The following is a 70318-nucleotide window of genomic DNA, read 5'->3' as shown; positions in this document are numbered from 1 at the left end:
AATTTGATGAGTTTTCAAATATAGTTTATGGGTGTTGTGAGTAATGCATATTCTGATTACATTTTTTGGGTGCTTCTTGACTTTTTGTGTTTGTGGAGTCCAAATAGTTTCTTTACCATTGTGGGCTGATATTTTCCTCTTTATGTGATTGAGTTTGCACTCTTGATGAGTTGATTCTCATCTCTTTTACACATGAAGCGTGAGGTGTGTTAAGAGAGAAAGAGCTAAGGAACAAAGAGTGAGTCTGTTAAAGGCATCTGAAAACCATTGCAATTTCTCAACTGGGAAGGTTTGACCAATTTTTTTTTTCTTCTTCTCCTTTTTATTATAAATGATTTGTTTTTTAATACAAGCAAAATTGGGAAAGTGGGGAATAGAACCTACGGCATCGGGTGCAGGGGATATCTATTATTTATGAGTTGTTTGTGTTGTTCAAATGAATAGATAGGCCATGAAAGTAGCTGAGAGACAAGGATGAGACTGAATTGCAACTCCATTTATTACTCACCTTATCAACCAAATATATGGCCATGCATTCATTTACAGCTTAGGATGCAAAAAGAAGTGAGTAGTAGCAGCGGCATGTACTAATATTTGCATTGAGTATTATAAATCCCCAGCTAACTGTATATATGTGTCAATTCAAATCCACATGAAACTCATTAATTTATACCAACAATGACTTTGATGAAAATATATGCCAATTTTTAACATATTTACAATCACAATGAACTTCTTTCCAACCCACTCATCCCCATCCAAACCCATACAACAAACCAGTTACATACATCCCAATTCATCAAGACATGAACACTTTTGGCCCATATCCTATAGACCCACAAAAGGGTGTAAAAAAGATGAAACAGAGGAACAATACAGAACAAAGAATTACAAAAAACACAACAAAAAATGAAAGATTCTTTCCTTAATTTGCATCTTCCCACAAGTACTTTTAAGTTAATCTTCCGAGTCATCTAATCACTTTTTTCTCATCAAATGATCCATCCTTGATCAAGTTCAAACTTAGACTATTGAACCGCTCTCGTGAGTACTGCCTTGAAGCCTTCCTCCAATCTGTGCCGGCCTTCATCATTGCAGCAAACTCCTCGTAACTTATTCGTCCATCCTGCAATCATGGATGGGCATTGAGTGTGAACTCTAAGCAAGCATAAAAAATGAAATTTTTTTTTTGACACAGATCATGGAGGACTGGCATGATTTTAGAGTATCATGCATGGCAAGAAAAATTCCTGTTTTTGGCTCAGACTAACAACACGAAGATACAATTTGAAAAGGAAAATGATATGAATCATTTATAGTTTTAATTAACATGAGATTTTACCAACCTTGTCTGTATCCACGTCATGAATAATGGCATTAATAACATCTTCAAAGTTGTCATCAACTTCAGTAGCCAAGGCTTCTCGCAGCTCCTCAATCTCAATATACTCACTTTGGTTTCGATCAAAGAATTGAAATGCTTTGCGAAGGTGCACCTCATCATTGCCCATCTTTCTTAGGTGAACAGAAATGGCTACAAATTCTCCATAGTCCAGACATCCATCATTATCAACATCACCCTGTTAAAGAAAAAGCACAACCTCTGATTACTATGTGTAATACACAGAATTTTACAATTATGTAATTCAGAAAATAATCCAAGCATTCTTCTGACTTGAATGTACATAGAGATGATACGTTCTGTCATGTCAAAACAATCACTTTTATTCCCCCTTCACCTAAAGTTCATAACTGATTAAAGGTCACTTCTGCAAATTCCTTTTTGCTTAGATATATCAAGAATGTAGGTCGACACTGAAGACCAGCCTAAGAGGAATTTGGCCACTTAAAAGAAGAGTTTTGATTTAACTTCTTTTTGTTTCCATTAAATAAAATTGAGGGCTAGGCATTAGGGGGTTAGAGGACGTGGAAGAAGTTATTCATCCAATGTGATTTCCTTCTAAATGTTAGAAGTATGTATGAACAAAATAGTTCATAGCAAGCATGCCTGGAGATAAATTAATGCTAGCATTATGCCATTTTCTATTTCCTCTCACAAATTTCAAAGCCCATTTGAAAGTGACCTTAAGGGCAATAAATTAGGGGCATTACTTCATAAGTCTAAATGCCTTCAGATTTTCTAACCACCCCCCTTTTCGTCAACACCCCATCCCCGCTAAATTTTTAAAAAAAACAAATTATGGCTTTTTGCCATCCCCTCACTTTTTTCTGGCCCCTGGACATTTACAGTTGTAACTGTAATTGTATCACAGTTACACCCTCAAGGTTGCATTTTTACTTCTCGATCATCGCTTAAGACTTTGGAGTTCAATTCTTAATTTTTAGGCGCAGCCCAAATCCAGGAACTAAACCTTAGACCTTAGGCTCTAAAATTGGCCTAAAGTAATCTATATCTCAAATTCTAAACTCTAAGCCTCCCTAACTATATAAACCATACACTTATTCAGGATAGTACTTACAGCTTCCATCATAATTTGAAGATCTCCATCAGGAATCTGATGGCCAAGTTTATGCAACCCAACTCTAAGCTCATCAATGTTAATCTTGCCCTTGTTGGTAGTATCCATGAGCTTAAATCCCTCCTTTATGCCAGCAACTTCCTCCATTGACAAATGCTCAGCTATAACCTGTTAATTTAAAATTCCAAAAGATTCAAAAAGACGTGGAAAATAAAAACATTAGTAACAGAGGACTCATTCATATCACAGTAGAACATCCAAAGAAGATGAACAGGGTTTGACATATTATCAAACAGAAATATTTGGGGCATTACCTTCAGTGCTCTCTTCTTGAGCTTGTTCATTACAGTGAATTGCTTGAGCCTCGCCCGCACAGTTTCACCTAAAGAAACATTTGGAGCTTTCTTTGCATTTAGTAACCAAGGATGATCTGCAAGAACAAGATGTATGTTTATTATATTATGATTCAGAAGTTTTTAAACTCATGAGCAAATCCTTCTAGCAACAAAAGTTTCATTTATACTAAACAATAATGATTGTCATTCACAGAACGGAACATTACCTAGAACTTCCTGAGCTGTAAGCCTCTGCTTTGGGTCAGGATTAAGCATCTTCTTCACAAGGTCTTTTGCATTATCAGAAACCTTAGGCCAGGGGTCTCTCTTAAAATCTACAACAGACCGTATAATTGCTTGTGCAACTCCCTGTTCAGTTTCTGCACAGCAAGATAATAGATTTGAAGTCAGAAATTATCGAGATTATAACGCTAGGAAAGCCAGCAAGCAAATTAGAATTCATAGGAGCAAAGAGAAATTAGAAAAGTGGGAACTTCATTCCATGGTCTTTATTCTACTTGAATGCACATAGAAATGCATTTGCAGTAACTATAATTTGGTGGCTGCCACTTATGCTACTAAGTAAATTCCTAACCTACAACACATAAGCTTGTATTTTGATAACAGCAATGCCAAATTCTGTTTCTATTCGTTATCAGGTGATGAAAATTAACGTATTTGGATAATATATTGGCAAACCATGGTCCATGCGTCGACAGGGTAAGCGCACAGATAGAGTATACGTGGTGAATGTGAAGTTTAATATAGTGTTCCCCTCTTAATTTTTTCAGTGAGAATATAGGCAGATGCAGCTTGCACGGCTACTAGAGTGAGTGGAAGTCTTAAGTTGCAAATACCACCGAAAATTACACGTACTTACTTTTTCTGAACATGCTTAAGTCCAAAAAGTATTCATAGCTGTACATGTCCAACATACAAGTATGGATGTATGACCATTGTGTATATGTAGACACTTTGGCATGACCATATAAGGTACTTAACATGCATAAAGGTAATTACTGTCCATCAGGAGTTGTAACTCCACTAAGGAAAAAATATAAAACCCACACCTGCACACACACACACACACAAACCTGCCCAAAAAGGTGGAACACCACAGAGTAAGATGTAAAGTATAACTCCAGCGCTCCACACATCTACTTCAGGACCATAATTGCGCCTTAGCACCTCAGGGGCCATGTAATATGGACTTCCAACAATTTCATTAAATTTTTCACCTGGTAATGTACATGAAAAGATGACACATTGGTTAAACTAAACAAAACAAGAAAACCAAATGTGATAGTTTCGAGAAGACTTTACCTGGTTTAAAGAACACTGACAACCCAAAGTCGATTGCCTTTAAAGCAGCTGTTTCCTTCTTGTTTGCAAATAAAAAGTTTTCGGGTTTGAGATCCCGATGCATCACACCATGCTTGTGGCACATCTGCAACAGAATTAAACACATTAACTCATGCCAACGCATGTAAAACTATTAAAAGGTGGATTCCTCAAAGAATAAATCTTGTGAAGGAGAATCTGTTCTATACATAACAAGGAAAAAGAATCAATTCACCAAATTCCAGCATTTACAATCTGACCATCGAAAGCTGGATTAACTGACAGACAAAGAATATGCTCATCAAAGAATTAAACAACCCAACTTACCCAAAAGAATTTTATCAACTACTTCTTTCTAAGTACTTCCAGGTAATCAACTGACTATTTTCTATCTATTCAACAAAGATCTTAATTTACAAAAAGCAGAATTAGTTCTAAATTTAACCATAGTCTAGCACTTCCAAAACCAAATAGTTCTTTTAAATAAAATCAATCCCCCGCTACATAAATTCAACAACAAAAACTCAAAAGAAGATCCAATCACCAATCGAACAGCATCACTCCAAACCACCCAAATTCTCACCTGAACAACTTCCACAATAGTCTTCGTGACGGCGGCAGCAGCACGCTCTGTGTAGTGGCCTCTGGAAACGATTCGATCGAACAACTCACCACCCTCACAGAGCTCCATGACAAGATGGACAGCATGGTCATCCTCATATGTGTCTTTCAAGCTCACTATGTTGGGGTGCTTAGGCAAATGCTTCATGATCTCAACTTCTCTCCTTACATCCTCGATATCCACGGCTGTCCTCAGCTTATTCTTCGAAATCGATTTACAAGCAAATTTCTCGTTGGTGGCCTTATCGGTGCAAAGATATGTAATTCCAAACTCTCCTCGGCCGAGCTCGCGACCCAGTTCGTATGTTTGCTCGATTTCAACGCCAGTTGGGTCTTTCAGCACAGAGAGCTTGATGCCTCCATTGCCCTGGTTCCCGGGGTAGTCTATTGCAAATGGGTTCTTCCTGTTCTTCTTGTCTTTCAACGGTGAACCCGTTTGAGGGGTCACACAACAATTACCCATCTATGAAAAAAAGGCTTTGTGTGCCAAAATGGTTTCCGAATTTGAACACAGTTCCGGAACGAATCGAACTCTGAGCTCTTTGGATAAAAATAGTAGATGGTTTTTTGTGTTTGAGATCCAAATTGCTCTGCAGCCCAATTGTAATGAGAATTTTCAGATATACGGATGGGAATTTGTAGGAAGTATTTTTTGGATGAAATGGAAGATGACCAGAATTTGATATGAGGGAGGTGATTTAAGGAAATGAAGAGAGAGGGTTTTGGGTTTGGAATTGGAGAAGAGGCTGAGAAGGAGAATTTAGCGTGTGAAAACCACCATTTGATGAAAGAGAGAGAGAAAGACAGAGTACGGCTTTCGCAGAGACTTCCGCATAGACTTCCCTCCTACCCGCTCTTTCTCTCTCTAGACTCCCTCTACCTCTCTTCAGACACAGTTGGATAGACAGATGGAAATTTAGAGAGAGAGTCCAGATTCGAGAAGGGGAGAGCTTTGTTGTTTCCGAAAATATTCAAAACAAAATTTAATTATCTCTATTTTTTAAGGTGCATAAACTATGCCCTCGATCTAGGCTCAAAATTACAAATGACATCTAATTTTGTTTACCATGTCTTTTCTCTTTGTATTGACAATAGTACCCCCGTTGCCATCTCTTATATTTTGATATAATTTGTTGTATATAAAGAAAAAGAAAACAAACTATTTATTGGTGAAGAATAATAACATCATTTTCAGGTAGGATCAATATACATGAATTCCAAATGAGGTTTTGTTTGTTCTAAAAAAACAGTACATCAAAATTAGAGTTGGGCATTTCAAACCGTAAACCTGTCAAACCGATCAAATCAAACTGAACTGTTTGGTTAGGTACTATTTTCTTTTTATTTATTTATAATTTTCATTGATAAATGAAATTGAGCTGGTCGGCTCAGTCTGGTTTACAAGTAGGAAATTTTTGTCAATTCAACTTAATCGTACTGATTGATATAAATTTTAAATATTTATAAAAGTTGGAGTCAAGGGGGTGTGTACTGGTTCAAAATCAATATAATTTAGTTAATCCACATTCGATCCAATATAAATTGAATTGTGATTTTTCTAATCCAATACGATTGGATCATTGATTTAAATCCAATCTAATCAAATTGATATTGGATTGAATGATTGATTTTTGTAATGAAAAAAGACAAAAATGAAATATGAAACATTTATCGTTAGGTTTAATATAATTAAACATATTAATAGACCTAAATGTAAAATATAAATGAAATGCTACCCAAAAAATATATATATATATTTTAATTGTATAGTACATTTAGCATAACTCCATCAAATGACTTATAATGTTCATAACCTTTTCAATTAAAAATACCTACATGAGCAAAATAAGCATGTAACTAACTATGTTGGATTTGATTTGATTTGATTGAATATTTTCACAAGCAAATTCGTCATTCGATCCAATCATGTCAGTTTTGTGAAACTAAGGATTCGATACAATCCACCAAATCATTAAAACTTATTAAAATTGGATTGAATTGGACCAATCGTTTTGAGCGGATTGGATTGGATCTTGCACACCCCTAACTAGTTGTGTTATAATTGTAAAATTAGTATATTTAAGGGGTTTCCATCCCAACAAAAGTTTTTTTCTTCATCTTCTTATCTTTTTATTTAAAACCTTCTGTCACACTCGGATCTTCTTCTCTTCTCTTTGTCTCACTCTCTCTGCCTCTCTCATCTCTCCTGACTTTCTATCTCTTTCTCATCTCCTTCATCATTTCCCTCTATGATAGTATTTCAATTTCTTATATTAACATTACATTATCAAAATTCATACAATGAATTAACTACTTCAAGAGATAGGTTTACCTACTCAGTATGAAAAATTAGGTCTCTAGCTAATGGTTAATTGCGTTCATCATGCCTTGATTATCTTCATCAGTTGAATCATCTCCGTCATACCTCCTTGGTCTTCTTCATGATCAGCTTAATCCAACTCCATCACTTTTCCATTATCTCTTGTTCTCCTTTAATTTTTCTTTTGTTTTCCTTCTGAGGGATATCTTGCCCACTATGAAAGTGGCTCAATAGTATTCCAATATTCAATTACATTCTCATTATCAATTTCAAGTCACCTTTGTGTATATGTCCGGAGAGAATTCTCAAGTAAACTTATTGGTTTTTTATTTTTATAATATGTGTTATTCTAAACTAATATACGAGAAATAAAATCGAACTCGGATGCAAAGAGACTAACACATTGACCAACTGACTTAATCCACGTATTATATGCAAATAAACTCATTGATTCGAATACTGTAAAACATGTTCTTTATATCATTAACACACAGAATGTACGTACAAATATCATTAGATTAAGAAATCTGTCTTTTTGTTTAAACAAGAAGAGCAAGGTACTACGTTCCATGTGTAAATGGAAAGATGCAATTGTAGCCCCTACAATGGATGATCTCTCTCTCTCTCTCTCTCTCTCTCTATATATATATATATATATACATATATATAAACACCATTATCACCCTTGGCATACACAGATCCTAGTTGACTCGATCACCATCTTTGATTCATATAAATAAATATATGAAATGCAGTTCCTGCATTGACCCCAATTATATTATGTTTACCTCAAAATAGAGGTTTTCGGTGGACCAAACTTTAAAGAGAAAAAAAAAAATCATAGATCGAATTCTAAGTTTAAAATGTTTGAAAATTTTAAAACTTAGTTATAATATATTAATTTGAGAGGTGCTTTGAAAATTATAAATATTTAATTAACATAATATGCATACAAGTTTCACAATATAAAAATTAAAAATAAGTGCTAGTCTAGTAAATAAGAAGAGAAGTTAGGGCAATATTGTGATAACGTAAAGGGACAAAAGGCTCGGTCATCTTCTGGCCGACACGCTTGCATTCAGTTGACAAAAGCGACCTACTCTCTATCCTCATCGTTTTATACACAACTACTTGCTCTACATAAAATAAAATATAAAAGACAAATCTAATGGATTATGAGCGTGGCTCGATTAGACTGGCCGGCCTTGTTCACTGTAGACCTTCTAGAAGCCAACCGAAAACTTCGGTGGGGGCGTGAGAGAGCGACTAAAATATACAAGGGGTTGCCTTCCCAATTTAATTCAGTATATTCCCCCGACTATACATATTATCTCGAAAGGGTAATTTTGTCCGATCAGGAGATTTTTATAGCCTTTATTGACAGCCAAGGCCCGCCAACCATTAACTGCCAAATGATTAGTATTTGTATTAAGGATTTTTATTAGAGGTGGGCATTTGAACCCGTGAATTGAGTCGGAAAAACCCAAAAAAATAATAACCACGTTGACAAAAAAGAGGATCAACTTAGACTGAAAAACCGAATTAGATCGGTTTGGATTGGTTCCCGCCCCGATTCTTATCTTGGAAAAATCAATCTAAACCAAACTGGACCGGTTATGTTAAGTTTACTTATTCAATTTTACCTAAAATTATTAGTAAGCTTAATTAATATTCAATTAACATTAGTAATTCCAAGTAATATTTAGATATTTTAGCACAATTAATACTCAAATGTCTAGTTACAATTTATACCCAACTAAATAACTAATTTAGTCCAATTTATTTTTCTTTTCGATGAACCATACTCGTTCTTGTTGTGCTTCTGCCTTTCTCTCTTTTCCACTTATTTTTTTCCATTTCTCTTCCTCTCTTATATATATATTATACTTCCTATTTCTCCATTCTCCACATATTTATATTTTATCTTTCCAAATCGGAATTCCGGGCTGAATTGAACTAAAACCGTATTGGTCTAGTTTGGTTTGGTTCTTCTATACACATTCTATAAAAACCAAATCGAACTTGAATGTATGAAAATTCTGATTTTGGTTTCAATTCAAGAGGAAAACCAAACTGAACCGAACCATACCTACCCCTAGCATTTATTACAATTATAGTTTCAATCCTTTTTTTAGCTACACAAATCCTCTTCCACCTTTCACTTCACATCAATATTATCACCGTCATCTAATTTTATTTAAAAAAATGTGTTAATATGCTGGTGCGGCATGCATATAACCCTCAAAATCCCTTATAGTGCAATATGGAGTAAATAAAAAAATGATTTTAAAAAAATGATATATTTTTTTTAAGAACATAATTCTTTAAAAAGTTAAAATCTACCCTCTCAAAAAAAAAAAAAGAGTTAAAATCCCTATAACTAATACTTACTAATGGCCGGTGCCAATATACGGGTAATTAAGGGGGGCATTTGAACCGATAAATCAATGAGCCGAATCAAACAGATTGGAAAAAATTGAAAAGATTCATTTTGGCACTACAACAAGGTTTTTTTTTAAATTTTTTTAATATAAACAATAGTCTAAATTATAAGGAAAGACATACTATTAAAATGTCATGAAATTTTGAATATAACACTACGAATCTGCAAATTAATGCTTGTTTCTATTTGGCAAGACCCTATTGGTTTTTTTGTTCGTCCATGCACAAAAATGCCCGAATAAATAAAAAGCTAGTATCTGTCTCCAAGCAGGCACTGCCCCGCCTGTCCCGGGATGGGGCAAAAAGGACAGTTTCGTCATTTAACGGAAGAAAAATATAATGGCATCAAAAGCGTCGCCAATTTTGGCATATTGACCAGTCAAAGATGACGATTTTGACTCGTGGTTACAACATGTCGAATTTTGGAGTTGCCAAGTGGACACAACTCGTAGCCTTTGAGTGGATTTTTTTTTATCTTTGTGCTCCTTTATTTCTGTGACTCTTTTTATGTGGCGTTGAGGCACAGAATTTTATCTTGATTTTGGTTGTCAGACCATGATGCTTGAAATTGGACTCAGCAGCTCTGAGCCAGCCGGAATACCTGAAGAAAGTAAACGCCACAGAAATCTTACAAGACAATGAGGACAAAATCTCGAATAAATTCAATTAGAATTGGCATTAGTAGAGTGTTTTGTGAATCCAGATCATTATGTTAGGTTTATTATGATGTCGTATTTTAGTGTGATGATAATGAGTGTAATTCTATCACTCGGTTTATTACGATAACAAGTGAAATTGTTAAAAAGTTAGATGAATTAAGTTACACTTACAACTAATGGTCTAATTAATAGAAGTTGGTTTGAACGAAGTGTAGTTTAAGTTCATCTAACTTGTGAATAATACTTTGTATGGCTTTGCCGCATGATGAGTAAGCCACGTAATTATGCTTAATTACTAATTTGGAATCATTAGAAAGCTCATCTAACCTCGTATGTTTTACTAGTAGTCGTTCTTTATTTAATGAAAATAGATATTATTAACTCATGAGGGATTACCATGCTAAAAAAGAACATCACGAGGCTCCTCAAAGCAAGCACAAGCTTTCTCAATATGCAAACAAAATCTAACTAGATGATGAGTCGGACCATTAGTACTATGACGAACATGAACAAAGATATTGCAGTGATGACTCCTAAAAATTCTTTTGCATCCTTGATAATGGGTGGTGCTATGCACAGGCAGGCTGGGTGCCTACTCAGCTCAAATTATTATTATTATTTTTAAATTACCTATATGTGTTATAAGTTCATTCCAAAATTTAAAAAAATTAAAAGCAAATCCTACACATATGTTGCCCATCCAGGTGGTCCCATATCTTCTCTCTCATTGCTACTCGACGGTAGCAAGTTTCTCCCTTTTATTTTTTGGATCAAATTCTCCTTATTGGCTATATCTTCTATTATCTTTGGGTGGGCAACTTGGCAACAACATATTCTCCTCTCCTTTCGTCAACAATAAGTGTTATTCTCATTCTCTCCATTGCTATATATCTTTAATTATAGTTTTAATTTAAAATTCAGTATTTTAGGAATTAAGGATGAATTATAATTTTGGGATTTTGTTGAAATTATTTAGGGCTTTGATTAGTGATGAATTATTGTATGGATTTGATTTGATATTTTGTTAAAATTGGGTATTCTAGGGTTTAATTATGGAAAAATTATAAATTTTGGTTTGGTATTGTTGAGATGCTATTATGAAAATTTGTTTAATTTTTTTATTAGTATGTTTGATTAAATTCTTTCTACATATTATTCATAGGCTATCTTTTATAAGTTCCAAGCCTCGCAGGGTTAAATTTTAGATTTAAATAATATTATTTTGTATTGCATTGCATTGCATTTACTTTTGGTTTTAGTTTTAGTTCTTGTATTTGTTGAACTTTTATTTATGAATAGAGATGCATTTGAGGGCATGACTCATTATGTCCCCCTAAGTAGGTGTATATTTTTGTGTTTATTAATGAAATGCACTCATATCATATCATTAATTTAGTATTTAAGTTTTGCCCAACTGGCTTTCGAATTCTGAATTGCCAACATGCCCAACAAGCGACATATAGAGACCAAATGATGAATACAGTTGAAATAGTATGGAAGGATGCACCTTCAAAGGCAACATAATGAAAGCCAAAATAGACCACCATACAATTAAATGCTTACTAATGGGCGGTGCCAACGTTACTTTGACAATATTTCCAAGATAATGGTTAGGTTTCATGACAAGTTAACCAAAATGTTGGTTGCAAGGCACCACACTTCATTCATTGTTGTATGGAATGGAAGCAATCTGAAGCCACGCGTCACTTGTTTATTTAACGGGGCCTTGTATTGTGCTGCACCCACAAAGTTTATATTCATTTTAGGTCATCTTCAACATGCATTTTTCATTTCTCTCTCCCATTTTCAAGTGTTATTTACGTTTTTCAAGTTTCAACCATAGAAGATAAAGTCTTATGCACTTGACGTCGATTTCAATTATAAAAAAAAAAGGAAGGGGTTTGGGGTTTTTGTTCTTTGTTCATCGGATGGAGGGCATAAGCAAAGTGCCACCGCTATTTAGGCCTATAAATCTTATTAAAGAACAATTTTAATTGTCACTAACGATAATTTCATCTCGTGGTATCGAGTCTCTACTTTGTTGGATAAAATATATCGAGCTCATGAACAAAAGAGCTTCCATCCAAAAGAGAGATAAGTCCAAATGGAATCTCACCATTTTCTCTATAGCAACGTAAGTTTCAGGTGAAAGAAGTAATAAAGTGCCCGAAATAGGCATAAACACAAAAAGAGGTGTATCGGTTGAATTCTGGTTGGGTAATAACGAGACAACCAAAATAAGCCTGGATCCAATCCAATGATATAAAGCTTTTGTTCTTATACACTTTTACAACATGCTGGCACTGTTGACTAAACTCTCACTTCAATGAGCTTAGCATGGAAATTGAGTGAAAAAAGTAAACTTGGAACTTGAAACTTTTGCAATCTTGGTGGCTTGCACCTTATTGATCATGAGAAGCTAATGATCTTTTGTTTTTCAAGCAAAATTACAAAGAGAATCCCGAGAAATTTCTAAATTCCTTTGATTACGTAATAATCATATTTGATTCATGATAAACATGTCAGAAGCATGAAAGCACAGTAGAAGCTACTATTTGTCATTTATATCTTAAGACTTAAGCTACGTATTCTATCTTTCTCATGAAAAATACCTTTGAAAAAATAAAAAACCCAACCACACATTTGAAATTTCTCCTCCTTTTATAGATGAAAGAATAATGACAATTCTAAGGAGATGCTTCTGGAAATTTCCACAAGCGCAACTCTTGAAAATTTCATGTGGTGGTACTTATAATTCTTGTCAGTTTAGCATACAGTAGCAGAGGAGGAAATCATTTTGGGGTAGAGAAACACCAAGTAAATGCCATGCCATGTCAAATTTCAAAATTGGTCACAAGTCATATGCTGCCAACCAATATGTTTATTTATTTCAAAACCAGTCACTTTCGTTGGCGGTACGTGTAAAGTATTGTTGGTACCAAGTCAATAATGGACTTTGTTGAATCAGCCTCTCTTGTTAGACTCGAACTGTTTTGGTCGTTTGCTTTGCCGGCCATCCCCAACAAGAACTTTCATAAAATACTAAAAGTCAACGACCTACTGGAGTTTTTTTTTTTGGTCAACAACAACTGAAGTTGAAAATTACCTGGTTTTTAATTGCTCTTGTGGTCCCCACTCTTCATATGTGATAAACTTTTAAAAAATATATTAATGAAAAAAAAAAATTATTATCCATTTTTAATATTTGCGTTTAGATACTAATACTTGTAAGAATTCAGAACAAGAATGTGGCTGTAGTTTAGTGGTAAGAATTCCACGTTGTGGCCGTGGAGACCTGGGCTCGAATCCCAGCAGCCACACTTTCAATCTTTTTTTCTCTTTTTTATTTTATTTTATTTTTATGTTAAAAGAAATTCGACCCTCTCTTATTCTAGGCGTTTATCATTAATTTCTTTGTTTTTTTCAACAAAATAATAATAATAATAAAACCAAAAAAATATTCTAAATTACTCTAAAATAATCTAATCTATGAAGAGGTACATTCAAACTTGATTACAAGAGGCCGAACTCACTACCCTAGCCAATGGCCTACTCTCTTGTTCTTCTTCTTGTTTTTTTTTTTTTTTTTTGAATTTCTCTTGTTTTTTTTTAAAAAAAAAATGAATGAGGGAGGTGGATTAATCCTCTTGTTAAGAAATGCTTCATTTATTTATTTAAAAACATCGGTCTTATGATTAACATCAAAATTGTTCTCACCTATGTTTGGACCCTCTACTGTATTAATACTACTATTAAGAATGGAATCAGAAGCTTCTATTTAACTTCAAAAATATTTTCAACCAAAACAAGAAAATATAATTCAAAGATATTAATGACTCGTTCTAGAGGCCTAAAAATTTCTTGTGTGGCACCAAGCTTGGTTCTAGACACACATGATTACCATGGATGACTGACCAAATGAGCAATAGACCCAGCTGCTTCCATTAATTGACTTGGCCAGAAGAAGCTAAGAAACATGAAAGCCGGAACTTTGCTTTGGTCTCAAGTTAACTAACTCAAGCAAATCCAACTTTCTTGAGCATAAACAGGCTCTCATATCCGTCTACTCAATCCTCATATTTCTGGTAATCTAACCCTAAGACTGTAAAAACTTTCTCCGAAAGACCGAAACAAAACGGCAGTAACACTCTTCATGACCCAACATATGAAGACATAAGAACAGCTTTAGTATAAAAACAAAAAACAAAAAAAAAATACGTTCAGGGCCACATCTGTCTCTGTCAAGTGTCAATCATGGGATTTTTTAATAGGAGAGTGAGTGAGTGACATAACGCACCTGTTAAGCAACTGACTGCAGGCCTGAGCTCGAACAAGAACCAGTCAAAACTCAAAAAAGACAAATCATATTGCATCACTTGCTAAAAATTATTTTTCCATTAGCTTAAAATAGCAGATACAGTTACTTGGTAAATCAAAACCTATCGTCTTTCGGCCAATTAAATGTTTGATACTTGTAGTCTTCATTACAACTCAACATCAGAAATCTTCGTCAACCCACTTGTCTTCACATCATCAGTGAACATCTTCTAGTAGTACAATTTTGAGTCTTGTTCTTTTATATATACAACCAATATTGCAAAACTTGACTTACTGTGTTGATGTCTAACAATGTGACTTTCTATCGTTGATTTCTCAAGTGACTCAACAAATATGTGATGAGTTTCGCAAATACTCATCAGCCCACATGGTATATATTTACGAAACTACCTGTTTGATTTCTTTGAGAACTTTGGGTTTTTGCACATTCGGATACTCGAAGGAGTAACCTCCACCAGTTCATCCTCTTGAATATACTCAATGCAGTCATCCAGACTGTAGTCCAATGGGGTATCAAGAATCACTGGAACAAAAAAAAAAAAAGAAAAAAAAAAAAAGGAGATTCTATATTATTAATTGCCATAAACTGAGGATTGTTGCTGCAAATGTACAAACTCAAAATATTGATTTACTTATAAAAGAGAAGAAAACATGTGAACCCAACCATTTTGTAAGCAATCAAGTACTAAGTAGATTATTGAAGTCGGAGAATGGAGAGACCTTCAGAAACTACTAGTCTAAGAAAAAGGCTACTGCCTGGAGAGACCTTCCAGAAACTAATAAAAAGCCTACACTGGTTCTGGCAAATATTACGATACCACCCCCATTAAACTTAAGAAATATCCTATGTCCTTATAAATATAGGGATAATTCTGTTCTGAGAAAAAGAGCAGACATTAGAAACACGAAGAGCAAAAGTGAAATATTATGAAAATTCAATCCATGGCTTGCTCCACAGAGAATACAATTCATTATTGCGTCTATCTAAAAGTACTGTTAACAATGGGCAAAATAGCTTACAAACACTAAAGTAACAATTTGTTTAGACAAAATTGAAATGTTCGAACACATTTTAGTCTTTGTTATTAACTTCTCTTTCTTTGTGAGATGAAGTCGGTGTTATTAACTTAAAACAGCTAAACCTCACCCAATAGACAGTCGCGGTCAGCACATCATAACTTAAGAAATGTAAAGTTAACAATATCAGAAAGGGAATGAACTCTTTTACCCTAGACATGAGAGAAGTAGAACAGGTACTAAAGTTGCTTCTCACCTGTTACATCTTTGTTGGAACGGATGTTTGTTGCAGCCTTCTTCTTACACACATTAAGGGATAAGTCCCCAGGCCGCTGATGGATGCCAACTATCTGACCTTTATAAACTTCCACCCCAGGACCAATAAACAACTGCCCCCTCTCCTGTGAACTAGAAATGGCATAAGAAGTACTCGTTCCACCCTCAAAGGCAACCTGAAAATATTGCAATTCAATTTAGTCATCCTGACACAAGGGAAACACACATGCAAACGTGTGCAGAGCACAAATATGATCTTTACTTCTCTTTTGGATGATTTGTTCTCAACACTAGATGTGCAAAAAGGGTGCATGTGATATAACAACTGTTGTGGTCACTACCATACCAGACATTGCCAAAGGCTTTCCACCACCAGGACTAATAAAGTAAAACCTCAAAATATAACCACAATCTCAGAAATTACCAGTGAGCCCAGATCCCGGGTACTCATATCACCAGCCCAAGGTCCATAGCTGTCAAATATTGTGTTGAGAATTGCAGTGCCACGAGAAGCTGTTAAAATTGCATTTCGCAGACCAAGAAGGCCACGAGTTGGAATTTTATATTTGAGGAAGGTTGTGCCTTCCGACCTAGCACATACAAAAAGTCCAGATAATCAGACATCTGTTGCATTCACCAAGCAGCAAATCCAACCAATAACTGCGAACAAAAGTAGAGTAAAAGTACAGATGTAAAAGTGGAGTATATAATAACACTGTGACACCCCACAGTACCCGCGCGCTTGGGGGGAATTGAACAGATGACAACAAAATATTAGTCCATTAATTTTCTCTTGGTTACATAGCTTACTAATTTCAAAACCAATTACTTCATAAGAGCGATCTACATTGATACTGTTGCTGCACCAGTTTAGGAAAAGAGTGAAAATGATATCCCTGAGTAGCTGACAAGAAATGGCTTAAAAAATGTACTATACAAATATCTACTGGTGAAATAATCTCTCACGAGGTCTTCATTATGGGCTGGGTATTCTTTTTTCTTTTTCTTTTTTTGCCATGATTATGGGCTGTTCAGTTGCATTAATGTTGCACCTGCATGTGCGGATGCATATAGATTGGTAACCAATCTTATTTCTGGGCATTTACTGTATATCACATCTGTAGATCTATCCTTTACATAATGCACACTTCTGTTGAACCTGTAACCAATATGCTTCCACCCAGTTTTATTGGTAGAGTTATAAAGACAGTTATGTAATAATCAAGCATAGTTTATTGCCTTTGGTTCTAATTTTATGCATTACTTTGAATTTATTCAAAAGATGATTAGTCAAAAATGAAAAAAGAAGCAGAAATATTCTACATACCCAACCCCTTGCATATCAAACATCTGCCCCCGTCTTTTGCCAAGAAGCTCAACGACAGCGCCCATGTGTTCTTCTGGAACCTCCACAGTGGCAATCTGCAAGCAATCCACATGATACAAATGACTGATATCAGAAGAGTGATAGCATGATTTGTAACTTATCAGGAACATTTTTGACCAAAAAGAAACGTGAATCATTTGGAAATATCTGTGCTATATTTGTAAAAAGCAAGGCATCACAATTCTTAAGAAATAAATACTGCATTTATTATTATTTTAAAGTAATATCACCATGTGCCTTATTTGTATTCAAATTGTTTCAAAATGAAGCATAAATATTGGTCTTCATCTATAACCGTAGATATTGACCTTTCACCCTTTTCCTAAACATCAAACATTAAAAAAACATTTAAACAGAAATCACCTCATATGGTTCCAACAACTTGTCATTCACCCTTTTGTTAATAACTTTGGGAGGTCCCACCATGAATTCATACCCTTCTCTTCGCCTACATTGAATAACCATTTAAAATTGTGTATGCAGAAGAATAGGATTATGTAATAACAACAAAATAACTGTACTCACATGTTCTCTATCAATATGGTAATATGTAAAGTACCCCGTCCACTAACAATGAAGGTATCTGCTGTTTCACCATCTTCAACCTTCATAGCCAAGTTACGCTCAAGCTCACGAGAAAGACGATCTCGTAAGTTCCTGCTCGTAACATACTTTCCCTGAAATATAGGAAACCAATTTCCAATCAAAATGCCAAACAAGACAACAAACCCTTGATCACTTAATATGGTGCCACCACTAATTGACACAAAGACATGTTAAAAAGAGAGATTGATTAGGGGGCACCTTATGCTGCCAGATAATTTGGCATGCTATGTTGCAAGACTGTCAATATGGACCATGATTAAATGGACCCTTGTTCGAATCTATGGCGCCGGATTCCCATTCTGACATCATAATATGCCAAATATCTGGCAGGAGAATTACCCTATGTATGTTATATGGAAAATTGCTCATCCATTGCAATTTTAAAGTCCAGATGCTAAGCTCGAATCCCCTTATATCTTCTGCTCCATTACTGACAGGGTTAATACTTTCAGGTGTAGAATCTCCTCATTAGGTCTCAGGTTTTGTATTTTAACTCTCAGTTTTTCGATGCACAACTTAACAAAAAAATAAAAATGCATTCAAACAATCCTATAATGGCTTTCTAACGCCAACACATTTGAAGTGCAAGAACATCTAGGCATCCATATATGTAAGAACATACCTCGCGTCCAACAAATGGTGAAGTGTTTATAGAGAAAGCCATTTTCACAGTTGGTTCCTCCACCTTAATTGCAGGTAATGGTGTCCCATTGGTCTTATCAGCAATTGTCTCGCCAATCTAAATAAATTAAAAATATTAAAATTAGCCATGAAATATCTCTCAGATTTTATAAAAATCATATGCCATATATCAAAGCAAAACTAATAAATTGTCACCTGAATATCATTAATTCCACAAACAGCACATATATCACCAGCCTCCACACTTTCTGCAGGAACCCTACTGAACTTCTCGTACACAAAGAGCTCGCTAACTCTTGCAAATCGACATGAATCTTCTGAGGTGCATACCTATAAAAATCGAACCATAAGCAGAAGTTAAGAAACATGTTTCTTTTTCTGTATAGTAGCCAATGAATGTGATCACAAAGCATTAACATAAACTACAGTAGACCAAAAGGAAATACATAGGTATGGATAAGAATCCAAAATTCTATCTGAGTATCATTGGTTTTATGGGAATTAGTTATAGATCCTTGCATTGCATTAATATGTTAGCAACCAGAGATCATGTAATGAAAAGAAAAAGGCTAGAATGTAGCATAGAACATATTCAAGATTTGGCAAAAAATCACCTTCACATCCATCCCCTTCTTCAGAATCCCAGCATGCAAGCGTCCAATAGCTATTCGCCCTTTGTGTTCATCATACTCAATATTTGTAGCCTGAAATATTAAATACAGAATAAGCTATACAATGCTCATGCAAAGCAAAGTTAAAGTAAATGAGGAGCTAAGGTGTATAGTAACAATTTAAAGCCATACAATATCATGTGACAAAATAAGAATTTTTTGTGGTGCAATTCAATTTCCCCAACCCCCGCCCCTCTACTGAATCGCTTTAATATGGGACAGAAATTTAGTAATTCATTATAGTCAACTTTAGCCTTGCAATTCACTTTCTTCTTTTTTTCCTGAAATGTATTGTTATTATTAAAATGACTTGCTTGGACTCAAAGCATATAAGAAACTTGATAATTAATCCTTGAACACACTTCTAGAATTATGTAAGCAGGAACTCATATTGCCTAAGGTTGTGTACATTTGTTATTATGTGTTATGGCCAATTACTAGCAAATGTTCTAGACATCTTGAGGGTGTAATTATTTCCCCATCATATAAAGCACATTTTTACCCTTTTTCCCACGGAGACATGCCAAGGCAAGGAAACATCATTGAAAATTCATTTAATTATAATGTATAACAAAACAAGAATGATTAATATGAAAGGGTCTTGTTCTTCATCTTCCACTAATCAATTTCAACTAATGAAGATATAAAAGAGTCTGAGCCTCCTTTGACCCTTCTCTCATACTGAAATGGTGTGTACTGCGTCCAGGTATTTATATGCAGACCTTTGTAGTTTCATTATATTGATCAGCCTTTCTTGATGCAATAGTTTGTTGTAAATTTCTTAACGTATTTAAAGCACTAGTTACATTCAGATTGGACGGGTCAAGATCAGTGAATGAGCATTATAAAATAAAAAGAGAAAGAATGATGACATTAAAGAAAAACCACTAACAAGCATTTGCAGTGAACCATCTTTGTCGATAGCAGGTCCAGGTATGCATCTCATTATGCTCTCAAAAAGGGGCCCAAGATCATCTGCCAAATTATCTGCTGACAACCCTGCCTTTCCTTTAATCCCACTAGCATATATTGCTTGGAAATCACACTACAGGTAAAATGAATGTAGGAATGAGGTTAGACTTTTACATGCATTTAACATTGAAGCAGCAGTGCAATCCAAAAGCTTCATAGACAAGACAATTAATATAAAGAGGCGATGTCACGGATAGATCACTTTGTAGCTTTCCTAATGTGATCAACATTTCAAACAGGTTTTAGAAGGAAATTCCTTGCCATTATATCCAATAGCAACCACAAACTAATTCCAAGTAGTCCAAGATGCCTTTTCACGATATATCGATTCAAAGGCATTAGGTTTCCAATACAGGACCAGGTTTGAGAAAAGAAACAGAATTCCAAATGACCAAAATCAACCAGTAATGTGAATTCTATGTATGCCACTCCTTAAACATTTAGTTACCTGTTCATCAGTCGCATTTAATTCAATAAAGAGTTCAAAAGTGGAATTGATGACAAAATCTGGACGAGCTGAAGGCCTATCAATCTTATTGACAACAACAACAACAGCATGGCCAAATTCTAGAGCCTTCTTCAAAACAAATCTTGTCTGCGGCATTGGGCCTTCAACAGAATCTACCTACAAAAAGAGAAAGAGCAAGCAAATGATGACAAGCAAGCACCATAGGAAAGGATAACATGCCAAAGCAACAGAAGGTACAACAGGGTACCACTAGAAGAATCCCTTCCACCATATTGAGGATCCGTTCGACTTCGCCTCCAAAGTCAGAATGGCCAGGGGTATCAATTATATTAATCTTTGAATCTTTATACGTAATAGATGTATTTTTGCTTAGTATAGTAATTCCCCTTTCACGCTCTATATCATTTGAGTCCATTATCCTTTCCTGAACAAATTGGTTATCGCGAAACACCTGCAGAAAAGCCCTATCAATCTCATTTGGAATTTAGAAATGACCAACTTAAATCATATAGAAATGAAAAAAATTATACCTTTGATTGCCTCAACATTGCATCAACCAAAGTTGTCTTTCCATGATCAACATGCGCCACAATTGCTATATTCCTTATGTCACTTCTCCTCATCAACTTTCTCCTCCTTTCTAATACAATAACCCAAAATTCCCAATTAGACCAACTTCTCTAAACACAGACATAAACACATTTCTTCTCTAACAAGAACTCAGTTCCTAATTAGACCAAACTTAATCCAACCAACACACACACACACACACACACACAAAAGAAAGAAGCAAGAAACTTCTATGTGACTAAAATGAAACGTAAAGAATTGCTGCAGTAAACAGGAAAGAACAGAGACATAGAAATGAAGGATTGCAAGAGAAGAAGAAGAAGTGAAAGTACCTGCGGTGGCGGCTTCGGTGGCTTCAGAAACGGAGCATTTGATTGGTGGGTGAGTGGAGAAGGGTTTTGGGTTTCGGGTACGGAGTTTGAGTGTGGTGGTTTTGGCGGTTGAAGAAGAAGGTAAGCTGAAACCGAAGAGTTGCTTGGAAAGTGGAAGAGGAGAGGAAAGGTTGGTTCGAGGGTTAGAGTTAGGGTTAGGGAGGGTGAAGGAGGAGCTGTGGAAGCTGCAGGTTGCCATCTCCATGCCTCTCTCTCACTCCTCACTCTGTGCTCGCTCACAGTTGCTCAGGCTCAGGGAGAGAGATAAAGAGGAGATTTGGCAAATGAGGCTGCTATTGGAACTTCCAAAGCAAAGAAATACACTTGTGGGAGGCCCTGTTTACTCCACGTCATCGTTGAGAGGGCCCAAGCTAGGTGCGTCCCTTGTCCTTTAAGAGCCCACATAGGCCCATTTTATTTACCTAGGTGGATTTTAAAGGATTTAAAGGAGTATAAAAGTTAGACAACGACAACTCTCTCTTCTTCTTGTTAGCACTCTCACTCGTTGTTCCATTGTTGCTGTCTCTTCTTCAGTTGGGTTTCTTAGTTCGAACAACGGCTTGACTGGTGGATATCAATTGGTGGATCTTTAAGTCAAGGTGAGTATTAAAAAATGTCAATTTGTTTTGAGGATTTCTGCTGAAAAGAAACCCATTGTGATTTGAGTTTTTTCACATACAAGAAATCGAATATGATTAATTTGTATCTTTCTTTTCTTTCATGTTGAACATTGTTGATGTTGAAAATTTTGTGACTTATTCCAAAAGCATTAAGTATAATTTCATAATTGTAATGATATTATGAGCTCTGACATTGAGTTCATCTTCAACTCATCTTCGTCAAAATTGTTGTATTATATATAGAAATTTAGTTATATACCCAATCTTAGACATAGTTTTATAAAGAAACCCTACACCATTTAAAAACTATAAACACACCCAAAAATTGACAATTGTCAATTTTTTTAATTTAATAGTTGTTTTTTAGTTTATTTGTGTGTGTTAAATACCTATATTGTCCTTGTACTCTGGATTTAAGAGAGGAAAATCAGATTTGCCCAGATCTACCATAAAACCAAATATGCCCAGATCTACCAAAAAAACCAAATCTGCCAAAAAACCAAATTAGATTTATTTTTACAAATTTATAAATAAACCCAATCCTAGACATGTATTTATAAAAAAATCCAAACACTATTTAAACATAGAAACACACCCAAAATCAACCCCAAAATCAACAATTGTATATTTTTTGGGTGTGTTTATTAATGAATTTTGAGTGATGAGTTTCGGGTGTGTTTATAAAGTGTTTTGGGTGTTGAATTTTTTTATAATTTCATTTTGGGTGTTTTAGTGAAACTCCCATTTATTTTCTCCTCTCGCTGGCGTTTTCTCTGTGTTGGAGCAAGAGGAGCTTCCATTGAAGTGAGTCTCAGGTCCAACTATATTCTTCATTTTAATATACAATTTTCAATATTTCATGACAGGACCGACCCAAATTCCACTTTGGAATCCGAGCGAACTGTTTGTGATTGACACTGGTGGTTGCGAACACAATTGATTTGGTTGCCTTTTTTTGATTAAAACTTAATTCCTTAAATCCGACTTCTACCGAAAATTCGTGAGTCTCATGTAAATTGAACGTTCCCAAAATTTACACCTGTCAACAAGTACTTAAATATATACACCAACTGCCAGATACACAAAAATAAGTAAGTTCCAACAGTTAAAAGACGTCCCAGGGCAATTTCAGAGCATCTATACAGGTTTAATTACAAAGGAGGTAACCGTTGTGAACCAAGGAACCCTACATCAAAATGGGGAAGAGCGGGAAGCGGGGAATGTCCTGTGGTGGCTCTCGGATGCACGTCTACAGCCTGGGGGCGCAAAACATTAAAAAGGTGAGTGGACCCCAAAAACAAAGTTTAGAAAATAAGTAAGAACATACTAACCCCACAGTAAAAATACAATTATACAAAACTAACTCATTTTCTTTATCATACACATGCTGAAATCAATGTATTTATGCATTATATACCAATCATAATCATGGTTAACATTAATCTTGTAAAGCACTAAAATCCGTTTAAAACTACCACTTAGGTGTACCCCTCTATTTCCGTCAATTCCTGGTTTGCCATCAATTCCTGATATCCGTCAATTCCTGGCGGTCTCGGTGACACAAAGTCAACCCGAGCCGCAAACTGCGGATTCGGGACCGTAGTCAACCTGATCCGCATTCTCGCTCCGCACGAGTCCGGTACCAAGGAACTCGTGGGTCAATGTCAAGCATGCCGACTAAACAGAAGGCAATGATAAAATCCAAAGGCAACCTGGATGTCCGTAGACATCATCATATCCGAAGGCAACATCTGTATATCTGGGTACCTAAGGTGGCTTAGAAAATAATAATAATAGTAATAAGCAAAGTTTGTTGAAAAATCTGATAAATAACTGAATTTCTGTTAAGGCTGGACTCTGCTGCCATTTATCTGATGTTTAGCTAAAATTCTCTTTTTCTGTGTCTCTAAAGGATATTCCACTCGGCAGCATGCAAATCATAATATTTAAAAGCATGTCTCACTTATAAAACACTATTCTTTGAATAAAACTTATTCAAGATCAAATACTGAAACTAAATTGAATAAATTCATTTATGAAAACAAAGAGTCCACTCACAGTTGGTCCGAGCTCGCTGGACCTTTGGAAGGTCCCTCCCGCAGGTCAACTGGTGCCCGAGTGCCTGATTCAAATACCAGAATAAGTATATTAATAAAACTGCTCGGTATAAATATTTAAATAAAACCCTGACCCCCGGCTTCTAGAAGTGCGTGCATCAATTAAAAGTTATTCCGATGCCCACATTACGTTCCTTTAATCCTAGGACATTCGTCCTGTGAATCTGGTTTCGATCGGACGGTTAGATTCGTCACGATCACACGATCGACGATTCTAAAACCTTAACCCTAGGGTTCGCGATTCCGGAGTATCCGGGACTCCGATTCATGATCCGTCGAATCCTACATAATCCTGGCAAGATCTAGATTAACATATTTTAAAGTGATCACGATCCAACGGTTCGAAACTATTGAACCGGATAACGCATACTATGTAAAAGTCCGCTTAACACTCAAACGACGTCCGAATTGAGATCCGCGAATTTCTACACACTCGTGAGAATACTAGGATCATTCTGGAACTGAGAATTGTCCCCACCAGACTGCCCACGCGCCGCCACACGCGCCGGCAGTTTGGGTGGCTTGAGAAATTTCCGGCGGCCGGAAAAACTCCAAACCGCCGGCCCAAACTCCTAACTTAGATAAAACACCCAATTTGGAACCACTTTTGTTCTTGGACCTACCCCAAAAAGTGGCCGGAAGTGGCCGGAATCTTACCCTCAAAACCGGCTGAAACTTAAGTTGAAAAACGAACGCTCTACGCTTAAAATTTCTGAAATCTAACCCAACTAGCAGCTAAGTTACGAAAAATAGCTGGAAAACCATACCTCACTCGTCCGATTTGGTGGAGAATCGAGGGAGAACGTAAGCTTGGAAAATTCTGTCAAAACCGGCAACTTCCTTCGAGTTTTCCGGTGGTTTCGCTGCGGCTGGCGTCGGACCTGAGCTGGGTTAGGTAGAGGACAACGATACGAAACTTTTGCAACAAATTTCATTCAAAACGGGTCTCGGATGGCGACGAAATCGTTGCTTGAAGATGAGTGTGTGCGGAGAGAGAGAGAGAACCAGAAAATCTGGTCTCTCTCGCGAGGAAGAAGGAGAAATAGACCCGGGTACTGTAGTAACACTGTAGCACCGACAATTTTAAAATTCCCATTACGTCCTTTTGGTTTATAGACCTTTCCTCCTTCGTTACAGCTCGGAATCGAGCGTGCCGCATGTCTACGAACTCGTTTCGTCGCGCTCTACGCAACGGTGCAAACAAAATGTCCAAACTCCTCTCCGGTCAAAAAGTCAACTTCTCAAATACTAAAATAGTCTAAAGGCAAAAGTGTCATTTTTCCTTAATAAAGTAATAGTTAAATATAAATTAAAGTTTGGGTTATTACATTTCACATTCGATTTCTTGTTCTAAAATCGTGCTTCTATTGATTTTTTCTTTTTTTCGGATTGTTCAAGACCTCGAATAAACCTCGATCAGATGCTTTTAGCTCTACTCCTCATCTTCGAGCTCTACTCCTCTTTCGCCACATCGTCGTTATTGTTATCGTCTTCGTCGTTGTTTGGTTTAGACTTGAGATTTTTGATCTTTTGCTTCAATTATGTGTTTCTCTTCGGATTTCAGTTGATTTTCCCAAGTCAGTTTAATCTGTTGTTTATATACTATATTATGTATTACAGTTTGTTTTTATTTCTATTTATATAATTATTTTAAATAGTCACTGATTGTTGTTTTTCCAACAATGACTCCACACCCCCACCTTCTACTCTACCAATGGCATGTGCATGAGTAATGGTGTGGGGAAACCAATTTATGGGGATTGTCATCCATATTAGTATGACCACAGTACAAAATTTTGATATTTACGCCGAAATACCGGCGAAAATATCGTTTTTTTTGGGGCTCCGAAATTTTAGCACACTTCCAAGTATATATCTTCATTTTATCGATATTTTCCTCGATAATTTCGAGGATATTTCGGGGAAGATATTTTGTCCAATTCTCAATTTAAATTGTCATAATATCGCGACTTGAACTGTGTCAAAAATGAAACAATTTAAATATTTCAAAACATAATACCAAAATAAACCCTAAGATCCACTGATATGTAAATATTTCAAAATCCGATCCAGAAGCATAAGACTTGAGCTCGGATCGAACAAACACTCAGCAATCAAAAACAATTATCATCAACAAATAAGATTATGATTTCGAAAAGAACAGAAAAGGCGCTCTTTTCTGTAAATATTTCAAAATCCGATCCAGAAGCATAAGACTTGAGCTCGGATCGAACAAACACTCATCAATCAAAAACAATTATGGAGTGGGTTTTATGTTTTGTTGTTTTAGATTGTGATGAAGTGAGAGAGAAAATGGAAGAGGAAGCAGGGAAAGAGACGGAGAGATAGAAGAAGAAAGAAAGAAAAAAAGCAGATATAGGAGAGCGAGAGAGAGAAGGGAAGAAGAGGAAAAAAAAAGGCATGGAGGATTGTGATGGAGGAGAGAGAAGAGGGAAGAGGAAGAAGAGAGAGAGAGACGGAGAGATAGAAGAAGAAAGGGAGACAGAGAGAGGAATAAATAAATAAAATAAAAAGGGAGAGATGGGTAAATGCCCAAAAGAGAGAGAGAAGGTTGCGTGTATCTATTTGCAACCTTGGGAAGTTAGACAAAAAAACGGAAAAAAAACAAAGCCTTGGGAAGTGGAAGAGGGAGGTAGGGAAACGTGAAAACATTTGGGAAGTGTGAAATGTGACTTAATTACTTAATATAATTTATTTCTTTTTTATTTAATCCATTTAATGTTATTAATTATTTTATTATTCATTATAAGTACTTACATTACTAAATTCTCCTTCAATTGTTGCTTAATTACTTAAATCTCTATAATCATTTTCATTATTTGCTATTTAATTCTTCATTGGATAAATTTATTTATGTTCTTAGTTAATTTTCAATCTTCACTATTATTTTTTAAGCATGGTAAAGTGCCTAATTTTCATGAAAAATCAAATTGGTTTACATCTTCAAATTTTCTGAAGGGTGTTTAATTCTCTTTCATTAATTACTTCAAATTTTTTAAGTCACAGAGTTTGTCAGGTAGCAATATAATCAACTTAAATCACACAAACTCACTATGCAATGCATTTCCTTCCAATTTTTTGTGTCAAAATAATAGATGATTGACTAAATAAACTTCTTCTAAAGTTTCATTAAAAATTTCCATGTATTTATCATAATTTCCATGGTTTTTATCCAATTTTTATCGATATCGATATTTTCCCGATATTTTCATCGATATTTCCGCGTTTTTGAACCACCGATATTTCCGAAACTATCGATATTTAAGACCTTGAGTATGACCACAAAGAAAGAAATTAAAAGGAGATGTTTAGTCATATACCTATTCTTAGCATTAATAATATAGATAAATCCTACGTCATTTAATTTATATAAAAAAAACACAAAAAAGACAAGTGGCCCTAGTTAGTTTAATTTTGATTATTAAATTACTTTGATGTCCTATTGAGTGTTTTGGGTTTTTTTATGAGGTTTTGGGATTGGGTTTGTTTTAAGAAATCAATGGCAGTTTTGTAATTTAAAAGACGTAAAAAGCCTTTTTGTTATATTGTAAATGGATTTTGGATGTGTTTCTAAAGTCCATTTCATATATGGTTTTTTTTAATTATTTTATAATTTTGGCTCCTATATTGGGTATAACAGTGAATCTCCCAAATAAAAAAGGACTGGAAAAGCAAATGGTATTTCACTGTGCAATCTCCTATTGATTGAGATTGGGCTCTCCTTTTACTAGACATGCATCATGACCCTTGTATCATGGATTGTCTCACCTTTTTAGGGCACAAATGTCCTTTTCTCTTTCTCTTTCGCCACCTCCATTTCATTCATATATTTTCCAATTCCACTCTGTCACTCATATTCTTAAGCCTAATTCCCATCCACAAATCTCTTTTATTTTAATTTTTTATAATACAATCGTTTAAAAAATTAATCTACTCACCAACGAGGTCTGGCTAAGTAAAAAATAGCCTTAACTTGTAGACCAGTGGTCTTAGGTTTGATCTCCATGATGTCTTGATTGTGTGTGTGTGTGTGTTATGCCCCCCTTCCCAAACAGTTTAGATTATCGCTTGTATTGTAAAAATAATTATGTATATATATATAATTATGTATGAATTTACTCTACGAAAAGAGAGATTCAAATTTGGGCGCAAGGAGGCAAGCTCATTGCAATAGCCAACTAGCTTAATCGAGGTCCGCTTCTCCTACTCAAATTTAAAAACAGTTAACATGACATTTATTGTGTGTTTAATAATCAAGAATTGAATTCCACCTATAGATGATTCATGTGTTTACTTCACATCAATGAATTAAAAAATAAGTAGGGTCCACACAAAATTAGGAATTGAATTCCTGATTTTGGAGGAATACAATTCTTGGGTGGGAGGTGATATTCTAATTCCTAGAGAACTAACCCATTAGAAATTCATCATTTTTACCCATTAAATCCTCACACAATTTTAAAAATTTCAAATTTGCCATCTAACCCAATAAGAAGGTCATTTTAGTAATTAGTACAACTCCTACTCCAATTCCATATGATTTATTTAACAACTTCAATAGGGATTCGGAATCTAACTCCCATCAATCCATATGATTTAGTAAACAACTTCAATAGGAATCCGAAATCTAATTCTCCTCAATCCAACTCATCCTCAATTCAATTCCTCCTAATTCAATTAGTAAACATGCCATTATATATATACGCATCCTGACTTTTAGGCAGCCAATATCGTCTGGTAACTTTAGTATGACCCAAAACATAGGGCGTGAACAATTATGAGGATAGGGCTACGAGGAATTTTGTTATAAAGGTTTTGGGCTATGGGTAAATAAGAAGGGGGCAATCTGTTGACAAAAATAAGTGATGGATCTAAAAGGGACAAAGCTATTGGTAGATATCTCTAATTATATAAATTTAGTTTCATTTCATATGTCTATACAATTCTTTTAGCGTGGGTTCTAGAAATTTATTATCTTTCTCTTCAAACTAAATGCTTTGCCATTCCACATTTTGCCCCCAACAAGAAAAATTCATGGATGTGCCACTAGTTAGATGTACCGAGACTCGAACTAGGTCAATGGGGGAATACAAGATTTGACCAGCCAGTTCCAAGTCAAGAGGTCCCATATGCAAATTTTGGAATTGAAGTGCAATGTATGTGGTGATGTAATTGGTGAATGAGAAAGAATGGTTAAAAAAAATTGAAAAATGAAAATTTTAGTATGAGGATCTGGCTCTCAACTTCCGTGGCTTGCATAATTCTCCACTGTAGTTGCATGACCTTTTTTTAAGAATTCCTTCATGATGAGAGTAAAATTCCTTATTTACAAAGACAATTGTTTTATTTTTGGTCATCCACTCTACAACTTGAAAAAAATAAAATAAAATAGATCAAGCATGACACAATCCAAACTAAATAAAACACAATCCAGATAATGTTGGAGAACAATCAGTATAAAACCAAATAACAGAATAATAAACAGATCAAAATATACTTTATATATATTATCAAATCAATACAACATCAGAATAAATTACAGAATACTGACTTGGATTGATGATAGAGTCTTGCAGAGTTGCAGTGTATTTATCATCCTCTACAAACTCTAACAGACACAACAAAATAAACAAACAAAGAGAAAGAAAGAAATACTGCGACACTGAAGTAAGAAACTAGGAATTAGTATAAAACAAACACATGAGAGGACCCACCTTGTTCTCATATATTATATATCGAGAAATGAATCAACTAAGTGAAAGGAAACATGTGGCACATGAGAAATCTTGGGCCAATCTTCTCCAATGTCGCGTTGGCATCTTCTTTCTAATTCAGGACAATTTTGAATCTCAAGTTCTCTTAAGGAGGTAAGAGAACACATCCCCTTCGGCAGAGACGACAATTTATGACATGAAGCAAGGATCAACTTTGTGAGTGATGTGAAACTTGCCAACCACTCAGGTAATGCCTCCAAATTTTCACAGTTGCCAATACACAGGAGTTGAAGGGTGTTAGCAGCTCCTTGAAACCATTTGGGCAGTGCCACCATCCGTGGTACATCTATAATATGCAAATTTTGGAGCCTCAATGGAGTTCCTTGATAGTTTTTGTTCTCCAAATCCAGTTGTTCACATTTGCATATACACAGAGCACGTAATGTAGTAAGATAGCTCGTTTCACGCGGCAAAGAGGTTAAATTACTACATAGGTGAATAGTAAGAAACTGAAGTGATTTCAAGCATCCCACCCCATTCTTTGTAAAACTAGTTTGTTTTGTGGTAAATCCAAGTGTTGTGAGGTTGATCAATTTGCTTATATCTCTAGGCAACTCTTCAAGATTCACACATCCAACAAGATTTAGAGTTTGCAAGCTCTGCAACCTGCAAATTGCATTGGGGAGTTTTGTTATTGCTTCATTATAAAACAAGACCAGATATCTCAAATGTTTCAAGGAACCAATGGAACTTGGCAACACTTCTAATGATACTGTCCATAACAGCAGCACTCGCAAATACTTGAATCTTGAAAAGCAAGTGCACAGGAAGGATTCATCAATGTCTATTCTGTCTGCGGTTACAGTCCGCACTTTGTTCAACTTTTGCAAGGTGGTTGAAACATTTTGGCCAGCTTTCAAAAATGTCAAATGTCTAACATTTTTATATATGCCTTTGGTGTCTACAGACTTCACTGTAAAACACTCATCTTTTGCAACTGATTGTACAAGATCATGGATAAGATCATGCATATCAAATGTGAAGCAAATACCATGATCAACAACATTTTGAAAGAAGGATCTCGCCCATAAATCCTTAAAATATTGCTCTCCGATGTTTTCCAACTCCGTATTCCCATAATCATGAGATTGATAAAGGATTCCATGTGCCATCCAATATCTGATCAAATTTAAACTACTAAATCTAATTGTATCCTTTCGAAGATGGGAACAGTAAGCAAGACATTGTCTCAAATGAGGAGGCAATTGGGTATAACTCAATCTCAAAGCAGGTAAAATGTGACCATCATCTTCTTGTTTCAATTCCCATATCTCAGAATCTCTCACCATTTTCCATTCATGTTCATCAGTCTTTGAGTATAGTTGACTCCCTAAAGTTTTCACCACCAATGGAACCCCTCCACACTTTTTGACAATATCTTTTCCCATTTTAAAGAGGCTCGGGTATTGTTTATCACATCCCTCTTTAAAAGCACATTCTACAAACAAAGACAAACAATCCTCAAAGGAAAGAAATTCCAAATTAATGTTTGTTGAAATGGTACCCATCATCTTAGCAACGGATGTATTTCTTGTCGTCACTAAAATCTTACTTCCTGACTTGGCCCCATCTATCACTAGATCTCTCAACTCACTCCATTTGATAGGATCATCATTCCAAACATCATCCAAGACAAGCAGAAATTTCTTATCCTTTAAAGCATGACGTAGCTTTGCTTGCAACTGATCCAGAGTCAACTTATCGCTGATCTCTGTATCTAATGCAGAACCAAGAATCAATCTTGTCAATCTAGCAAGTTCAAAGTCCACAGAAGAAACATATGCCCACATCTTCAATTCGAAATGCCCAACCACCTTTTCATCATCGTACACCAACTTGGCAAGTGTGGTCTTCCCTAAACCTCCAATCCCCACAATAGGAATAACAGAGACATTCCCATTCCCACTTTGATCATCATCACCTTGTTGCATCAAAAGACTTACAATTTGTTTCTTATCAGACTCTCTACCAATAACCTTTGAAGCACGAACGAAGGAGTGGGTCATATTCACTGTCTCATGATGATCAGTTCTAGTGAGAGAATCAAATATAGCCCTAATGGACTTGAGCTCATCTAACCTCTCCTTAATCTCCTTGATTTGATGACCTACTCTCGAACGGAATGCCATTGGATTAGAATGAGAGAAGAAACGGCGTACCTTTCCGGTTGTGGGATGAAATGTTTCCACCACTTGCCTCCGCAAAGTTTCACACTCGAACTCATCCAACAAATCCTCGGCATCAAGAAACACATGTTTAAGCTGCTGTAGCCAACTGCATAGCTGCTGGTTATGAGCTTGCTTCTGTTCAGCATCCAAGAGAACATCTTTGATAATGGACATTGTCTGCTCAAGTTTTTGCAGATCAGCTTTAACGCCCCATGCCAAGGAAATTTCATCAGAAACAATAGACCCGAGCTTTTCAATGAGTCTGGTTGCCAATAGAAAGGCAAGATCAGCCATGGTTTTTGTTGGGAGAGTGAATACAAACAATACAAGGGAATTGGGATATAAGATTAAGATGAAGATGATTGTGGTTAGGAACGACGTCTTCAAATAACCCAATCCGCACGACGTATTCAAATAGAAACTTAATTACTTGCTTTCACATTGACTTAGTCAACACTGGTGGGCCGGTACAGTGATTAGGAATCTAGTCAAGGGAAGACCAGCTTTGTTATTACAAAGACTAGTTAGGGGTCATCCATCGCACAAATCCTATCTCCGAAGTCTGACTAGTCTGCCTTAGCTGAGAAAAACTTTCCTGGAGCAGACCGTATGCCAAAGTAAGCATTCCACGTCAATACCATTAACTTCGGACAGCTTTCAATTACTTCAGACACTTAAGTTTCTTTTTTCTTTTTTTCACGCATGCTCCGTTGTCAGTGTTCCTCCCTACCTACAACTCAAATCCCTCCTCTCTCATCTCTCCCCCTTCTCACCAACTCTCTTTCTCTCTCCCATCTCTCCCTGTCATTTCTCCCTCTTTTCCCTTGCAACTTTAACACAGTATTTCTAATACTAATTTTATATATAAAAAAATCAAATTTTATCATTAATAATGCAAACCAATCAATTTTTATCAAAAAATTTCAGAAAGATGAAGTTGGGTAATATATATCAGAAGAAATTCAAAGAATAGCATAATCTAGCCAATTATTAGAATTCAAAGAATAGCATAAATCGAAATAAATGTTGAGGTGGCTGATATCAGAGCTAGTAAGATGAGAGAGAAGAGAGGGAGAGAGAAGAAGAGGGATTTGAGTTGCAGAGAAGAACACGGAAGACGGAGCAGGCGTGAAAAAGAAAAAAAATTAAGTGTCAAAAGTGGCTGATAGCTGTTAGGAGTTAATTGGTTGGGGATACTGACGTGGAATGCTTACTTTGGCATACCCATTCCAGGAAAGGTAGACAATAATGAAGCATCTTTATTTTCACCTTCTCTTTTATTTTCTTTTTCACTTCACTATTAATGGGAGTTGATATTTCCACTCTCTTTTTGTCCACTTACACTTACTTTATTGGAAATTGTATGTTCTATTACCCTATGACTCCGTTTGGTTCATGGGAAATGAGACTTGGGAATAAGAAATCAATTGCTTTCCCATGTTTGGTAAGTTTAGGTATGGAAAATCGTTGTCATGGGAAAGTAGAGAAACTGAAGTCATCCTCTTAACTTGGGTTTTGTTTTTCCACCTCATGGAAAAGTTTGGGAAAATGAGCTAACATTAAATACATATTTTTATGACCATTTTATCCCCATTAACAATTTAGAATTACAATATATCATTAAATGCATTCTTTTTTTATTTGATTTAATATGGGTATAATTGAAAATTTATACAAACTTTGTTTTCTATTCCTACTCAAAACAAACATGGAAAAGGAAATAAAATGATATTTCCCAGTTACTTTCCCAAAGCATTACCAAACGTGAGAAACGTGAGATATTTCCCGGTTGTTGTATTTATATCTGATTTTAGGTCAAAAAGGATTTGGTTTGGTCAAAAGAATTGAACCTTTTTTGGCCAGCATGAGACTTGGTCTTTTGCTCTGTGGATGATGCTTTGCTGGAGGAATTTTTTATTATTATTATTTTTAAATTTAAAAAAGGAATGATCATAGGATTAGGGTTTCTTTATTTGTCTCCCACTTTGTCTTTAATTAATGAGCACTCTTATGTTTGGAGTTTTGTAGAAATGTCAAATGTTTGAAAGAAAAATGTAGAATAATTTATCTTATAATGTTTATGCCATTTGAAAATACTATGATCTTTGAATGTAACACTTGAGCTGAGAAAAAGAACTGTCAAAAAAATTAAATAAATGTTGAAATGAGTGATACCCTTTGATCAAAGTGGGACTTTGACCAAAGATTGTTTCAAATATGAGGACATGCGGATTACTGGAGAGTATTTTCCTATAAAGCAGTAGAGCCTTCTTCCAAAGTCACACTACTACAAAAATTGAAATAGATGACGGGGAAACACCATCGTCTTTTTCTTTTTCAAACCGCCGTTAAATCGACTGCCATCTTTTTAAATGTCAAACTACTACGGTAATTAACCGTCGTCTATTATAAGTAAAGACGACGGTTTTCGAAAGAACCGTCGTCTATTAGATGTAAAGACGACAGTTTTTCCAAAAAACGGTTGTCTATTAGATGTAAAGACGACAGTTTTTTCAAAAAACGGTCGCCTATTATATGTAAAGACGACAATTTTTCTGAACGAACCGTCGTCTATTTAATGTAAAGACGACCGTTTGTCTAATAAAACTGTCCTTTATTATATCCAAAGATGTCTATTAAATCTAAAGACGACGGTTTTGTTCCAAAAAACCGCCGTTTATTATCTGTAAAAATGATGTACTGATTTCATTTTAGCTTTTTATTATTATTTAGTTGTCAACAGTTCTCTACAACGATTTGAACTAGAAAAACAATCATAATGCTTTCTGAACAATATATATACTAAAAATTTATTTATTTCATAAAACTTAAAGATTCAATTGTAATTACATTGTTTACCAATCTTGATTCCTACTATATCCATACAAAATACCATATCTATAACATTATAACCTATAATTACAAAATACCATATCCAAAGCATTAACCTAAAGTTGTTGTATCTTCCACAATTTGTACTTGTTCTCCACATTCAGCTGTCATCTTGGAGTAGTGTTCTAAGTCATCTTGGTCAAATGGATCTTATATGCACCATCTTGTACAAGCATAAGCTTATGGAGGAAAAGTTCATTTGTAACACAATACAGAAAAACATTTTGACTAACTTAAGAGTTCCTTTATGAGCTTGATAAGACTAGAGCACTAAAAACAGAACAGAGCATACAAATGCATTGTTAAATCAGACATACTGGGTGAAATTATCTACAATTTCCTGCAACCTCATATCTCTTTGAAAACAGACATGCTAAAACAATTTCCAAACACACTATAAGGATGTTAGACTTACTGGGTGAAATTATCTACAATTTCCTGCAACCTCATATCTCTTTGAAAACATACATGCTAAAACAATTTCCAAACACGCTATAAGGATGTTAGACTTACTGGGTGAAATTAAAGTATTAGCTTTCTCAAAGAAAAACTGCTATTTTACATGCCTATCCATTGTCCTCAGCCTTTGCCCATCGTCAAATGTTACCCTTCACATTGCTGTTGACATCAAAACAATTGGATTAGGCCAAAAGTAATAAAAACTCAAACAAATTGTAGAGACAAAAGGTAGAAAAGAAAATCCAAAACAATGAAAACCCAAACGAAAATCCAGAGAAAATAAACAAATGAAAGTAGAAAATAAACAAATGAAAGTAGTGTAAATCTCTTTTATCCACATAAAAGGAAGAATGGCAAAACTAATGGAAAATTCGAAATCGATATTGACACAGAAGAACAAATGAAAAACCACATTACAAAAACAATTTACAACTTAAACTTGTGTGTTTAGAAATGTTAAAGATCACAATTCAAAGACAGGATAAAATAATCCTCTGATCTCAAGATATTCTGTCAAATCCACTATGTCCTCTCCTAAACTCCTCTACAATTAATGGAACAATGATAAGCCAAAGGATACATATATACATGGTGGTCTCACTCAAACATAAGGGGCTCGACTCCCTTTTTAAAAAAAATTTCAACATAGTGGAAAGCAGAAGATCATATATACTTACTGGCAAAGGAAAGGAAAACAACACTGCATTTGATGAATTCAAAACCAAACTAAAAGTAAAATAGACTGATACGGAGGAAACTAACCTGAACAAAAATCAATTTCAATATGTCTTTTTCAGTTTGCTACAAATGAATTCTTAGTGCTGACGTTCCAAACAATGAACAAAAACCAGCAATGGAAACTGGATACAAAATTCTTGCATCAAACTGGATCTGCTTGTACCAAAAAATAATAATAATACAATTGCAAGTTGAAAACTTATCAAATTAGACATGCGCTTTGTTTTTGTTTCATATTATCTACAATTCGCATCCTCTCTTTTTTCTTTGGCCTAAATCAGCTGTGATTTCCTTCTGTTTCTGTGTGCTCGGTTTCTAAGTAACCAAAAAAAGAGATTCCTACTAGAAGATGAACCGGCTAGAAGATGAACCTCCTAAAGCTGTGGTCTATATTGATGGTCGAACTCCCATGATTGGTAGTTAGTGTAGCTTTCATGTTATAGCAGGCAAGGCCTCTTGACAAGTTTCCATGAGCAATTTACTGCCATGAAAAGTAAAGCATAAAACTTGTTTGTACATGTGAAATGATGTCCATATTGCACAACCTGCAGTTTCAACATGGAAGAGAGAGAGAGAGAGAGAAGAAAGAGAGAAGTTAGACGAACCATAGAGATGTTAGCAATCATTTTCATCAGAGAATTTGTTATCACTATCTTGATCATAAATCTGGTATTCTTCATCACTCGTATCTGCATCTTGTATTCTATCACCCCCTGCTTTAGGAGATGAAAAACTACCAAAAAGCTCCTGTAAATGGGTTCTTGAGATATTCTCCATGTTAAGATGTAAGAAACATATAGGAAATGTAAGAACTCTATTTGAGTTCACAGCTATTTAGGAAATGTAAGCTGGGTATACACGGATAAGTTTGGTAGAGTTGAAGCTCTATCTCACTTGTGGAATATCTATTATATTAGGCTATGGATTCATGTGGCGATAAGGATAAGCTTTAAGGATTCCTTTATGGGCTAGGAACCTCAAGGCTCTCACCTATAAAACTAAGGCTTCGGTCCCACTCTCATGCACAGAAAAACAAACTCATATTCCTACCCATACAGGAGAGATTTAGAGTGCATAGAGAGAGGAAGACCAAGGCCAGTTCGTGTGTTTTGCTGCTGTTGCTATGCTTGCTCTAATGGCTTCTCAAGGTTAGTGCTTATAGATTACATGTGAAATAGAACTCACATGTGGTATCAGAGCAGTCATATGCATCTATAGGTCTAAACAAGATAAAATTGAGAAGCATGCATATTTGTTCTATGTTGATTTAAAATTGTTTCAGGCATGCCATGTTAATAAATCAATCTTACATTTTGTTTCGAGATCCTGGACTATGTTGTGCTGTTTGTTGTTTCAAAATTTGATAGAAGTATGCTTAGGATAAAAGCGATCAAATTTGGTTTTCCTTAATAAAAATATGTTATGATTGAATAACATCCCATAAAGTGTTGCCATGTTTTGATAGAGAATATTTTGTTATTGCTCAGTCCACAGATGAGTATTAATTGATTGTTTCATATCATCTCAAAGTACCAATGGCAATTCGACCAAAATAAAATAAAATTGTGTCATAGGATACAACAGTTGTTTCATAAGAGCTTCTTCAATGGCGGCCACAGAGAGGAAGACTAAGAGTGATTTCAGCGGACAACCTAGCCCAAGGTGGGAAGTTGTTCGATGGACAGCCCAGGCCCGGGAGGTGTGGACCCACCAACTCGGGCTGGCCCGGCTTTAGCCCGAGGTCCAAAATGAGGGTTAAGCGCTGATGCGATCCGATACGCCCAACCGATTTGATTTTTTTCCTGTTGCCACGTGGCGTCGTCTGGGCTCTCCGATATGATTTTTTCCTCCAATCCAAAGGCAGCCAATTTTTTTGCAATAAAATACTGAAAAAAATTCGGACAATTTTTTTAAAAATACCCAAAAATTAATGAATTTTTTTCTATAAATACCAGCCTTTTTTTTTAATCTGAAATTTGAAATTGAAAATTTTATCCGATTATGAGATATGAATAGTATTGACACGTAGGAACCTGAAAATCTTATCCGAAAATATTATCCAAATTAATTATTGTGGTAAAAAAAGTTGTGAAAAAAGAAGAAGAATAGTAATTGCCCTTTGCCATGGCAACGGTTGGAAAGGGAAAATACTATTTGCAAGGGCAACTACTATTCACGTGAATAGTGGCTGTCCTAGCTCCCCCCTTTCCATGGCTAAGGGCAAATGGGTGGAGTTGCTCTAAGCAGTAGCCACTCTGGCTTTGGAACAATAGTCGTCGTCAGCATCAGAGAACAGGAGATCCTGGTTGACAATCGCGAACACCGGACAGATCTAGCCATTTTGGAATATATCGGCAATCTGTTGGGGTTGGTGCAGGTGAAAGAGAAATCGTCTTCATCTTATTTCTTCTCGCAATCACCACCGACGTTGGTGTTCTGAACACCTTTGTTTGGCAATTGACACCTCAAATCTACAGAGTAGCCACATGAAACTGAAATCGAGTTGAAATTCAAGTAAATTAAGCAACAATCAAAAGGAAAATAACAAATTGAAGCAAATGGAACTAACCTGCAAAGGAAATGGAGGCATTGGCAGCAAGAACACGTATGAGGTCACCGAGGTAATGGAGATTGTCGTCAGTGTGACGAGGGAGGATTTTTCTACCATGGCTATAGAATAGTTTTAAAGTTTCATTGGTCTTGAGTTGGTCCATGGCTTTGAGATTGTTTGGTTTACTTTGAAGGGAGAGAGAGGGAAGAAGGGAGATAACAAAGGAGAGATGAGGGTTTGAAGGAGGAGAGGGAATTTTTATGTTCTCTGCATTCTAATTTAAACGAGATCCAAAACTAATTTAATGCTAAAAAGGGTAGTAAAGGTATTTCATCTTATTAATTAAATTAAAAAATATACAATTGTTGATTTTTGGGTTTATTTTGAGTATGTTTGTAAAGATTAAATGGTATAGGGTTTTGCAATAGAACTAGTGGAGAATTGGGTATTTAACTAAAAAAACTATAAAATTTAACCGAAAACTTGGTTATTAAGAAAAAAAATGGATTTAATAATGAGTGCCAACTAGGGGTGGGCATCAATCCTGCCGATCCGATTACACCGGCCGAACCGATTATATTGGTTTGGTTAGGTTTGATTTTGACCAAAGGAAAAGTCAACAGTTTGAAAAATCGATCCGAACCGGGTTGGTTTGGTTCAGTTGCGGTTTGAGCGATTTTTAAATTGTCCTAAACCAAACCGAACCGATATAACTCTATTTAATATTAATTTTATTTAATGTACATGTGTCAAACAACAATTGGTTAGTAGAATGGCATATTATGTACCATTTCACACCTAATTGGACTCCAAAACAAAACAAAACCAAGAAAACCCTCCACTACACTCACATTCGAAGCCTCTCTCTTCTCTGCAACTAAAACTCAAACCTCATCTGAAAAAAAAAACCCCCAAGCGAAGCCTCTCTCTTCCTTCTTCGAAAACCCAATTGTGCCTATTGTATCTTCCTCTTAATTCGCAGCTACAAATCGATGTCTGAGATACTCAGTGGGGCTTGGAGAAAATAGCTCATACCACTTCAATCCCACGCTCTTAAAACTAAGGTTTGTTTCAATTCTTGAATCATACCCAGTTTTTGTTTTTGTTTTGTTGTCTTACTCTGCTTTGTAAGATGTCAATTAATCAATTGGGTTTTGAAATTTCTAATTTGATTTGTATTAATCAATTATTTGTATTTATGAAAATATGGGATTGGGTATGTCAAGATATAGGAAGAGCTGAGAGAATTGAGTTATGGAAGAATAAATTATTTGTTTTTCATTGCACTAGTTTCCAAAAACTATTAATTTTTTATTATTAATACCTCACTTGCATGGTCCCTATGTTGTAGATTTTGTATTCAATCAGAGAGATGATTTCTGGAATGAGGCCATTAAACATGCTAATTGGCACCACCTCAATGTGGTAGCTTCTATGGTGTTGTGCTTGATGTGCCAGGAGGTTCTGTGTCAACAGTGACATAGTATATGGTTAATGGCTCTCTCAAAAATGCCTTGCAGAAGAATAAGAAGTAATGTGTTTGTTTGGCTTTTTGTTCTTTGCATTAATTTGATAAAATCAGAATCAATGTTGTAGTTGATTAGTTGGTATGTAATTTCCAATTGTATTAATCAATTGGGTATTGAAATTTGTCTATATTTGTATGAAAATATGGGATTGTATAGTACGTACAAGACCAACTGATATGACAAGCCTTTAGTGGTGTTTGTTTATGTAATCAACCAAAACATGACTACAGTTTTTGGTTGTTCATTTCTTGTTGATGAGACTGCAGCTACTCCATTCGTATTTTACTTCTATAAAGGACAAGAAGCTTGTATCTATTGTCACAGACAGGGATGACTCAATGTGGTTTTTGATTGATGAAGTTTTTCCCGGTGCACATCATTGTTTATGTTCATGGCACATCATGAGAAATGTGAACTCCAATGTGGATAACCCAGAAATTGTAAGGGAGTTCAACTATTATGTGCACGGTGGTTAGACAGTAGTGGCGTTCCAACAACATTAGCAATATATGATAGATACACATGATTTAAAAGGCAATTGGATCAAAATGATATACCACAAACGGAAAAGATGGGCTGAAGCTAATTGCTCGAGTCATTTTTTTGGTGCGAATACCACTACACAAAGTGTTGAGGGTATGCATAAGAACTCGAAGGATGGAATTGGTAGAGGTATGAAGTTAGTGAAGTGTATTCTGCAAATTGAAGATCCCTATTGAAGTTGAGAAATGAGAATGTGAAGGATGATTTTGATTCAAAGAATTCACACCCACTCCTTTTATACACCTCCAATTTCTATAGGAACATGCAACTTATATTTTTACCCATGACATTTACAAGTTGATAAGAAATGAGATAAATAAGAAACCAAAATTAATTCTGGTGCTACCCGTAAGCAATAATGATGAGCCCCGTGTTTACAAAATTTCCAAATTTGGAAGGCTGGATGAGAAATAGATTGTGATTTATTACCAGAAAGACCAACATCTTCAATGTTCATGCAATTATTTGAATCCGATGGAATTCTATGTTGTCATATGTTTGGAGTCAAGAAATGTGAGGTGCTTTAGACAACCTGCAAAACATGAAGATGTGAAGAAGAGAAGAATAAGAAGAAAGAGAAAAATCAGTAGAAGAGATACAATAATAGAGAAAGAGGTAGAAGAGAGAGAGAGAGAGAGAGAGAGAGAGAGAGAGGTGAAGAGAGAAATAAATAGGTGGAAAAGAGAGAAAAATGGGTATGGTTCACCAAAAAAGAAAAAGAAGTTGGGCCAGAGTTGTTATTAGCTGGGTATAAATTGGAATTAAGACATTTGGGTATTAATTGGCCTAAAATATTACTTGGAGTTACTAATGTAATTTGAATATTAATTAGGCTAACTAATAATTTTGGATATAAATAAATAAGTAAACTTAACATAACCAGTCCAATTAGGTTTATATCAGTTTTTTCAAGACAAGAATTGGGACGAGAACCAATCCAAAACGGTCCAGTTCGGGTTTTGAGCATAGGTTGACTTTTTTTGTCAATACGGTTTTTTCCCTTTTTTTGACTCAGTTCGACCCAATGCACCGGTTCAAATGTCCACCCGTAAGAGCAACACATATATATTTATCATGATTCCAAAGCAAGTCTATGACACTTTAGTTAGCAAACCACAAAATTAATTTGAGTAAAGAGCCCTAGATATGTGCTAAACCTATCAAACCAAACTCAAAATGAGGCTCTAAAACAAGATAACACAATCTGTAAGGTTGTATTGCAACATCACCTATACTTGCTTACAAATTCACCATCATTAATTCAAGTGCATAAGGGTTTAAAACTTAGGTATGTCACTCTGGAGAAGTGTTTGTTCCATAAAATTCCAGATTCATTCTACACTCATTTTATAGCCTAATTCAAGTCATTTATGAATCTATCAACATTGAAAATGTAACTGACATAGAATACTAGTCAGTGTCTCGGAAGAATCTAGAGAGACGACTGACACAATCTGTGAGAGAGAGAGAGAGAGAGAGAGAGAGTAGACTCAGAATATTGTATCATTGCATAAATTGATAATTTCATAGTAATTATCTATGAAATAATGAGTTGCTCCCTATCCTCTAATATCCTTCTAAAGTACTTAGAAACACTTTACATAGTGGTTTTAAAATAAAATAAAATATAAAAAAAAAAAGAGGCCATCAACTATGTGGCAACGTAGTGTTTTTATAATCTCTCTGTCTCTGTTGGATCAAATAATTCAGTGTGCACAAGCCATATGATCAAAGTGCATATACATTGTGAAAGCATATGTATTTTAAAATTTCTTTCTCCAAAAGTGGGTGCATCTTATGTTGCTTCACAATTAATTACAGCCACAAAAAGTAACAACATGGATGAGAGATATCGTAACACATGAAAGCATTGAGTTGATGACTGGAGCAATTGATTGAGGAAGGTGAGAGATGAGAAGGTAAAAGAATCCCATGCATTGCTGGTTGATCTTGATCTCAATTTCATTCTCCATTTTTGGACAAATCACTTTTACCAAGCAATATACGAAAAAAGAAAAGGAAATTAACTTGCTGACACCAACACCACAAGTTCACAACTAGCAAGATGGCCTTATCAATGAGTTGGTTTCCATCAAATATATATACATTTAAGGCAAGACTGTCAACCCTGTATTGAGTATATGATGTGCTTTCATTCAAGGAGTGCACATGCAACTGTGAATCTTCGATTTCAAATGTATGGACTTGGAAAAAAGTGAAGAGTTATGAATGGATGAAATTAGTTGGTACCAAATATATTCAATTCACCTAAAATCATAAGTGAAGTAGTCAATAAGAAACCATCATCTTTAGTTGATGAGTTCTTCCTCCTCTCTTTTATTTTTTTCTTTAGTCACAGGTTGCATGTCACATGTAGTTAATCTTTAATCTTAATCGTGTTTCATATTAAAAGAGAAAAGAAAACGGTCTAATGCGTGAAAAAAGAAAAGAAAGAACCATACGCGTGGTAAAATACATGTTCTTTATAATCAAAATATATTATACATGTACTTACAAAAGGTTGAATAGTACAAGTATATTTTCCATACATTAGTAAATACACACGGATATTTTTCGTATACAGTCCCCTACTTTTACTTTACTAAGCCATGAACACCAGAAATTTGCTCTCTCTTTTTTTTTTTTGGTATCTTTTTCTTTTTCTGGGTCTGAAGTAGTCACTTTCCCATGCATGTGCCCATTAGACGTACTTTCCAAATCCAGCAGGAATAAAACAAACGAATTCAAGACAAAGCAAAAATCCAAACTGAGCTTACGCACACAAGATCTAATACAGAAGTTACAGAAGAGCTTCTTCTCCTTAAAATCTCCATAACCAAACAGTTGTCGTATCCACAATTGAAGAACCAGAAAAAAGCTGTTCCTGAGAGCTCCTCAGTTGGAAACTGAAACTAAACACACTGCTTGTTCAATCTCTAATCTTCATCTTCATAACATTCCAGCTTATCATCCAAATAATGGGTAGAAAACCAACTAAGCCTTCACTGAAGATACCATCGTTTTTCAAGGTCCTGGTTGGTGACTTCTCTCAGCGTTTGGTAACATCCAGTCCTACCTCTCTATTGCTTTCACTTCTCCGTTTGCCAAAAAGAGTTTTGTTCTGTAAAAGCAGAGTTGTTTTTGGATTTATATATGAAACCCTGTAATTAAATGAAACTTACTGACTAATTCAACTGAAAGTTGCTGATCTTCTAGGTTTCTAACAGGATTTGTGTTATTTTTTAAATTTCTTTCTTCCATTTCTGTTTCTTTTTCTCTGATCTTGTTGGTTTTAAAAGGACTGCAATATTATGGCTTGCCTTTTTCCTTTTTTCTTTTTTTGCTTTCTTCCATTTCTGTTTTTTTGTCTCTGCAATATCATGGCTTGCCTTAGTTTTTTCTTTCTTTCTTCCAGATCTGTTTCTTTTTTCTCTGATCTTTTTGGTTTTTAAAACGACTGCTGCATATCATGGATTGCCTTTTTTGTTTCTTCCATTTCTGTTTCTTTTTTCTCTGTTCTTTTTGCTTTAGAATGAATGCAATTTCATCGATTGTTTAACTGATTGTGGTTTGGCCCTTTTGTTGATCTCATAGCCTAAAATTTCTGTTCAAGATGTACCGATGTCCACAGTAGCATGGTTTTAATTATTTATGCTATGTTTATGCTAGAGTTTTATTGAATTTTGTAGTGTATACCACCTGCATTTATGGACCACGTCAATGGACGATTGCCTCCCAAATGTACTCTTAGAGATCCTCGTGGAGACTGTTGGACAGTGGGTTTGGAAGTGAGAGGGGATAGATTTTTCTTCCATGAGGGTTGGCAGCGTTTTGTGAAGGACCATTCTTTGGAAATTGCAAATGTTTTGGTTTTTGATTATGATGGCAAGTCCAAGTTTGATGTCGAACTGTATGATCCAATTGGCTCTGAGAAGGAGTTAGAACCAGCCAAGAAGAGAAAGGGAAATCAAGCTCGAGTAAAGGAGGTGATCATTGAGCTTGACACTGAAGAACCTGACGAAGACAGTGAAGAAGATGCTCGTATGTCGAACATAAGGAAGCGTAAGTTGTATATTATTTTATTTCTTTAAAGCTTGGGGATTTTTGTATGTGCTAGTTTTCTTTATAGGCTCTTTTTAGATCATGCTTTGTTTGGAAATGTATAGGCAAGTCTCTCAAGTCTGGAAAGAGGATTGCAAGAACTGATGGTGGGAAAGAAACATCAAATGCACCTATTCTGTTCAGATCGAAGCATCTATGCTTCATTCGAGCTATGAAGAAGAACCGCTATCGCTTGGTGAGTACTTTCATCACCCCAATCCATAATCCAATTCTGTTACTGAAAGGAAAAATGGTAAAAGAACTCTTCAGAAAACCTTTTGATGGACTGAAAAATGTCCAACTCAAGTGGCTGAGCATTTTCTTTCCCTTCAATGTTGTTCATATTTGCAGAATATCCCAAAGGAGCTGGCTGTGGCTAAAGGTCTCATTAGAAAGACGAGTGTAAGGGTTGAAGACCCAAATGGGATATCATGGGATGTTAAGCTAAGGCTTGATGAAAAAGAACATAACGGTGGTCGTTTGCTCATGACAAAAGGGTGGTCAGAATGTTGTCAAGCAAACAACATTTCACTTGGGGACACAATGGTTTTTGAGCTTGTCAACGTCATGCGCGGTGGAATGAAAATGCATATTTTCCGAGGAAATAGTTATGTTGTATTGGATGCCTCTTGTGTCAAATATTAGGGCTACATAGTTGAGAACCTGGCATTGCAGTGATGAGTAAACTATTAGTTGTTGCAGATCTCAGTTGTAAGAAATGTTTTATGGTAAGATATGTGTGAGTGATCAGCAGATTTCAGTTGTTGCAGTCCTTGTTTTTGCAAGGTTAATACTAATCCATGTTTAATTATGATATTGACTGTATGTTGCTACAGTTTAACTATTTCTTTTGCCTAACATTTATCTAGATTGTTGCCAAGTTTACATCCTCTAGCCACACCTGAAAAAGAAGAACAAAGTTGAAATGTGAGTGATCTCAACCTGAAAAGACACCTTCAACTGAATCAACAATTTGTTGGAAAAACAATAATCAGTGACTATTTAAAATAATTATATAAATAATTTTAAATCTGAAAATGCCCCAAGGTCCATCTTTTTGACTATTAAATAATATATAATTTTATATAATATTCAAAGCTCAAATCGTTTTTTGAAGCCCAATTTGCTTCCACTTGGCCCACTTCCATTTACTAAGTGTGGGACTTTCACACTTATAAAGATCTCACTCTTTCTACTTTCTATCAATGTGGGACAAAAGTTCTTGAATTTCATTCAAACTTCCAACACAATTAATAGAGAACTTGAAGGAGTAGAACAAAATGGTATTGTGTCACAGAGTCGTTGTTATGCTGTGAGACTATTCATCTAATGTATGTATGACAAGAGAACATTATTCGAGATTCGGGATAAAAGTATAAAATTTTGAAGGATGTCCATTTACCATTCCATTGTTGCAGAGGGAAGTGCCAGTTTTAAGCTTGCGACTATATAATCGAGAGATTCGAATAAAAATCTTTCCCATGTATGCTCAAAAGTCTTTGTACAATTAACATTGAAGGCCAACATAAGAACAGATAGCCATAGAGAAATTGAGGCTGCAAGTGGATCTCCCAAGAAGAAACCAAGAGCTGTCCAATGTACCAAACCATATGTGATGCCAATATGAAGACCATTGGCATGACATATACAGATTGTGTCTGAAGAAACTCAAGATGTTTTGAAAAAGAGATTTCAAAAAGAGAGCTGCACATTTCCAAATTTGAACCAGATTATATGACCTGAATAGGGGTTATTTTGAAATTATTTGAAAGATTATGCAGCCTTTTTTAAAATTATAATAAATATAGAGTCAAAATCTAATGTTCAAAACTTGGCCAAATCACACCCAGCCTCTTCTCTCTCTCGAGGAGAGATGAAAGGCCAGGTTTTCCCATTTGAAAATAAACGGCGGCACGAACCAACTCAGAGAACCAGAAGAAGAAAGAAAAAATAATGTCGAACGGACTTCTTCTTCTCCACTGAAAGCTGTGCTGCTGCATCTGCTCCATTCCACCAGGTTTTTTATTTTATTTTAAAATCATAACTTACGTTACCTTGTTGCTCCTTCACTCTTAAGCTCGAATATAAAATTTTATATTTTTATTATTTGATCGTTTGGGCATATTTTCAGTCATATTTGAATTTCACTTACGGTATTATTTAATAATCTTTGAATAATTGGTATTTTATTGATGTGGGCAGTGCAATTTTGTGCCGAACAATGCTAGTTCGGTTTATTCTATCTCGGAAATACTGCACTAGTATTGCAATTTCCTCCAATTCTCAAATTGCTCGGTATGCTCGGCTTGGCCAAATTGAGAAAGCCCGAAGGGTGTTTGATCAAATGCCTGACAAAACTATTGTGTCTTGGAACTCAATAGTTGCAGGTTACTTCCAAAGTAATCAGCCAGGAGAAGCCCGAAAACTGTTTGATAGAATGCTGGAGAAGAATACGGTTTCTTGGAACGGTTTGATATCCGGTTATGTCAAGAATGGCATGATTATTGAGGCTAGGAAAGTGTTTGATTCGATGCCCGAAAGGAATGTTGTATCGTGGACTTCGATGGTTAGAGGGTACGTTCAAGAGGGTAGGATTTCAGAGGCTGAATCACTCTTTTGGCAGATGCCTGAAAGGAATGTTGTTTCATGGACAGTGATGTTAGGTGGCCTGATTCAAGAGGGTCGGATTGATGAGGCTCGTAGGCTTTATGATAAGATGCCTGAGAAGGATGTGGTGACAAGGACTAATATGATTGGTGGGTATTTTCAAGTTGGCCGTTTGGCAGAAGCACGTGAGATTTTTGATGAGATGCCGCGAAGGAATGTTGTTTCCTGGACTACGATGGTATCTGGGTATGTGCATAACAACCAGGTGGATATTGCTAGAAAGCTTTTTGAAGTGATGCCGGAGAAAAATGAGGTTTCATGGACGGCAATGCTAATAGGTTACACTCAGTGTGGACGGATTGAAGAGGCTTCAGAGCTTTTTCATGCCATGCCAGATAAGTCAGTTGTTGCTTGTAATGCAATAATACTTGGGTATGGCCAAAATGGAGAGGTAGCTAAAGCAAGGGAAGTTTTTGATAATATGAGAGAGAGGGATGATCGGACATGGAGTGCGATGATTAAAGTTTATGAACGGAAAGGTTTTGAATTGGAAGCACTTGACTTGTTTACTTTGATGCAAAGAGAAAGTGTTAGGCCGAATTTCCCTTCTTTGATAAGCGTTCTATCTGTTTGTGGCAGCTTGGCCAGCCTTGATTATGGTAGACAAATTCATGCCCAGTTGGTGAGAAACCAATTTGATCATGATGTATATGTTGCCTCAGTTTTGATGACAATGTATGTTAAATGTGGTAACCTTGTGAAGGCAAACCAGGTGTTTAACAGGTTTGCTGCGAAGGATATAGTTATGTGGAATTCAATGATCACCGGTTATGCCCAACATGGTTTAGGAGAGAAAGCTTTACAAGTTTTCCAAGAGATGTGCTCCTTGGGTATATCACCAGATGAGATCACCTTTATTGGAGTTCTTTCAGCATGTAGCTATAGTGGGAAGGTAGAAAAAGGTCTTGAAATTTTTGAGACAATGAAATCAAAGTACCAGGTGGAGCCAAGAACTGAACATTATGCTTGTATGGTTGATCTGCTTGGTCGAGCAGGAAAGGTAAAGGATGCAATGGATGTAATTAAGAAAATGCCAGTTGAAGCAGATGCCATTGTTTGGGGTGCCTTATTAGGTGCATGCAGACAACACATGAAATTGGATTTGGCAGAAGTTGCAGCAAAGAAACTTACAGAACTTGAGCCCAACAAAGCAGGGCCTTATGTCTTGCTATCAAATATTTATGCATCACAGGGTAGATGGCATGATGTTGCAGAGCTGAGGAAAAACATGAGAACAAGAAGCGTTAGCAAGTCACCTGGCTGTAGCTGGATTGAGGTGGAGAAAAATGTTCATATGTTTACTGGGGGAGAGAGCACGGGACACCCGGACCATGTGATGATCATGAGAATGTTAGAGAAACTAGGTGTATTGTTAAGAGAAGCTGGTTACTGCCCTGATGCCAGCTTTGTATTGCATGATGTGGAGGAAGAAGAAAAGGCACACAGCTTGGGTTATCACAGTGAGAAACTGGCCATAGCATATGGACTCTTGAAGGTACCCCAAGGGATGCCCATTCGGGTGATGAAGAATCTTCGCGTTTGTGGTGATTGCCATTCTGCAATTAAATTAATATCCAAAGTTATGGGAAGAGAGGTCATATTGAGGGATGCTAACAGATTTCATCATTTTAAGGATGGCTTGTGTTCTTGCAGAGACTATTGGTGATAGCAATGGGGATAGATCCTAGGACAGACTTGTTTTGAGACAGGAATCATGCCTAGCAGAGTTAATTGGTTAAATTTGTTTTTAGACTGAAAAACTTGACCATGGCAGGCAGACAATTATACTTCAAAATTGATGATACTATATTATGCCATGAGGAGAACTTGCTAAAAATTGTGTTGGTATATGGTTTTCAAATCAATCGAGGAATTTGAGGTTCAAATATGGTCTATCCTCAAGGAAACACTATTTAGATGCTCCTTATGGCCCAATTTTATTGCATGGTCCTCCAAATTATACAATTGATAACTTAGTCTGAGGCCTACCATGAGGGGTCTGGATTTGAAACAGTTATGAAGTGCTTTTCAGTGTATGGTCATGTGAGAAAGGCATGGGATGATTGCTTATATAGGTGAGACTCATATTCATCTGCTGCATTACTAGCAAATTATCTTATGGTTAGGTATGTTTTCCAACCCGAGTTTATAATATTATATTTTGTTACTTTTTCTTGTATAAGCTGCTAACATATTGTGGCACATTTGCAGTTGACTGTATAATTCATGGCTGGAACATGACATGATACACAAGGAGTTGAGCTGAGGAGGGTGGAATATAAAGCTTTTGTTGCAATGAAGTTCATTCAAGAAGAGGTCATCTTTTAACTAATTTTAAATTTCCCCCAGTTCCTAACGTACTATGATTTGCTTATTAATTTGTTGTTATCAAAACCTCTAGTTTCCTTTAGGCCCTGCTATCCACCATCAAGTTTGTGAGGTGTGTGCATGCATGAACTAGTAAAAGATTTGAATAGGGTTATTCACAATTGTTGTGAGATTCTTTTGGATTTTTCTCTCTTCTTAGTGGAAAATCTGTTAATGATTGCTTGCTACATCGGTTGTTGCCAACATGATTTTGTCTTCTAGAGCATCTGGCACTACATAATGTTGCAGACTTTGTTCTTTTTGTGCTTTGTTGTTTCTTGCTTTATAAGAATTTCTATTCTTCGTACTGAATATAACGATCAAATTCGGGAGAGCTTCACTGAAAATTGGGTAGGTACTCTTCTTTATTCGAACTTTCAAGTCCTACTTTCATGACTAGATTTTCGTCACTTATCTTCAGGAATTGCCTCACAGAGACGGACCTTCAGAAAGGATACCGAAATGACTTCTCATGACTATCCCCGAACAGGTGCATAAATTGTTGTAGATCATGTTTAGTTCTTGCTGTTTGTCTTCTACCTAATCTTTACAATACAATTGGGATGTAGGAACTTGCAGAAGTAGTGTAAATTTAATTTTCTACATTTGAGACATAGAATGATGTAAGAACTTACCTCCTCCATTTATCATACTACAACTGTTTAGATTCAGAGGACACGAAAAAAATTGCAGTTTTTTAAACGCAATTTGCACTTTGGATCGTTCTCCTTTCAACTGTTGACATATCTATTTGTCTTTTCATATGATTGACAGACCAAAAATTTGTTCAGTCCAAAAGCAAAAAGCAAAAATAATTAGCAAGAAACAATTTAGTCAAGAATCATGATGGCCAAGTGTTGCCTGCACGCATAATTTGCCAATAGATATGCTTGACTGACAACTTTTATATCAATTCAAAGAAAGAGTGAGAACCACTAGAATTGCATCTTTAAACAGACACAATGTAAGACGTAAAAAGTTAAAAAAGTTACAACCGTTACTCGTGGAAAGAAAGAAAGGGAAGCTCACAACAAAGTTTTGCTAGAGGAGGAATGTTTCAATGCTAGTTTTAAGATTTTAGGGGGACCAACTCCCGACTCAATACTACAAATATTGATATTGTCCTCAACTTAACCACATGCATATTCGGTAGGTGTAAGGTTTTATACAAAAAGTTTCAATACTATTAGTAGCGAAATCACTTATTATACGTTGTACTTTATTTTATCAAGTTTCCAATGTAGAACTTCATATTCTTAGAAATTTTTAAATGCTTGAAAGTAGATAATAAGTTTCATTATTTTGTCGCAAAGTGATAGGCCATCCAAGAAATTATTTGCAATGCATAGCAACTTTGAAAGGGAGATTTTATTGAAGATCTTCTTTGTTCGAACTCGAAGAGAGATCGTTCTTTTTGGCCTTCTTTTTACTAAACAACTAATAACTTAAGTGCATGTAGCAACCATTTAGGTGACAATATGTCCAATGTCGTGACACGTCGGTGATATATCATTTTGATAATTGCTAAATCATTGGGCAACACTCAATGGTCCAAGTTTGTTGTCACATACTGAACACAAAATGCTTTATACTGATCTTTTGTGTATTTCTTTTTTCAAATAGTCTAAATTACTTTAAATTAATCTAATTTACGAGAAAGACTCGAATTTAAGTACAACAGAGTGAGCTTACTGCTCTAAACAACTTACCTAACCCACGTCTGCTTTATCTTCTGCTTTTAGATCTAGTGTGGCATTTTATTAACATAAGTTCTTTCATTTGTTGTGGTTAGATAAGTAAGAGGCCAATCAGGCCAACTCAAACTAATCTAATTATGTGTTATGCAACCATCTTTTGGTTGGTTCTTAAATACAATTTTTTCTTTCAAATAATAATAAACAGTAAACAAATTACCATTGCATTTCATAGGTGGAAGATACACGAAATTATGCTTAGAAAATTATATGTATTACAACAATAAACACTAACTCCTGACCAAGAATAAGAAAACTGTACAAGATCCAGAAGCTTCTTTCACCACTATAACAGATCCATCCCAAAATTCCAGCACACTTAAAGCACTCAAAAATAACCATCAATCACAAGCACTCAAAATCCCTAATTTATAATTTTCTCTTAATGCCACTCTTCATTGCCCAATTCCATCATATTGAGGTGCCTTCATTCAAAAGGAAAAGGCCCTTATACGATTGTGGGACATTTATTTTGCCTAATAAATTTTTTTTTTTTTTTTTGGGGGTATGGCATATGGAAAATGGTAATTTAAGGCTTAGAAGAAGGACTTTTTTGCAGGTGCTCTTCCAACAGCTCTCATTAAATTGGCTATTTCAAGAACTCTTGCCACTTTTGTTCCCCTTTTAGCCTCAGCTGACGCCTTCCTCTCCTCTGCTTTTCTATGAGCTTTGGCAATATCATTCTGCATCTTTTCCAGGGCCCTTGCTCTTTTCTCCTCCAACTTCCTCTGCACAAATTAGACGAGCACAAAAATTTATAAGATAATAGTTTCACCCAAAGAAAGTATGTCATAACATTATGATGAGAGATAACAATTTCATCAAAATTCTGATTATTTGTTTGACCAAAAACATGCTCAAAAAATATTGGATGGCAAATAGTATGCAATCAATGAAAAAGAAAGTTGCAAACCATCCTAATCTCAACTAGTCAGAGAAACCATCATGAGCAAAATTTCCAACATGGATAATTAGGAAATAATTAACCCACATGCAGAATAATAATAGCACTTTCATCAAGATTAATTATGCCCACATACCTCAACTTTCTTCATCCAAGAAGAAGCTTTCTGAACCTGCTCACTTTCCCAACCATTAATGATAGCATCCTCCCTCTTAAACCTGTTATTAAGCTTGGCAATCTTGTTGTTTTGCCAAGCTGATATCTTCGTCTCCACCTCTTCTTTCTTCACCCTATGCACAGAAACCACCTGATCACCTCCTTGATGACCTTGAGTCCCAGCAATGCCTGATGAAGACCCAACTGCATAATTCCTAGCCCCAGCTTCTCTTGGAGAAGCAATTGGCTCTGATGGGTTGTAATTATCTGGTACTATAGCCAAAGGGTTAAGTTCCTCCTCAGGCATATTGTCCTCCTCTCCAATCCTGCCCAAGTTATTGTTCCCATGATTTGTAGCACTATCATTATCATTGGTACTATTATTAGTCCCAATAGCTGATCCTGCAACCACTAGAGCACTGAACTCTCTACTTATGCTACTGAAATTTTCACTTGGAGCACCTTCTGAGCTAGCCATGGACAAAGATGATGATCTATGGCTACTAGTCTCCCAAGCTTCCCTTCTTCGGCCGCGATTAGCCAGCTGTGGCGGTGCGTGAGGTGGTGTCAAGGCGTGGATGTCCCTGATGATTTGCTCATCTTCACCATGATCATCATGATCTTGTATTCCTTGGCTTGTGCTAGCCCTTTGATCATTCATAGCAGAGTGTTTGTCAAGTGTTTTAGAAAATGAAATGGGGTTGTGACCAAGAGAGTGAAGGGCTTTAAGTTAAGACTTGTACAAGGGTCTTGACTGTTGACAATTGTTCAAAGAGAAATTTAAGCCACACACATGGAAATAGAAGTAGGATTGAAAATGAGGCTTCAAGTGAAAGCCCATAATGTAAATAGGCCAAGGGATGCTAATTATCCAAATGGGGTAAAAAAAAAAAGGGGCTTTGAGTTTAGAGTATCTTTTTAGGATATGTTAAAATTTTATTTATCTAAAGACCCTTTAGTTTGTCTTATTCTTTTATTGCCACACCTTGTATAGATTCTTTTAATTCACACCCTTACTTCCCTACCTTCATTGATTCCCATCAAATGTATGCTTGGGGTGTGATATCTTTATTAGTTTTGAATTAATTATAACATTCTCATACAACTTTCAAAAAGTTAATCCACCATGCATAATGGAATAGTCACTCAAATTATTATTAATCTACCCTACCTCTAGCATCTAGAGCCAAAAAAAAATTACTAGATAAGGGGATTTGAAGGGTGTGGGGGCCAGTCTATATACACTCCTATGCTAAGAGACAAGACCCTACTCCCACCTTTAATAAGTATGTAGTTTATTCCAAAATGGTTGATAATCAACTATTGAAAATCATCTCCTTTTTTGGTTGAGAGATGAAAGAAAATTGGATTGGCTCATGCATATTAGCATGAAATTGTGTTTACATTTCCTAGAACTTAGTATAGGTTTGGAAGTGTCATTTAGCTGTAGGGTTAGAGAAAAATTGATGTCTCAGATTTCCAAAAACTACAAGATTGAAACAGCTCAGTAATCCCTGAATACCAGTATTGTGACTTAACACGTATGAGGCACATGATCTGAAGGGTAAGACATGTCATTTTTCATGCACTCATGAAAAGAATATTTTTGTGTAGTCTGATATGATTTTATTTTCTTGATTTTTAATCAATTAGAATCCCTTTAGGAGTGCATCTCATTTGGGCAATTTTTGCCCAAATCAATTTGATTATCTTGCTTTCATGTTTTAACATCCCCTTAATTTTCTAACATGTTTTGGTTGCTTAGAAATCATTTTTTCAATTATATCCTAATATCAAGGAGTCAAGATGCTATTAATAGTTTATCTAAACATAGAAGGATTCCTTTGATATTGTGATTGGTCAAAATCTTCTTTCTTGAGCATCTCCTTTCATGAGTGCTTGGTTTACACATGATTTGCATTTAGAATAAGACATATTCTATTGTGATTTTTTTCTAGCCTTGAAGAATGGAAACTTAGTATGTAAATTTCTTCCTATGAAGAAAACCTCTATAAAAACAAGGTTTTGTGTTTTCCTGTAGATAGCTTTTTCAACAATAGTTTTGTGTGCTTAAACGTTTAAGAAAGCTATGTTTTTTATTTGAGATAAATCCTCAAGTGTTCCATGTTTACTTAGTGATTTATCAAACACTTCATTATTCATATTGCATTCATTTGCATAATTCAGTGACTCATACAGTTGAAGGCACCAAAACCGTGGTGGCGGTTTTTCTCCTATGAGCTTGAATCGATTGTGACCAGTATCGGGTTCAACATAAGGAGAGTTGGAAGGTCATCTCGCGACAAAAGTTGAATTACAAAGAAGTCGGTAAACATTATCTAGAATGTGTCTAGGATAAGTGTGTGAGTACTTCTTGTAATCATCGTTCTGTAGTGGATTTGTTTTGGACTGAGGAGTCCGGTGGATTTTTCCTAAAGGTGGGGTTTTACCAAGTAAAATAACTCTATGTGCGTTCCTTTATTTTATGCTTTGCACGTTTCAGGATTGATAAGCCATATCAATCCTGCAATGAAGTTTATTTTTATTTTTTAATTTTAATTTTAATTTGGCCTATTCACCCCCTCTATATGCATCATTAGACATCCTACAAGTAATTGCAATTGGCATAAGAGCAGGTTGCTGAACACGCTCAGCAAGATCCGACATACCTTAGGATGGATCGTGCCGCGGGCTCAGTTGTACATCCACCATATTGTGACTTAATACGTATGAGACACATGATCTGAAGGGTAAAACTTGTCATTTTTCACGCACTCATGAAAGGAATGTTTTTGTGGAGTCTGATATGATTTTATTTTCTTGATTTTTAATCAATTAGAATCCCTTTAGGAGTGCATCTCATTTAGGCAATTTTTGCCCAAATCAATTTGATTATCTTGCTTTCATGTTTTAACATCCCCTTAATTTTCTAACATGTTTTGGTTGCTTAGAAATCATTTTTTCAATTATATCCTAATATCAAGGAGTCAAGATGCTATTAATAGTTTATCTAAACATAGAAGGATTCCTTTGATATTGTGATTGGTCAAAATCTTCTTTCTTGAGCATCTCCTTTCATGAGTGCTTGGTTTACACATGATTTGCATTTAGAATAAGACATATTCTATTGTGATTTTTTTCTAGCCTTGAAGAATGGAAACTTAGTACGTAAATTTCTTCCTGTGAAGAAAACCTCTATAAAAACAAGGTTTTGTGTTTTCCTTTAGATATCTTTTTCAACAATAGTTTTGTGTGCTTAAACGTTTAAGAAAGCTGCGTTTTTTATTTGAGATAAATCATCAAGTGTTCCGTGTTTACTTGGTGATTTATCAAACACTTTATCTGTATTACATTTATTTGCATAGTTTGGTGACTTATACGGCTAAGGGCACCAAACCGTGGTGGCGGTTTTTCTCCGATGAGCTTGAATCGATCATGACTAGTATACAGTTCAACATAAGGAGAGTCGGAAGGTCATCCTGCAACAAAAGTTGAGTTACGAAGAGGTCGGTAAACATTATCTAGAATGTGTGTAGGATAAGTGTGTGAGTACTTTTTGTAGTCATCGTTCTATAATGGATTTGTTTTGGACTGAGGAGTTCTGTGAATTTTCCTCAAAGGTGAAGTTTTACCAAGTAAAATAACTCTATGCATCTTCCTTTATTTTATGCTCTACATGTTTCAGGATTGATAAGCCATATCAATTCTGCAACGAAGTTTATTTTTATTGATTGATTCTAATTTTAAATTGGCATATTCACCCCCCTTTAAGCATTATTAGTCATCCTACAAGTAATTGCAATTGGCATCAGAGCAGGTTGCCGAATACACTTAGAAAGATCAAACATACCTTAGGATGGATCGTGTCGCGGGCTCAATTGTACATTCACCATATTTCGATGGCAACAACTATGGTGCATGGAAGGCTAAAGTGAAGTCATTCCTTTGGTCTATAGATGAACATGTATGGTATATAATGGTTCATGGATTTTCTGAACCTACAAAAGAAATTCAGAAAAGAAGAGGAAGAAAACATAGTTCTCAAAACTAGAGAGGAATGGATCACTGCATAAGTCACACACAGTACTAATAACCAAAATGGGTTAAATATTTTATTTATTGTTGTCTCTTCTAATCAATTTGAATATGTATCTGGTTGTGATACTTCTAAGGAAACTTGGGAAATTTTGCAGGTTACTCATTAATGAACAGATACTGTACAGGGTGCCAAGCTTCAAATGCACACCTTACAATTTGAGACACTCATAATGGATGAGAATGAAACTTTTTCTGAATTTTATGCTAAAATTTGTGTCATTGTGAATGCATGTTCAAGTTTAGGTAACAAAATTCCATAAGATAGGGTTGTGAAAAAGATTTTGAGATCCTTGCCTCAACGTTTCAACCAAAGATCACGGCCATTGAAGAGATTCGTGACTTGAACACCTTGAAAGTTCAGGAACTAATAAGGTCCTTACAAACTTATGAGATGAAACATCTAGCTCCTAAAAAGAGCAAAAGTGTTTCTTTCAAAGTTGTGAATGAAGAACATGATGAGCATTCAAATGAGGATTGCAATGATGAGGAATTGACGATTCTCACAAGACAATTCATGAACTTTCTCAAGAATCAAGACTCAAGGAATCGAGATTCAAAGAATAGCTCAGATATAAATTCAAAAAATAAGTTTATTGACTCTATTGATGGTGTGTCTAAATCTCATAGGTCAAATGAACGAAAGAACTGAAAAGAAAATGTCAAATGCTTCTAATGTGAAGGATATGGTCACATATCTTCGGAATGTGTCAACACCTTAAAGAAACAAAAGGATGACAAGAATAAGGCACTAAATACTACATTGAGTGATAGCGATTTTGACTTTGAAAATGAAGAGAATGCCATTGTACTAATTAAGACTATAAGCTTGGATGAACCAACGAAAAAGGATGATGATTGTGAAGAAATGCATATTGAGTTTATTAGGAAGAAATATGATAATTTGTTGGTTGCCTCACAAAATCTCAATAAAAAATGGCGAGCTTGTCAAATCTATTGTTGCATTGTAGTTGGAAAATAGCAGGATTGCAAACGAGGTTCAATCCCCTGACACAGATGCTAAAAAGGTAAGTGAATGTATAAACGAAAAATTGATGTTTTTGCAGAAAAAGTTGACTGAACATAATAAATTAATTGCATCTCTAATTTCTGACAACAAAGCCCTTGAACTTGAACTTGAACTTGAACTTAAAAATTCATAGGTAAGGATTGTTTCTTTAACCACTAGTGTAGAAAAAAGAACTGACAAGATGATTAGCATGAGAAGAAGAGATGGTGACAAATGAGGTTTGGGATTTGCACCAAGCAATAAGTCTTTCGCAGTTTCTGCAACGAAGTTTGTCAAATCCTCTCTTCCAGTTGAACATGCTAAACTTATATCCACTCATGAATTCAAGAAATTCATTCAAATTTGTCATTTTTTTTACACTCATGGCCACATAAGAACAAGATGCAATAAACTTCGAAAAAATTTGTAAGTTCAAATTCACATGTCATGGGAGAAAGTTAAGTATTGAACATAAGATTACGAATCTTATGAAAGAGGTAAAACACTTATCTGAACTATCTTCTTTTTGTTCTTTATCGAAAATCAGGTTAGTTTGGAGGAAAAAGGAAAATCATAATTGTATGTTTTCCTCCACTAATATTGTGCATGAACCCACTGCTTCAGAAAATTTGGACGTTAAATTTCTGGTCACAAAACCTTTAGATAATCTTCCATTTGACACTCCTATAAATTTTTTAGGTATTTACTCCTTTGAATAATTGCTTATGTTCTTATGCATGCCAAAAGGTCCTCACTTTTGTGTTTTTATGTTCAAATATGCTTTTGTTTATATTCTAAGTACTTTGTCTAGCATGTGCAGGGATTGGAAAGATATATTTAATCCTACTAACGTCTGGGAGTTTTTACTGATTAGATTGGATTTTTGGCGTTGGATCACCTTGGGTAGATTAATATTGGGTTTGTGTGAATGGTTTTCAACTATCTTTGTTTTTTATAAACTCAATTAAATGCTCTTTATATGAAAATCCATATCTCACTCGTGGCACATACACTCTAATGTTTCTTAATAATCTTGAATGAATCTCCACCTTGTCATTGTCTGGATGCTAGTTTTGCATTGTACTACTTACTATTAGGCTCATTACAAATTCATAATCTCTTTTTAATTAAAAGTAAACTAAAATAAGTACTTGATCCTAGCCAAGTAACCGGGTCTCTTGTGTAGACATATATTGGTATTGGTTCTCCTTTTTTATCCTCAAGCATCATGTTGGCATCTACTCATGAACATTACCCTTCGCATATATGAAGGGGGAGTCTTGGTATGGCATTGGAATAATCGTTGGGTCAATTCATGTATCACTGTGTTCTTTTTTTCTTTCCTATTTCTTGTTCATTGGTGTTTACTTTTGGCTCCTTTCACTTTCATTTTTTTGTTTCCTCAATCTTCTCTACGTGCTTATATTTCCTCTAATTTTGCTAGTGTTTTATTTCTTTATTTTGACGTTAATTTTTGTTTGGCTTTCAATTGTTAAAAAAATCATTAATAAATAAAAATCACACTTTTTCCCACATGATGTCGTTTTATGTTTATTATTTAATGGTGTAGCTAAAGTTCGCTTCATCTTGCACCTCAAACTTACTTATAGTATTATCGCCTTTCTCTGCTCTATGATTGACGACAAGGAAGCCACAAAAACTAATTCTCTGAATTGCAATGTCATTTCAATCTTGTCATTTGCAATCTTGGAGGAAAGGAAATTCAAAAAGACAATTATTCTTATATCTTTGGAAACGTGAATGACAAAATGTTGAGATGAAAAGGATACAAAGAGGTAAGTATCTTGTGTTATGTTTCCATGATTGAACCTAAAATGTATATGTTATTCTTGTAGATTATGACTGGACCTTGGTTATGCAAGAAGAGACATTTGCACCCGTTGCATATTTGGAATCAGTGAGGCTACTGGTTGTCACACCAAATGGACGTCAAAAGTGTCTTAATGGATTTTTCAAGAAGCAACGCATGTTTAGCAATTTACAGATTCATAGATCCTCTCATTCCATCTCTCTCTTAGTCACGACAAGACACAATCCCTCAAGAGTATCATGGGTTAATTTCTCTGGCTTTTGCTGATACTCATTCTCCTATGTTTTTGCCCTAAACATGCAAGTTACCATTATCTCTTTCTCTTTGTTCTTGACATATTTCTATGCTTGTGTCATGCTTGACATCTTTCTTGCCTTTGGATTTCCTGACAACAATGGGGAGATATTGTGATGTAGAATTAAGGGAGAGTAGTGTTATATTTTTTGGAGAGAGATTATGATGTAGAATTATGGGGGAGTGGTGTTTTAATTTTGCTTTGAAATAAAATTTCTTCTCCCGCATACTTCACTAGTTTTATTGTTTCATGTTGTGCAGGGACTAAGAGCTTCGAGTTTAGATAGAATTCCATTTGTTAAATCCCATGTAATTTCTTTTGATTGTAATAGGTGTTTTGTCTAGGAAATGCCAAAGGGGGAGATTGTTAGTATGAAATTATGTTGGCATTCCCTTGAACTTAGTATAGGTTTGGAAGTGTCATTTAGCTGTAGGGTTGAAGCAAAATTAATGTCTCTGATTTCCAGAATTACAAGATTGAAACAGCTCAGCAATCCCTGTATACCAGTATTGTGACTTAACATGTATGAGGCACATGATATAAAGGGTAAGACATGTTATTTTTCATGCACTCATGAAAGGAACGTATTTGTGGAGTCTGATATGATTTTATTTTCTTTATTTTTAATCAATTAGAATCCCTATAAGAGAGTGCATCTCATTTAGGCAATTTTTGCCCAAATCAATTTGATTATATTGCTTTCATGTTTTAACACCCCCCTTGATTTTCTAACATGTTTTCGTTGCTTAGAAATCATTTTTTTCAATTATATCAAAATATCAAGGAGTCAAGATGCTATTAATAGTTTATCTAAACATAGAAGGATTCCTTTGATATTGTGATTGGTCAAAATCTTCTTTCTTGAGCATCTCCTTTCTTGAGTAATTGGTTTATATATGACTTGCATTTAATATGAAATATTCTATTGTGATTTTTGTCTAGCCTTGAAGAATGGAAATTTGGTTTAAATCTAAATTTCTTAATGTGTGGAAAACCTCAATAAAAGCAAGGTTTTGTGTTTTCCTTTAGATAGCTTTTTCAACAATAGTTTTGTGTGCTTAAACGTTTAAGAAAGATGCGTTTTTTAATTTTGAGATAAATCATTAAATATTCTATGTTTACTTGGTGATTTATCAAATACTTTATCATTCATATTGTATTCATTTGCATAGTTCGGTGACTAATATGATTGAGAGCACCAAGACCGCGGTGGTTGTTTTTCTCCAATGAGCTTGAATCGATCGTTATTAGTATTGGGTTCAATATAAGGAGAGTTAGAAGGTCATCCCATAACAAAAGTTGATTTACGAAGAAGCCGGTAAACATTATCTAGAATGTGTCTAGGATAAGTGTGTGAGTACTTCTTGTAATTATCATTCTATAGTGGATTTGTTTTGGACTGAGGAATCCCGTTGATTTTCCCTAGAGATGGGGATTTACCATGTAAAATTAGGGGTGGGCATTCAAACTAGCAAACCGGAAATCCGAGCCGAACCGCACCAAAAAATAGGGGGAAAAAATTGAGTTGACCAAAAAGTCAACAACCGATCAAAAACCGAACTGGATCGGTTTGGACCGGTTTTGGATCCGATTCTATGTCTTCAAAAACCGAATCGGTCAAATTAAAAAAATATATAATTTCAATATTTATTTATATTCAATGCTATATTTTTAATCTCATAACTAATATTTATCCAAGTTCAATTTCAAAACATCTATCTTTTCTAGCTTTAATATTTATTTTTATATGAAATTAAATAATTTATTAATCTTCAAGTCAAAAAAATAAAATTTTAGTTGAAATTTGTATTAAAAAATAATTTTAGTAATCCGGTTCAAAATCGAATCAAACAGTTTTTGAATTTTTTTTGTTAAAACCAAACTAAATCAAACCGGATGAATAGTTCTAATTTGAGGCAAAAACCAGTCCAAACCGGACCGTGCTCACCCTTACGTAAAATAACTTTCTGTGTGTTCCTTTATTTTATGCTCTGCACATTGTAGGATTGATAAGCTATATCAACCATGCTACAGAAGTTTATTTTTATTTATTGATTATAATTTTAAATTGGCCTATTAACCCCTCCTATGCATTATTAGTCATCTTACATGTAATTTCAATGCATCCCAAAGATATTGGTGCTACATTCCCTATTTTTGTTTTTATAATTTCCAGAAATCGAGTACAAAGTTAACCATAGGAGTTGGTTTATGTCACTTTAATCAAGTTTAATCATTGTCAGAAGTTCTAATTTTACTAGTTGAACAATTATTGAATGAACATATAAAATCACGAAAATTTACAATATTTTGATCCACTATCATTTGCAGTATTTCAGATAATATAGAAATTGCAGACGCTTTCAATTAAAGATTCAAAAGGTATTTGGCCTCTGGGGAACATAGAATTTCTAGGGCCCCAAAAGAAAAACATAGAATTCCTTGGGCAGATAGTTGAATTAAGTACCATACAAGGGCACTACAGCGAAAGCACTCTTCATCCAAATCTTTCTGTAATTTATTAGGGGTGTCGGCCGACAGATTTTTAGGGGTACATTAAAAAGAAAAGTAAAGAAAAGAAAAAGAAGGATTTCTGGAGGGCCCACCAAATATTAGGTTAGTGGACATTGACGATTCAAACGGTGATCACGCGTCACACAGTAACTATCAAGCTACTGTTTATGGAGTACACGTGGTAGAAACCCAATGGAGTATGAGCCCATCGTATGTGCGACGTAAGCTCCCTCTCCATGCAAGCCATGACATCATACCACCCGATCAAGGACAAGTGTACGGTGGTGGATAGTTATTCATTTCAGGTCTTCAAAATGCCCACGTCTCACGTGATAGATTAGTTAAGCCCCACACTTAATAGAAGTATTATTTATTTTTTTGGTGACATGTAGAATAATGCTCCGATTTGACTTAAGAAATGGGCCAGTGACTTCACTCTCTCTAATCTTAGTTTTTTGGGTGGGGTTTTGGCAACCAATTAGGGTTCAACATTTGGGGATCTGCTAATTTTGGATCTATTTAATGATGTAATAGTAGTGTAAAGGGGGAAATGGAATTTGACAAGTGTCTACCATTAACATTAAAATAATATCAAAGTTTGGTGTGGAGTTGTTTGCATCTTGATTGGAATTTTGGAACTGAAAATAACCCACTCATCTGTCTACTGTGAAATCATGATAATATATATTCGTAAAGCCGAAGACTTGGAACTTGCCATAGTTTTAGCTTACAAATATAAGTTTAATTAATTACACCAACAGATGTGGAAATATATTACTTTTTTTTATTGTTTTTTATTTTATAACTGATAGTTTAAACTAAAGAGAATGGTAGTTTTTCACACGCGCACAGATAACCAAGATGCTATGAGGATTGAACTTGAGACCTTTAATTTATAAATTAATACCCGTTTTCACTAGGCTAGACCCTACTGAAATTACTTGTTCTTTTTCATAGCGCATACCACATGGATCTTATTTATTCACATTAAGTAGAAACTAGCATATTATGTTTCACATTAGAGTAGTTTAAAGTAGTTTAGAATATTGTTTTTAAAAAAACACACACATTATGTTCCACATCAATCGGTAGCCAAAAATTGAGATAATAGTTTATGATTCTAGCACTAGCTAGTTTTGGTCATCTTTATGATTTTCAACGTGTAATGTGCTTGCACTGACCAAAATAACATGAAATGTGATGCAAAAGTTTTGAATGAAGCAATGTTAGAATTTGAAAATTATGTTATTCCTTCGGTTCTATATATTTTGTTTGAAAATTTTCCTTTTCCAGCAATAAAAAAAATTATATTTAAAAATGTGACTATATCCAGTTATACGTAAATTATTATGTTTTCTTATCAATAAGAAGGAGAGAAGACTCGAGTTTGGAATCTCTGAAAAAGAGGAGTACTACTAAACCTACAGATCATGGGTATATCAGTAATTATGTTTAGTTGTTAAAAAGACATGTAAAAGTAGATAGATACGATAGGAGAGAGAGAGCCTCCAGCTACAAGCTACAGTTCATGGGTATATCAGTAATTATGTTTAGTTGTTAAAAAGACATGTAAAAGTAGATAGATACGATAGGAGAGAGAGAGCCTCTAGCTACAAGCTATTTGTTGGAGAAAATCACACCCATGGGTGCGGGCAATAACTTTAGAATGGTAGAATTAGGATTGGATCAAATTATAGAAATTGTGTAATTGTTGGTCAATTCCATGTATCATTATCAATCAGAGTTGTTTTGTTTGTCTTCATCATGCAAAGCAGCATCAATTGGACAAAAGAAAATCTTTGCATTATCAAAATTTCAAATGGATGATGCGATATGAGAACGCAACAGGCACCTACATTATTGAACGCCAGTGCGTCTAGTCCAAGCCCAAGAAACTTTTTTCTATCGTTGGGTTTCTTATGAACCCAGTTAACCCAAAACGACCACTCCAAAACCAGAACCCAGAACCCAAATATCGTAAGTTCTTATCTCCTATAGGGTTAAGACGCAGTCAGTAGGATATAACTCAGTTGGTTGAGTTCTTCCATCTTCATTTATGTGGGCAGAAGTTTGAAACCCCTAAACGACAAATTATGAATATTTATGTAAACCCCCCTCCCCAATTGCTTATACTAAAAAAAAAGGTACGTACGCATTCCACTAAATTGGACGACAATTGTTCTACCAGTTAATATATTCAATACATGAAAATATATGGCACATAAGAATACGTTAAAAATATATTGTTTAAAAATATGGTGAAAAAACAAACAAACAAACATTATACGGGTATTAGGAAAAAAAAAAGACACGAACAATAATAGGCCGGTTCAATGAAACAACACTGAGAAAAAAAAATGTCAATAAAAAGAACATAAATATATAGAAAAAAATGTATCAAAATTAAATAAAACAACATAAGAAAAATATCCCTCTAGTATAATATCAAATTAAATCTCACCTCTGAATCCTGCTTGATGTAAATGACTAGCTGCCTAAACACAATCTCATCATATATTAAGAAACTGAGCTGCTGGATCAAATGAATTATTGTCATCTTCCTTGGCATGATCGTGAGGGAACTGAGAAGAAGTACTTGGATGAGCCAATGCCGTGTCATTTGTCGGCTCCAAATCTGTGCTAAATGGAGAGGAAAAGGTGTTCATAGGCAGCCCATGACTTGTATCTGCAGAGTCTAAAGTTTGATCACTGTTGAAGCTGGTGATGGGCCATGGATAATTGCTCCAAGCTTCATTTTGGAAAGACTCATTATAATACGGGGGCTCACCAAATTCTGTGTTCACTGTTGTGGAAGACATACCAGCAGCAGTGTAATGATGATTTATTGATGAAGAGGATGAATTGGAATTGGCAATAAGAGGAGATGGATATTCTTGATGATCAGGCTGATGAGCTGATTGAACTGAATCTGCAATCTCTTTATTTTTATTTTTCTTGACTCTTTTGTTCTTATAAATCTTACACAAAACACAATCGTTCAACTACAGAAGAAACATATACAAGTTAATTAGATAAGCATATGAGATATACTGATATGAATTAGGATACCTATATATATAGACAGTGGCGGATTCAGAAATTTTTCAAGGAAGATGCAATATTAAGAAGGCTAAAAGGTCAACAACAAAAATTTTAAACAACCAAATAGCCTTACAATTTAAACAATACTAATGTTATTCATAATTAAAATAATTATGAGTTTTACGTCTAAGACTAATTGACTATAGTCTATTTTATATATCAATTAATATGCACAAAATTTAGGTTACACAATTATTATATCAAATATGAACAAAATGCATGTCAATTACTAGCCTATCAAAATTCATATGAAATCATCTATTAATCTAACCAAAATCAATACCAATTAATCTAACGCAAAGTACATGTGATTTGGAGGTCACGAGATAAAAGTACATACATGTGATTACGAGTTTGGAGTAATTTTCGGTGAATTTTTCGAAGCACAAAAGAATTTTTAATAAATTTTTAAAGTTAGTCTAGTTAAAATTTGATACATGGCGCCTTGATAGAGGACCATATTAAAAAGGAATATATTAAAGTTGAGAAGCACGGATTCTAACTTCTCACACTCCATTCGTCTTCTTCTTCAACTTAGTCTGCAACTTGTGAAAAAATTTCAAAATCTTCTCAAATTTATAACTTTGAGAACTTCCATTGAGGAATCCCTCAAATAAGCTTATTTAAGGGTCCCCCACGAATTTTTTTTCAACGATCCAAACCATTTATTTTTTAAGTCTACATTCATAGATCATCCTTATAAAAAACTAGACAAATCAGAAATCGTTTCAACATCTAATTGTGTTCTACAAAATCAATGAACACGGTGCCTCAAAGAAAGTACTAAAATTTCAATAATTCAATTGAGTGGTCAAATAATATCGGATTCAAGTGATTTTTTGTAAAGATGATCTTTGAATGAATATCTACAAAATAGACGGTTTGGATTAGTGAAATACAATACGGAGTGGCCCTGCATAATTTTCATGAACCTAGCTAGTGTATGCTACTAATAAAAAGCCATAACACACCAAAGATTTTCTCCCATAAAAACACACACGTATACTTCCATACCTTCATGTCACCGTTGGCTTTATGGTCATTTGAAGGAGCAATATTTTCACTAAGAACGTATTCATGCATTTTCCATTCTGTCTTAACTCCTTCCCCGTGTTTCCCTGCATAAAAATCTAGAGTCCTTTTCTGCCCAATTACGTCATTGTTAACTTTGATCTTCTCATCGGTTCCAGTTGCCTTCCAATATCCATGGTTGTCTGCTGCTCGATTTGGCCGAGATCCATTTCGGTACTTTCGGTCCCTAGAACTGAAAAAGTACCACTCGCTTTCTCTGAGTAAGTTGTGCATCCCTAAAGCAAAACAGAAAGAAAGAACAAAAACTAATTAACAATTAATATAAACCGTTTAGTATTGAAATATTAATCTCCTTCTCTGAACCAAAAATTCAGAATCCATTAGGGCAAATTGATGCAGTTCATTAGTTACCTTCATCAATTTTATTATCTTCTTGACTTCTAATAATGACGTTGGCTCAAACGTCTGCCCTAGAAATAAAACCCTAGTTGCTCTCTTCCAGACTTTAGAAGAGTTGTTCTTACTTTTTAGTTTTGGTACATGAAGTCACTGTGGTTCATATTATATTACTCCATTTACTTAAGTTTACAATGTAAATAAGGAAGTACCCCCCATTTGGATTCAAATAAAAATACTAGAAAATCAAATTCCCACCAAATCAAAATATAAAAATTCGGTTTTAGTGCAAAATACGATTTAGGCTAAAAATGATGGCTCATTAATCAATATATACTTATACTAAAATCCCATAAAATCAAGTTTTCTTACTTGATGTGTAAGGAATAAAAGCCGCCAAAAATTTATCTTGAGTGGTTAAAAAACAATAATAACATATTAATTGCATGCAGTGCTCCAAATTCTTAATCCATTCAGTCTTTAATTTCTGAGTAAAAAACAAAATAACCACTAAGAGTAATGATAATTTTTTTCTTTTTATGAATGGGATAAGTGGAGATACGAACTTATAACCTCTTTCAATACGAACTTCTCTATACTTCGATATCATATGTCATGCAAAAACTTCTACTAAAGCAGTGCAAACAATTAAAGAGCTTTCAAGAAAATTAGCAAAAGATTACATACCCCTTGTTTCAAGAGCAAATCCTTTTATATAAACCTTTTTAATAATAACTTAAAGTAGGATGCACGAACCTTGACGACTTGTAAGAACCCTAATTTCTTTTCCGCTATTCTTGAAAAGTTTTCTAACTAAATATGCTACTTCTAAAGTTCTAAACGATGCATGTGTAGCCTAGAAGAAGCATATCAATATCACGAAAAACTAGTGAAGGTAACCAGTAAAAAAGAAGAAATAATTGATGGATATAGAAGAAGAGGATCATAACACAAACCAGTAAGCTCTTCAGGATGGTATTTGTAAACATCAACTTCACGAAACCTGTTGATGGGCAGTAGCTCATTCTTGATCTTCTTCTTTAAGTACTCTTCAATCAATTCTTCGTCGGTTGGGACGAATCGATAACCACTTGGAAGATCATTAATATATTTATCGGTTAACCATGCTTCATAAAAAATTTCATGAGCAACCTGAATATTGCTTTCCTCCATTGAAACTCACAAGTATAGAGTTCTTAATTTTTTTTTTTTTTTATGGAGCCTATAATGTAGGAATATAGTTGAAATTTGTAGGCTTTATTGACAGGAGAAATAATAGGGGTGGGGGCTTGTTTCATTAGGTGTTTGTGTGGGATTTGGTTTCTTTACTCTCTTTGTACTGGGTCCGTACTCTGTAATTTTTATTTATTTTGTATTTATTTAATCCGTACTCCGTATTTTATCTGATATGTGATAATAACTATAATAACTTTCTAACGACAAGTAATATTGAACAGAGAATTTGAATTACACTTGAATTTCTTTGGTTCATGGATTACACATTTAAACAATAATCAATTTGTCAAAGGGAGCAGGGCGAGTTAGAATTGAAAATTTGGGGGGCCAAAGTAGAAAATACAAGTATATAAATGTAACAACCCAAACCTAAAATTAATATTTAACTATTATTTTATTTGAGAAAAAGACTAAAATACCCCTAGAATATTTTATTAGTTTAAAAGTTGACTTTTTGATCGGGAAGGAATTTGGGGAGTTGTACTAAGCGCGACGAAACGAGTTTGTTGTAGTGGACTCAAATCGGAATTTTAACTTAAACCGTAAATATTTCGAGTTCAGTTTTATAAACCCAGATTTTTTCTGGGTTTCGGGCAGAGGAGGAGCCAACTTTCTGAGCTGATTTCTCTCATAGGCAATACCAGTGCCAAATGAACCACGAAACTTCCCTCTTCCAACCCCAGCCCTTCGCCGCCATGATCCGCCGCCATAGTCGCCGGAAACAGCCACGAAACAGGCGGCGCTGGACAGTTTTTGACAGAACTTCCAAGCGTTCGTTCTCCGTCGTCCGGCCACCAAATTAGGTATGGTTTTCTAGCTATTTTTCATGCTCTAGCTGCTGGTTGGGTAGGAAGAAATTTCTAGCGTAAATAGATTTACAGTTAGGTTTCAGCCGGTTTTCGAGTCACTGTTCCAAAAAGTAGGAGTCCCGAGATGTTGATTATCTTATTTTTGATTTTTTAAAATATTAAAGTGTGAATTTATCATATTATCCTCATAGTTAATTAATATATTTTAATTCTTAATGTTTGAATTAACCAATGGCATTTTCTAGCCTTTTGAAATGTTCTAATTCTCTTTTTTTATTTTTTATTTTATTTTTAGAATTAATAAAAGATAATAGAGTTATGTTCCAGATATCATTTTTATTTTTATTTTTATATTAAAAAATATGAATTTACCATATTATCCTCATTTAATTAATAATTTCAATTTTTAATGTTTGAATGGATAATAGAGGAGATATCAAAATATAAGGCCATTGAATGGGAGTCTAGTGAAAAAGCCATGGCATTATAATTTTTTTTTTTTTTTTTGTGAGAAATTCTTCTCTCTCTAGTTTAGACCATCGCTTGTATTAAAAAAAACAATAATCAATTTAATCGTTAAAAAAATAAAAATAAAAAATAAATAAAATTAAGATATATTCTGAAACTTGCATTGCGCCTGGTTAATGAGGCTCATAATTTCAAGATAAGCGTATAGCCTTGCGGATTTGAGTTTATCAGTTTAACACACCTTGCATTTATTACTTGATTATTTTATTAATCTATTTCCATAATATTCTCCATTCATTGATGCCCCATATATTCAGTGTTTACAAAAATTTTAAGCATAAATTAATTAAAAGCAGCCAATAATGAAAAGAAAACCATACCTGCATGGCATATATCCTCTCTCTTTTCCACCCTCCAACGACCGAGAAGATTGGAAGGGACTTTCTTATTTTTATTTTTACGGGTATTTGGGAAAATATAGCAACTGGAGACATTCCTAAACGTATATGAGTATATGAACAAAGCGAAAACCATGCCTACATTGCATGGCATATATTTCACCTTTAGTTTTGTTTTTAATGATTATTGAAAAGAAAAATTAATAAATAAAAGTAGAATTTATATGGCAATATTCATTAATTGACATGGCACGA

General features: G+C 35.1%; 7 protein-coding genes, 3 long non-coding RNA genes and 1 other non-coding gene across 12 annotated transcripts; 4 read left to right on the top strand and 7 right to left on the bottom strand.

Annotated features, from left to right (window-relative positions):
* Positions 1-666: 666 nt before the first annotated feature.
* On the bottom strand, positions 667-5708 carry LOC103339471 (calcium-dependent protein kinase 8-like). The gene is made up of 8 exons (XM_089042980.1): positions 4740-5708; positions 4139-4262; positions 3910-4053; positions 3043-3195; positions 2795-2910; positions 2481-2648; positions 1347-1580; positions 667-1126 (listed from the first exon to the last, which is right to left on the bottom strand). Exons 1-8 carry the CDS (start codon positions 5238-5240, stop codon positions 971-973), a joined length of 1596 nt encoding a protein of 531 aa, XP_088899106.1. The 5' UTR covers positions 5241-5708; the 3' UTR covers positions 667-970.
* A 7738-nt stretch (positions 5709-13446) lies between these two features.
* TRNAH-GUG (transfer RNA histidin (anticodon GUG)) lies at positions 13447-13518 on the top strand. The gene has a single exon. It is a non-coding gene; the product is annotated as a tRNA-His (tRNA).
* A 1056-nt stretch (positions 13519-14574) lies between these two features.
* SVR3 (elongation factor family protein) lies at positions 14575-21824 on the bottom strand. The gene is made up of 14 exons (XM_008242662.2): positions 21479-21824; positions 21107-21216; positions 20824-21027; positions 20556-20732; positions 20028-20180; positions 19079-19168; positions 18660-18794; positions 18445-18561; positions 17742-17893; positions 17580-17664; positions 17157-17251; positions 16254-16419; positions 15810-16005; positions 14575-15059 (listed from the first exon to the last, which is right to left on the bottom strand). The coding sequence occupies exons 1-14, from the start codon at positions 21720-21722 to the stop codon at positions 14923-14925; spliced, it is 2061 nt and encodes a 686-aa protein (XP_008240884.1). The 5' UTR covers positions 21723-21824; the 3' UTR covers positions 14575-14922.
* A 1345-nt stretch (positions 21825-23169) lies between these two features.
* Positions 23170-25310, bottom strand: LOC103339379 (uncharacterized). Its single transcript, XR_016122443.1, has 3 exons — positions 25022-25310; positions 24196-24259; positions 23170-23393 (listed from the first exon to the last, which is right to left on the bottom strand). It is a non-coding gene; the product is annotated as an uncharacterized LOC103339379 (long non-coding RNA).
* Positions 25311-29753: 4443 nt separating this feature from the next.
* Positions 29754-32946, bottom strand: LOC103339470 (putative disease resistance protein RGA4). Its single transcript, XM_008242768.3, has one exon. It carries the CDS (start codon positions 32509-32511, stop codon positions 30004-30006), a length of 2508 nt encoding a protein of 835 aa, XP_008240990.2. The 5' UTR covers positions 32512-32946; the 3' UTR covers positions 29754-30003.
* A 2071-nt stretch (positions 32947-35017) lies between these two features.
* On the bottom strand, positions 35018-37448 carry LOC148914762 (uncharacterized). The gene is made up of 2 exons (XR_016122749.1): positions 36331-37448; positions 35018-35727 (listed from the first exon to the last, which is right to left on the bottom strand). It is a non-coding gene; the product is annotated as an uncharacterized LOC148914762 (long non-coding RNA).
* A 2176-nt stretch (positions 37449-39624) lies between these two features.
* Positions 39625-40699, top strand: LOC148914761 (uncharacterized). The gene is made up of 2 exons (XR_016122502.1): positions 39625-39921; positions 40209-40699. It is a non-coding gene; the product is annotated as an uncharacterized LOC148914761 (long non-coding RNA).
* A 2994-nt stretch (positions 40700-43693) lies between these two features.
* On the top strand, positions 43694-45874 carry LOC103339378 (putative B3 domain-containing protein At5g66980). The gene is made up of 4 exons (XM_008242661.2): positions 43694-43988; positions 44619-44991; positions 45096-45226; positions 45382-45874. Exons 1-4 carry the CDS (start codon positions 43908-43910, stop codon positions 45673-45675), a joined length of 879 nt encoding a protein of 292 aa, XP_008240883.2. The 5' UTR covers positions 43694-43907; the 3' UTR covers positions 45676-45874.
* Positions 45875-46579: 705 nt separating this feature from the next.
* Positions 46580-50766, top strand: LOC103339469 (pentatricopeptide repeat-containing protein At1g56690, mitochondrial-like). 2 transcript variants are annotated; one of them, XM_089043415.1, is made up of 4 exons: positions 46580-47047; positions 47233-49772; positions 49909-50013; positions 50486-50766. In XM_089043415.1, the coding sequence occupies exon 2, from the start codon at positions 47252-47254 to the stop codon at positions 49361-49363; it is 2112 nt and encodes a 703-aa protein (XP_088899541.1). In that variant the 5' UTR covers positions 46580-47047; positions 47233-47251; the 3' UTR covers positions 49364-49772; positions 49909-50013; positions 50486-50766. The 2 variants fall into 2 exon arrangements, with proteins under 2 accessions (XP_088899541.1, XP_008240989.2); XM_008242767.3 differs by having other exon boundaries at positions 47233-49823.
* A 1193-nt stretch (positions 50767-51959) lies between these two features.
* LOC103339377 (remorin 4.1) lies at positions 51960-53676 on the bottom strand. Its single transcript, XM_008242660.3, has 2 exons — positions 52859-53676; positions 51960-52546 (listed from the first exon to the last, which is right to left on the bottom strand). Exons 1-2 carry the CDS (start codon positions 53537-53539, stop codon positions 52355-52357), a joined length of 873 nt encoding a protein of 290 aa, XP_008240882.1. The 5' UTR covers positions 53540-53676; the 3' UTR covers positions 51960-52354.
* An 11248-nt stretch (positions 53677-64924) lies between these two features.
* On the bottom strand, positions 64925-68325 carry LOC103339468 (NAC domain-containing protein 2-like). Its single transcript, XM_008242766.2, has 3 exons — positions 68109-68325; positions 66739-67031; positions 64925-65624 (listed from the first exon to the last, which is right to left on the bottom strand). The coding sequence occupies exons 1-3, from the start codon at positions 68323-68325 to the stop codon at positions 65133-65135; spliced, it is 1002 nt and encodes a 333-aa protein (XP_008240988.2). The 3' UTR covers positions 64925-65132.
* Positions 68326-70318: the final 1993 nt, after the last annotated feature.

This window comes from Prunus mume, linkage group LG8 (assembly GCF_029339155.1).
Source record: "Prunus mume cultivar Tortuosa linkage group LG8, ASM2933915v1, whole genome shotgun sequence".
Classification (NCBI taxonomy): domain Eukaryota; kingdom Viridiplantae; phylum Streptophyta; class Magnoliopsida; order Rosales; family Rosaceae; genus Prunus; species Prunus mume.
Note: the sequence above shows the minus strand (reverse complement) of the source record. Positions and strands in the feature narration are given on the sequence as shown.

Coding starts and splice junctions, on each gene's coding strand:
- LOC103339471 (XM_089042980.1), bottom strand. CDS start 5,240: ATGGGTAATTGTTGTGTGACCCCTCAAACGGGTTCACCGTTGAAAGAC. Junction 2,911..3,042: donor TACAGCTCAGGAAGTTCTAG/GTAATGTTCCGT, acceptor TTGTTCTTGCAG/ATCATCCTTGGTTACTAAAT. Junction 1,581..2,480: donor TTCAAATTATGATGGAAGCT/GTAAGTACTATC, acceptor TTTCTTTAACAG/GGTGATGTTGATAATGATGG.
- SVR3 (XM_008242662.2), bottom strand. CDS start 21,722: ATGGAGATGGCAACCTGCAGCTTCCACAGCTCCTCCTTCACCCTCCCT. Junction 20,733..20,823: donor TGGAAGGGATTCTTCTAGTG/GTACCCTGTTGT, acceptor CTCTTTTTGTAG/GTAGATTCTGTTGAAGGCCC. Junction 19,169..20,027: donor ATGGTTCACTGCAAATGCTT/GTTAGTGGTTTT, acceptor TTAATATTTCAG/GCTACAAATATTGAGTATGA.
- LOC103339470 (XM_008242768.3), bottom strand. CDS start 32,511: ATGGCTGATCTTGCCTTTCTATTGGCAACCAGACTCATTGAAAAGCTC.
- LOC103339378 (XM_008242661.2), top strand. CDS start 43,908: ATGGGTAGAAAACCAACTAAGCCTTCACTGAAGATACCATCGTTTTTC. Junction 43,989..44,618: donor GTGACTTCTCTCAGCGTTTG/GTAACATCCAGT, acceptor TGAATTTTGTAG/TGTATACCACCTGCATTTAT. Junction 45,227..45,381: donor AGAAGAACCGCTATCGCTTG/GTGAGTACTTTC, acceptor TCATATTTGCAG/AATATCCCAAAGGAGCTGGC.
- LOC103339469 (XM_089043415.1), top strand. CDS start 47,252: ATGCTAGTTCGGTTTATTCTATCTCGGAAATACTGCACTAGTATTGCA.
- LOC103339377 (XM_008242660.3), bottom strand. CDS start 53,539: ATGAATGATCAAAGGGCTAGCACAAGCCAAGGAATACAAGATCATGAT. Junction 52,547..52,858: donor CTTGGATGAAGAAAGTTGAG/GTATGTGGGCAT, acceptor TAATTTGTGCAG/AGGAAGTTGGAGGAGAAAAG.
- LOC103339468 (XM_008242766.2), bottom strand. CDS start 68,325: ATGGAGGAAAGCAATATTCAGGTTGCTCATGAAATTTTTTATGAAGCA. Junction 67,032..68,108: donor CCATCCTGAAGAGCTTACTG/GTTTGTGTTATG, acceptor GTTTTGCTTTAG/GGATGCACAACTTACTCAGA. Junction 65,625..66,738: donor AAGCCAACGGTGACATGAAG/GTATGGAAGTAT, acceptor TTTCTTCTGTAG/TTGAACGATTGTGTTTTGTG.